The sequence below is a fragment of the Pinus tabuliformis genome, chromosome 9 (genome assembly GCF_031772625.1).
Source record: "Pinus tabuliformis cultivar Carrire ecotype Pingquan chromosome 9, CPIR1, whole genome shotgun sequence".
NCBI classification, from domain to species: Eukaryota; Viridiplantae; Streptophyta; class Pinopsida; order Pinales; family Pinaceae; genus Pinus; species Pinus tabuliformis.
In genome coordinates, this window is record NC_142307.1 from 947,830,343 (window position 1) to 947,902,431 (window position 72,089).

A 72,089-nucleotide genomic window follows, 5' to 3' on the forward strand; every position below is an offset into this window, starting at 1 on the left:
AACGGCATAATCTGGGTCTATAAAGAGCTGAATTCATCATGATTTTAAATAATAGTTTCAGCTTCCTAGATACCTAGACTATGCAGATTACCCATAAACTAGGTTTCTAGAGAGCGGAATCCATTACCATTTTGAATAATAGATTCAGTTCCCTATAAACTCAGATTATGTAATTTAATTTAAAACTGATATTTAAAATCAAATTGTTAATGAAACAATTGCAATTTCACTCACAATTTTGGTAGCCAAGTTTGAGTGCGACTCTCCGGAAGTCAATTTAATTTGCCTATCTTTCCGCAAAATAGCTAATTAAGATCTGAAAGTCAAATTTTCGCCTTTGTTTGCAGTTACATCAACTAACCTTAGTAAAACTAGCATACATATCTGAAATCATTGAATCATACTTTTGATGGATCCACAACACATACTTCACAAACATTATTGTCACATACTTCACAAACATTATTGTCACACATTAGTATCATAGTATCATTATCACCACATATCTATCATTGTTAGCTATAATCATGAACATATCAAGCAAGAATATTCATTATTATTCTTTCAAATCTATTAGACCTCAGCCTCTTCCATGCTCCTTGGTACATACTTATTTTAGATCAGATTACACATTAATAACCCATAACTTGCACAGGTAACACTTTGATCTCCATCTCCTTATATAGATTTTTCCTTAGCCAATAACTTAGGCCAATCCTTTAGTAGTGCCATTGGTGTTCTTTGATAGGATCAAATAACTATTAACGCACTCATTACTATGGGTCAATACCATGGTAACAATCCCTGGTGTCGAAATTACCATGGTGTAGATTTTGTACATGATTTTGCATCATAGTACCCGCGTATGTACGTGACCCTCTCAAATAGGATCCGCGTATACTTTCACAACTTCATATGTATCATTCATTTTTATTTGAATTTGACATTCTCTTTTCCATTACCTCTATCACATTTGTATCATCCTACATCATCATTGTATTACCATAATGTTGACATCTTTATCAAGTAGTTTTCCATCAAGGACAACACATTAGCAATAATGCCAACAATCTCTCCCTTTGGACTTGATGGAAACCACTTTGGTGTTTGGTCACCACCTGTAAATACCTACAAGTACATATGTAAACACACCAAACTAAACACCAATCTTCTCTCCCAAGACTTCTCACCAAGAATTCAAATCCAAACATCAAGATTCTCTCCCCTTTTGATATCAAGGAAAAAGGGTTGACCAATGTGGAATGAAGAATTATCTCCCCCTATGTAGAGAGGATCATTGTAGATCTGATCTACTAAATATGAAAATTATATATTGACCATGCTTCCCCTGATCATATGTTGAAGATATTCAATGAAGTACCTGACTCTATGAAATCAAATATGACCTTTCTTATCACCAAGGACTATGCTTACATCAATCACCCAACACAATGGGGTTACATATTTGACTCACCATTACATCAAATGCCCAAAATGATGGGATTACATACGTAAATTACTTGACCCCAATAGTCCATACTTGACTGAATTTTACGACGATTTAAAACATGGGTCTTTACATGAACTTTATATCAAGAGACGGGTATGAAATTTATGACCAAAACTAGAGACCTCAATAGTGAAGAAACATCACCATGATAGTCATCAGAAACCATCATACACCATATAGGAACCTACAACATGAACATCTTCGTCATCATCATCATGAAGTAAGATAGGGACATGTAGCATCAATCTTCAACAACATCAACATATGACAAATTATGCAATGTTTTCAAGCATAACCAAGCAACTGTAATAGAAGCATAAGATGGTGCAATAGATCTCTGTCAGTAACTCATCCCCTTGACCTCATATCATCAAGGTCAACATGCTCTTTCCATATATAAGAAGTGCCACAAAAGACATATAGATCTTTTTCATCACAACAACATATATTTTCATGTATCAACAACATATGTGAGAATGAACATTATCACATAGAACTAAATAACAACATCATAAAAAAATTTTGCATGTAGTTCAAGCAACATATATGAATAATCCATAACTTCACCATATACAACTTATGCATTATAGAAGACATAATGACAACAACATATAAATGTCAACAAGTAATGAGTGAATCATCAACCATAGCATGCACATCTTCTTTTCAAGTCTATCACGTAGGATTATCTTCACTAAGTCTGACTTAAGCAATATATAGTCATCATCCAACAATTCATCATCACTATTGAAAGAATGACAACAACATATGTGTCTTAAGCAACATCAACTATACATCACCAATGATATGTACTTATCATAAACCAACACGTGCCAACAAGAAATGCTCAAGAAACTATAATGCAAACAATGCATCATTAGAAGCATAGCAGATGCTCCCCTTGAACCTAAGCAACATCTGAGCAACATCTGAGCATTATCAACATAATTTAACCAATCAATGTCATCAATGGAAAGCCAAATAATAACTTATTGAAGCATATCAGAAACCCCCACTGAGTCTATCCCAATGTTTCTTCATCTCATAGAAACATATGCTATTGTTTAGATCAAAACTCACATATATACGTGACTATCCTTCATGAGATCCGCATACATGAAGTAAATTGTTGAACTTTCAGAACAAGAATTCGCCTTGAACATACAATACATGTTCTTGTTCACTGTCAATTCATCAATGTAATGTTAGCAGTATAAGCATCACCAAATGAATATCAAATCAAACTAGATAATTATCACCAAGATGTTCATGCATAGCTCCCCCTGAGATCATATAGCAATGATCATGTGGACTTGATAATCATCACCTGATCTCACATCACTTCTGCATTCACTGTTAGAAGTATGTTTTAAACAAAATAGGCTGCAATGGGAACTATCTTCTTTTATTCTGAATCTGAAAAGGAAGAGGAACTACACCTCTTGCCTAGATTCTTCTCTGCTAACACATATAATTTTTCTGGATTTCTATATTCTCTTGCTATAACCTTTCCAGTTTCTTCATCTATAACTTTTTTTTTGTAAGTTTAGGTAGGTCCTCCTTTTCTATTTATATAAAAACAAACTAAAACCACATATTGTCAATAGGTGGCTTCAACTTGCCCATTGGGAAACCAATTATGGTGCCCACCTATGCATATTATAGGCCATCCGAAAATGGAAGGTTCTCAGTCTTTCTACCCAAGCAATATATACAAAACTATTTAAAAACCAGTCTTTGATCTTAGGTCCCATAAGCATGCATACAAAAGGAAAACTAGACGCTAAAAAACAGAAACCTGAGGTCACTATGCTCAAGCTATTCTTTTGGGTCTTCTGGTTCTGACTCTACGTTCGCTGGATCTTCAGCTAAATATCCAGGCACTAGTGTCATTTAAATAATACATGGAATATGTCTCTATATCCAATCTAATCTTATGTCCCGTTTGTAGAACTAAAACTAGATTGTTTGCAAGTCTTTTTTATAATCTAGCATGTCTCTGATTATCAAGGCTATTCCCATGGACACTTGTTCCATCACTTTTCCTATCAGTCTTTTCATGAGCCAGTACAAATGTAAGGTCTATTTAAATTGAGAAAGTCTCCCTCTGGTATTCCCCGGATCAGGAATGTGATTCTTCCATTCCTCCATTTCTTCCTTCGAGTCCTCTTCCATAATCGTTTCCTCCATCTCCTCTATAATTTTTCATATCCCTTCGTTCGTTCCCTTCTTATAAGCTTTGGCTGCTTCCCTTACAGTCTCATCCAAAGGTCATCTTCCTACCTTTTTTCCAAGGTTCCTATATCCTGAGTTCGAGGCCCATTATTTCCCCGACCTCTTCAACCTCTTCCCTTGGTTGTCCGCGCCATGTCTCTAATATCTGCTACCTGTTAACAATGGTCACATTCCAAAGTCAGGATAAAGCCATTACCCATCCAAATTCCAGTAGTCTCATGAAGTTTCTGTTTTCTGAAACTATCTCCCCTTTGTCTACACTCTGCTGCTCCCAGGAAATTAAGTGAAACAGGGATGGTTTTTACCTTCTCCCTACTCCCCCCACCCTGCCTCTCATTCGGACCCCTAATTTCTATCTCCCCTCCTTTTTCACATCCTCCCCCCTTGGGTTCCCTTAGGTTGATCCGCTCCCTATGTGGCCCTGGTGTGGTGAACGAGGGGAGCTTCACGCTAGGATTCTCCGCTTCCTCCCTACCCTGCTTGCTAACACTACTCCCTCTCCTCGCAGCACTAGCTTCTCTGAAGGTCACCCCTTCCATTCTAAGCTTCCTGCTTGTCTTCCCCTCCCAAGCTTGCTTGTCTCTACTGCACAAGCTTGCCCTATCTACCTGTAATTTCTTCCTGAGGATATTTTCCTGGCTCTCCGACCTTCCGGCCACCCAGATACGGTCCTCCCTGGCCTCTCTTTCCTCAACCCTGTGCAAGATGCTCCACTCCTTATTATCTTCTAAGCCCTCCAACCTTCCCAGCCTCGGAGCAGAGCTACTGAGCCATTCTCTCTCGCTACTTCTACTCTGTCTGCACAGCATGCCCTCTCCGCGAGGTCTCTCCTTCCCATCCTATTCCAAGTTCCTTGCCCCTCCCAACATACTGAATTTTCCTTTGCAAATTACAGAGAAAGACAGTAAACATACCTGAGGTTACTCTTCCTGCTTGCTGGATGCACTTTTGGCTTATCCTCCACTCTCTGTCTCCTTCTCCCTTGCAATTTGTCCCTCCTCCTTTCCTTACTCCCTCTTTCACACCCTATCTTACCTACCCACCGTCCCATCCTCCTTGCGCCTTTGTCCTTACCACCTTTCCTCTTCCCAACATTCCTCATGCCACTTCTCCCTCCTGACATCTCTCTTGGCATGCAATACTCCTCTACGTCCTGCAATATAATCATGTCGACTGTGGTAGCCTCCTGGCTTATGACATCGTCGTTACTCTTGATTACCCACTCTGTCACCCCGATCAGGGGTTTATTATGAACATTATCATTCTTTCTGTTCATGATTGTCATCTTCGGCTAATATTTCTCTTAGCGGGTCCATTCTTGTGTCCCTTGGTTGTATCGGCCAAGTTCTTTTCAAGTGTCCTCCTTGTTGATTACATCCCCAGCTGGCTAGGAAATTGGCCACTTTATTCCATTCTCTTTTTACGTGCTTGATTCTCAGATAATCAAACCTTTTCATTATTTCTCCCAGCTCTTGGATGAGGCTTGTTGTTCTCGAGCTATGGCTTAGCTTGTCCCATGCCTTTCCATTGTAAAGATTCCTCATCATGTTGATTGCCATTAATGAGTCTCCTTCAACTTATAATTGTTTGTACCCAAGCCTTACAGCTATTTTCATACCTTGTCGTACTGCCATGAGTTCTACTTCATTGTTGCTCATCATGTTGCCATATGCCGAGTACAACAATTAGACCCTACCATGGCAAGATTCCACCTAATCTTGCCATACCTGGGTTCCCTTTAGAGGCTCCATCAAAGTTTAGTTTGATGAATCCTTCCGCTAGTTTGCTTAAATTCATAGGCGCTACCCTGGTCGCCTGTGTTCTTCATATATAACTTTGAATTTAGTTCATGTAAACATAATTATATGTCCTTTGTCAACCATTTAACATACACTTAGAATATTCTGATTTATTCCTTGATCTAATAATGCATAAACTTCTTTTGCATACTTATCAATTTTGGTTCTACCTTTTCCCATAACTTTTGTTGGACCGCTATTTCCAAGAATCACCTTACAATATTTGTTTTTCTTAAGAAAGTCAAACTTGTCTTTATCCCCAGTCATGTGATGAGAGCATCTGATGCCTAATTACCATTATTCTTCATATTCAAACGATCAAAGAGCAAGACCACACCTTGCTTGTTCTTCTTCTTTCTGGTTATTATGATAAGTGCTAGTGGATCCATATTTCTCAGGTATAATGGTAGTAATATTCTTATCTAATTGCTGCCATGTTGTCTGTGGAGGTTCATTGACTTGTTCCTGCATTCTTTTTCTATATGCCCAAAATTGTTACAAGAATAACATCTTATATGACTAGAAAATGGAGTTGACGAATCATTATATGTCCATTTCATATTCCTTTTATTGCAATCAATAGCTTTGTGAAAAAATATGTTGCAAGCAAAACAATATCCGTTAAAGAAACTTGAGTAATTAGGAGCTGCTGATCTTCCTATGAAGTGGCTATATGCTTGAGATCGAAACAATTTTCTTCTACAATTGGCTGCAACATGTCCATAATTATGACATATGAAGCATTCACCATTATTGATCAAAGGATAGAATTGATTAATGTTTCTATTATTTGGAGAAAATGATTTATTTTGAAAATTCATCTTCCTTGGATGTTGATTTGGTTCACTTCTTATCTCGTTAACAAGAATTTCATATTTCGTATTGTTATCCTTCAAGATCCTTGTACAAGCCTATGAACTAGATTCTCCTTTTACATTTTCATGAAAACCAAGATCAAATTTTATAGAAGGAGACATTTGATTACTAATAATTTTATCCAAAATCTTAGTATTATCTTGAAACCTCAACTGTTTATCCTGTTCTTCTAATTTACCTTTAAGAATGTTTAGCTCAACCTTCATTGTTTGGTATTATTCTTCCTACCCGATATTGCTTCATCATTCCTTCTTCAACCTTTCTTCCTTCTTCCAATTGCTCCTTCAATTTGATAATTTCTTCCTTCAACCCATTCTCATGTTCTTAAAATTATTGAAGTAGCTCTTCCTTTCGGCTGTTTGAATTTTCAATATCTCCTCTTAGAGAGACATTATCAGCTTCAAGTCCTTCACAATATTTTTTAGATTCTACTGCAACTCTTACTGATTTAACATGATCCCTGTTATCATCTGCCTACAACTTATCCTTAATATTGTTAATTATTTTTAAAGAAAAATCAAGTTTTCTTCTAAGATTGAGAACTTCCTATAACATGCCTTCTTCTGAATCGGTAACTCCATCAGACATAACATACTTATCTTTTGATACATCATTATTTTCTTTAGAAGTAAGATTACCTATTGGTTCTCCTGATGAACAATATTCCTTTTCTTTTCCTTCATGGATTTCCTGTTTATTATCCCATACTTCCTTTGCAGTTTCATAGTGCATGATCTTTCCTAATGTTGAATCAAGTATGTTACCAAATATTTCATTTAATGCTAGATTATTATTTTGTAATTCTTCACCTAAGGAGGAGTTTTAGTGCAACCATTTCATACTAAATTCCAAACATCAAATCCTAGGTTGATTAACTTAGACTTCATCTCTTATTTCTCTTCCTGATAGTTATCATTACTTAGCACAAACATACTTTTATTGTCCATTGTTTTTGACTTGCCTTGTTCTTCTGTTGTAGATTGTTCTTGACCCATAAATACAATTATTGTGACAACATCAAATGCTTCACTGTTATTATTCTCCTAAATTGACTTCTTCCTTTGAGTTTCTTTCTTCTCTTGCTTCTTTCCCTTTGTCCCTGATCCACTTCAAGTGGTTAAGCTTCTTTGGAAGTAACCTGCTCTGATACCAATTGTTGAGAAAAATAATTGGGGGGCGGGGTGAATCAATGTTTTAAACTCACTTTAAAAAAATTATTTCATATTCTGATTTCTATATGTTATTTTTATTCATGCAACCAACACATGTGCATGACTTCAGTAAAGGCAGACAACGTATATCCAGTTAACTAACTCTTCATATATTTCATCATATGTTTATCTTTAAATAATGCATCATTCATTAACTAATTAGTAACCATGAGAAGTAAGAGTAGAATAAACCATCACACATAAGCAGCACATGAGAACACCGAGATTTAGGTCGAAACCCAATGTGGGAGAAAACCACTGTTGTTGTCATCCTTATCTTATTTATTATTATATAAAGAAAATATTATTACAATATTGTATTGGCGTAGCCTCTTACCAGTACACAGGAAAGCACCTGTGGAAGGCTACAACCTTCTCTCATTCTTCAACACCCACTGGAAGGGAGATCCAACCCCTAATCTCGTTTACTGGCTCCTACCAAAAGGGAGCTCCTACCCCCTGCACAAATTCTCTAGCTACTATTGGAAGGAATCATTGACTCCCTCATTGAAGGCTCCAACCCTCAACACCTCTTATGGACCACGTTTCATAATCTTTCATATTGGATCCACTTGAATCAAAACATCAAACCCGTAGGCCACCTTTCATCAAATTTTCAGACTGGACCCACTTTCATCATTAATCCCAATACCAAGTAACAATTCTGAAACCAAACACTGAACCAAGTCAACCAATCATTGAACCAACTGAAACACTATACCATTAGCAAACCAATCACTGCATCTTAAAAATTTATTGCAACCAAATCAAACCAATTATAACCAAATCATACCAATGCACAATATACCAAGTGATACATTATTCATTATAGAAACATAGTGTTGTCACTAAAAACCCTGATCAACCATACATCAGAATGTATACAATATTGTTATGAATCATACTCGCGTATGTATGTGCTTCCCCTGAGGAAGATATGCGTACATATATCAAATCACTGACTACTAAAATTTCTGTCAAGCTAAATCACTCGGTTAGTTACTACATACTGAATCACAATAGATACATCAATACTAACTTACTGAAAACCCAATCATAATGCTTCCCTATCACTGATCAATACACCAATTCTTATTCAACCCAATCAACACCGTCAAACACAGATTATCATGATAGAGACATCATCAAAAGAGAATAGCAAACAGAACAGAACTAATCAAATATCATCAAAAAGTCATATTGCAAAACTCTAGCATATGTACGAAACTTTCAAAAAACATATTAGTATATGCATACACTTTCCATTCAGAACACTCGCGTACATATCTACACAAGCTGAAAAATACTTCATAGAATATATACACGACTACCCAAAAGCAAATATGTGTATGTATGTAACTAACCTAATTAAAACTAGTGTACAAATTTAAAATCATTGAATCATACTTTCACTACAACCACAACACATACTTCACATAATTTATTGTCACACATCCATGTCAGAGTATCATTATCACCACAGATCTATCATTGTTAGCTATAATCACAAACATATCAAGAAAGCATATTCATTACTATTCTTTTTGATCTAATAGATTTGAAACTCTTCCATGCACCTTGGTGCACACCTGTTTCAGATCATATTACACATTAATAACCCATAACTTGCACATGTAACACTTTGATCTCCATCTCCTTATATAGTTTTTTCCTTAGCTGATACCTTAGGACAATCTATTAGTAATGTTGTTGGTATTATTTGATGGGATGAAATAAATGTTGACACACTCATTACTATGGGCCAATACCATGGTAAATATTCTTGGTATTCAAATTACCATGGCGTGGATTTTGTACATGATTTTCTTCACAGTGCCCGCATATGTATGTGACCCTCTCAAATAGGATCTGCATATACTTTCCCAACTTCACTTGCATCATTCATCTGTCTTTGAACTTGGAATTCCCTTGTCCATTACCTATGTCACATTTGTATCATCCTGCATCATCATCCTACTATCATAATGTTGGCATCTTTATCAAGTAGGTTGCCATCAAGGACAACACATTAACGATGATGCCAACATGTTCTCTATCATGTTATACTACCTTTTTGAAAGGGTTCCATCACTATCTCACCAAATATCAAGTTTAATCTTAATAGCTAAGCCAAGCAATTCAAAATAAATATTATTGGTGAGACTTCAAAGTTATAATATTATAATCCTTTCAAAAACATCCATATCTCTCTCTCTCTCTCTCATGCCAGAAACACCACTACATTGTGAATATAGGCATCTATTTGGAGAAGGTCGCTTTTCCATTCACGCTAGGCTTGTCAGAGCTTTAGTTCAAATTTCCAAATAATTCATTGTTTGTCCTCATTATATGAGAGGTGTTTTTAGACTTGTTTCCTTAAAATTTGTTGATGCTCACCAATTATTCTTCTCTTGGTCATTGGAATAGTTTGGATTTTCATTTTGATTGTTATACAACTAATGCAATTAATAAACAATTCAAAAGTGTGAAGAACTATGTTGAAGCATATCTCAAGTAGTTAATCCAACTTTTGTTCTAGAATGGATCATTATATAAATTTTCATCGATCTTAGTACTTTATAGGTGGAAATTTTGTTGGAATTCACTTTTAGGAAAAAATTATTGGTAGGTCCCATCTATGAAGATTTGGAGTCTTGAACCTTTCAAATTTAGTTTGGGGCATAATGGAAAATTTTGGGATAAAACAATTGCAGTCATAGCTTGGAGCCCTTCGAAACTATTCCAAATACTAAAAGCTTTCCAACAGTTTGAGAATCACCAAAATCAAAGCTTGTATATATAACTTATCCCTCTCATTAGTTGACCTACCTTGCTAACGACCATGATATTGAGTGGATGCAACATCATCCCACTTTCCATGGAGCCATCTAGGAGATTCCACCATTATCCATTAGAGGTAATATAACATTGATTAATGTTACTAAATAACTAAATATAAATGGTTATGATTTATCTTTACGATGTTTACAAAAAAATGGATTGATAGGCTTATTACAAGCTTTGTTAGGTAGGTGATGGAGTGAGAGAGATGTAGGGTGATCTATAGAGGTTCAGCTTATTATGTCAATTTTCTACCCATTTGAAGGATGGTCTAATTACGTCATCGATGACGTACAAAAAGTTAGGTTACATTTTTGGTCATATGTATTTGTACTAATAATACTTGTTTGTAGTTGATTTGTAAACTACCATGAAAAATCCACTAGAAGGAATGCCATTGAGGTTTAAAGACGCAAAGACACCAAATAAGATCCCACCATCAATCTCAATCCTATAATTTTAGAGAGTCTTGGAAACTTTACTACACTCAATCCTTATGAAGGGAATAATCTTTAACTAGGTAGACATAATATCACACACATTGAATGTCGCATTAGGGATAGTAAATTTTAATCCAATCAATGTTAGGAATAAATTTTACATGTCCTCATACCTTTTTTTTTAATTTTTTAATAAGTAAAGAAATAAACCTCAACCTCCCTCTTAACCTGAGGGCTAGGGTGAGGTTGATGGTACTAGGCCAACCCATAAGCATACTCACTTAAAAATTCACAAGGCCTAAATCCAATAAGACATTATAGCTCATCATGTCACTAGTGGGGATTTGAACCTGGGTGGGAAAGATAACAACCCTTCTTCCCGATCACTCACGATAACCCTAATTGACCACATATCCTAATGTCTAATATATGTTGTTGGCACAATTAATCCATTCACAAGTATGAATTAGAAATAGAACCGTTCATGCCCTCAAATATATGCACATTGTAAAGAAGTATGGAAATACAGGTATGCTCTAATTTATAAATAAACCTATCACCACTTCCTAATCTTGATGTATGAACCAGTATTTTGTAAAAGGTGCCCTATGATTTTTAAATATATAGTTAAGGTCCCAGGAAGCATCACAAATTGGTACATGAATGAATTTATCACTTATACAAGGATCTATGGCACCACTAAATTGTCATATATTTTGCTAGTTTATAAATGGAAAAATTGGAGCTATTGACTTATAGACTCATTTAGTGAAACATCATATTTTAGTGATTTTGATATGAATACTTCCAATGTTTTTGCAATCAAAATATTGTGAAGAAAGTTCCCAAAGCCAAAGGTTTTGAACAACATAAAGATCAACCTTAATAAAATTATGTACACTGAAGTTATGCCTTCGTTAAATTGATATATCGTCATGAACACCATGGTATCATGTGGATGTCATGACAACTCCATCTACTCATAAGTGGAGCTAATCACACTTGAACTTTTTAAAAAACTTTATAGAAAAACCTTAATCATCATTGAAAATTAAGATAAGAAAAAACCCTAACCTAAAATTAAATTTCTATAAACATGTTAAGTATTGACGCATAAAAATAAAAGTTTCTTTTTATTCCATTAATTTACTATTTCATAATTTAACAATGCAATTTTTATTTTATTTTGTCCTTTTAAATTAAAATTATTGATAAAGTTAATTTATAATATTTATTATATTAAGTACATATGTTAATTTTAAATAATAGAACAAATAAACACGCTTTCCATTAATGGGTTATTACAAATTTATAAACCCGATTAATTTATAATATTCATTTATTTGAAAGTATATATATCAATGTAAATTAAACAAAGAGAGAAACATTTTCCACTAATTGCTTAATTATTAAGCATGTATAAGGTAAAAATGTTCACTTTTCCATTTTCCACTAATTGCTTAATTATTAAGCATGTATAAGGTAAAAATGTTCCCTTTTCCAGACTACCTTTGTAATGACGGGACAACCTCTCTTTCCTTTTCACTCAATGATCAAGTGGGAAGGAAAGGATTATATTTCAACTTGAATGGGAATTTCAATGATCAAGTTCAAGTTTGAAGGAAAAGATTGACCTATTTATTCTTTGTTTTGTTTTTTTGGTATATTTTATATCTCATTTTAATTGTGTGAGGTTTTGTAGGTTTTAAATTTTAGTTAAGTTTAATGATTTTATATAGATGGTGCTAGTTCATAAATATTATAATCTATCTAAAATTACTATAGTGAGAATTCAATAAGACTATTTATTTATACAGATATATGAATCATATGAATAAAACTCAAGTGGATTATTTATTTATAATTTATATCATAATCTTATGGAAGAAATTAGCACCATATATTATTTCAACTCATGGACATAATTATTCAAATATAATGAAATTATTTTACAATTAATTTGTTTTTCTTTCTTAATGTGTAATTGGTGTAATTGGCGTAATCATTCAAACAATTGCATTATTTTTTTTAAAGGAAACCAAAATATCATATTATTTTATTGATATGATTGTAATCTTCAATACAGAAAGAAAAAAAATAGCTATTATTATTTAAAACCTCTACCAACACAATTTTCTATAAAATAAATATAAGTTACAAGAATATTTTTCCATAGCAATTATAGGTCTAACTAGTAATGCACAAATCTGCAAAAGAATAGAGAAATACTAATATTTTTTTATAAAAAAAAATGAATTAATGTTGCCTTATTTGGCATTGAATTTTTTATTAGTGCCTATTGTAGTGTATTCATATTAAATAGGCATAAAAAAGACATGCACTCAATTTAGAGGAATTAGTAAATGAAAGCAAACTAAGTAGACAATAAAATTGGAGGAGGAAACGAGAAGGTATGCAGGTGGAGCCATACACGATTGGTAAATACCATTTGTAAATCCAAGTAGCAAGAGGATGAGAGTTGACTCGAATTGGAATTATTTCTTCGATGTCAACAACAAAAGAATTCAACACAACAAAATTCTTTGATCTAGAATGTCCACTACTAACATGTGAAATTTTTTTAATATACATTTTTTTAATTACTATGGTATATACACAAATTATCTATAAAGAAAAGAAAACTATAAAAATAATGAAAATTAAAACACTTTTTCCCAAGGAAAAAAAACCATAATGTTATTTATAGAATAAAAAACATTATAGTTTGTATATACACATCAGTGTGTGTATTCAAGAAGGATTTGCCCAGATCCATTTATGGAAAGACATATGAAAATATAGTCTAACAGAACTATAACCTCTAGTACAAAATAATCTACATGGGTCAGCAGATAGACCATCCAAAAAGTTTGTTGCCAAGAAGTACAACCTCTCAAAGCTAACATATTAATCAACTATTAAGGCTTGAACACTGAGTCAAAAATAGGTCCAACAAAAAGTAAATTTCCAAAACTATATACAACAGCCATGAAATCAACAACTAAATCGGAGCATCAAGATTGTCCATAAAAGGATGGTGGTAAAACTAGAAGTGTTCAGTTCTCATCCATTCATCGATTGACCATAACCATGTAGCCAACTGAAGGCATTCCTTAGAAAATCAATCTTCCTCATTGTTTTGTTCCCTATAAATGTGAGAGGAATAAAAAACATCATATGAGAGTTTTAACATTAGTAAATCCTCAAGAATGTGAAGAAGATGTAGGTTGTCACAATGTTGTATCTCATTAACCCAACTGATGACTAGTAAAGAGTGGCCAAAAACTTGTAAAAGATTAGAACCATTTCCCTTGCAAAATCCATTAAAGAGTGACATGCAAAAAACTCGGCCAAGTTGTTTGTGCCCCTCCCAATACCCATGGAAACTTTGAAGAAGTGTTTCTTATATACAAATAAAACCAACCCCCCTCAACACATTTGATCATCCCTTTGCAAGGCCTTGTCAAAGGAACCCCAGAGATGTGATTTGGTTTTGGATATAGAAATAGATTGTCGAAAATGTGAAAGAATGGTCAAGGCCTCAATGACCACCTGATTCAGAAAGGCTAGAAAGTGTTGAAAAAATCCTTTATTTCTATCTAGCCACGTGCCCCAACAAATGAAGACAAGGCCTGAAGGGTTTAGTATTTCTATTTTGTACCCAACCTCTCCACCTCTCCTCAAAACATTGACCTTGCCATGAAAATCTTGACCAAATGTAGAGGGAGCACCATCCAACTTATAGAGGGAGCACCACCTAGGACCATTCTTGTAATACCTCTACAAACATCCCAAGTGGGAACCGTTTGAGCAAAGGTCCACCACATAAAGAGACAAGGCTTTGTTGGATACTGCACCTTCCATACACCTTTCCACCTCCGTTCCCCTTTTGTAGCAACAATAGATAGATTCATATGAACATACCCCCTCTTAGAACTAGATATGCCCATTGGGGAATGTATCCAAACCAACTCATCTTCTATTTGGGATAGTCTTATATGAGCAGTTGATAGGGCATCCAGATGCCCTTTCCAGATTTCATGGAAATCATATTTCTAACTCTCTTGTGGATAGTCACCCTTGGAGCCAAATTGAGGTCTGATCTAGATTTCCAATATGAGAAAGTCTAGAGAATCCTATATCTTTGAGTTGATCAATGGGAGCCTAGGGAAAGCGATGGGAGAGCATGCTACTAGAACATGGGTCTTGGCCTGATCAAACCTTTGTAGCATTACTCACCTTCTAGGAAAGACCTAAAAATAAGGTTGAATGAAATGAGAACAACATGCCAAATGATTGAAATATTATAATGAGGCTTATCTCTCAACCTAATCTAATCTTCAAGGGAAAATGGATGAATGTAATTCTGATAAATCACCTAAGCCCACAAACTATGAGTTGAAAAAAGTTGAAATCCATATTTAACTACTAATGCATGAGAGAACAAGAAAATGTTTTTGAGACCCAATCCACCTAGCTCTTTGCGAAGGGCGATCCGCTCCCATCTAACCCAAGGGAGCACAAATTGTTCCTAAGTGACAACCCATAAGAATTTGAAGCATGTTCTTCTTACTTTTTTCTAAAACACCGCGAGGGATCCATGCCTCTGACATCCAGAAAATAGGGATGGCTTCCAACACTGATTTGACCCAGATAAGTCTCCCCTTTCTATAAATCCATCTTAGACACCAACTTTTTAATCTTTTTTTCAATTTTAACAATTATCCAAGACTAGTCTTCCTTCTTGTAGTAGTTGGGTTTCAGATGAAAACCCAAATATTTGATACTTGCATCCATCTTAATGAATTGAAAAGGAAAAACATTACTAAGGTTTTACACTTACAAGGAAGACATGTTTTGAGTCGAAATGGAGGATTTCCTACTTGGTATAGCTACGAGAATGAAAAATAAAACATATTATAAAAGGTTTCTTTATTCTTCAATTGAAAAAATGAGAAACTATTTTCATTTCAAAGTTGATAAGTAATTTTTTATTTTATCATTTTATTTGGTAAGTAATGATATGAAGAAATAATTTCATATCATTTTATGATGAGTTAAAACAAGATTTCAAATTTTAACTCTACTCCCACTTCTTGTTTATTTGTTTCTTAATATTATTGTGTCAAAGTGTAATTTTATTTGTTTTCCCTGTGAAATCGTGTTAACTGTGTCAACAACTTCCTTTAATTTTAAGATAACTTTCCATGTTAATAAAATAAAGTTTTATAATTACTTGATAGAAATTAAAGAAAATAATATTTACTTTTATCTTAAAATCTACATTTCAAAAACTCCTTTGAGATTATAAACCCTTTTAGAATTCCATTTAAAAACTCAAGTTGTTATGACATGGTTTGGATCCAGTTTAATGAAATTTTCAAATATAATGAAAATTTTACTCTAAAACTCAAATTGTTATGACATGGTAAATTTGAGTCCATTTTAGTGAAATTTTCAAATATAATGAATGTTTTACTCTAAAAACAAGTTTGTTATTCATTGTACCCTTCTTATTAGTCCATGCCTTCGAGAGTGCAGAGACTATATTGATCACTCAATCCTTCACCAAATATTAATTATTGTTAACCATAAAATTTATGTATTTATGTGATTTTTTTAACCTAGTACAATGATTTTACTCATTTATATAATGAACCAAAAATTGTTTCTTTTAAATATGATTTCACAATAGGATTTGAGGACTTATTGTCAAGTTGGTTTTCTCTCCCATGCATATATTCCAAGTTTCCTTCTCTCTAGTGCATATAAAGTTTGTGTTGAGATTATGATATATTAGATGACATGTATTTTGAAAGTTTCATATTTTTTACTCAAAGTTTCATCATGGATATCCACAAAATTTGGATACGCAGAGTTTCATATAATACATGAACACGCTAAATCTTTACACTCTTCATTGCCAAATAGTTGGACCTTCTTCAACACCCTCCACAACACCAAACAAATATCTAGTGACATCTTACATAATCTAAAACTGACACACCACCAAATTGTTAACTAGTGACATCTCTCATAATCTAAGACCAACTAACATCTAGTCCCTATCATATTCTAATTTGGATTGAGAGTTGAATTACTTTGATACAGGAGAAAGGAAACATGGCCATTACTAGATGATTCATGTTGATGTTGAACATGGCTATTGTTGGAGGATTCAAGTTGATGTTGAACAGGCTATTGCTACAGGATTCACGTTGATGTTGAACAAACAAATTGTAAGTAATTCAAACAAATCAAACAATTACGTTGATAAATTTACAATAAATAAACAAAATTTCACTCTATAAATAGATTTATTTGCAAATTTTAACTATGTAACTAATGCAAATTGAAGTTCAAAATCAATCTCTATATAGCTCCTAAAATATATCTCTCCAAATTGCATGGAGAAATGCAAATAACTTTCCACTCTACATATATTTACATGATATCTAATCTAGGTGGAATCCATGCTATTTTTATTCACACCCACTTGGAACTCTTTTAGGGATGTTGTTAAGGAACAATATTACCTTGTTGAAAACTACAAAAATGTTACTACATGAGATGGACCACACTATGGTAGAAAAGGGACCAAGCAGTGCCAAAGTTCACAAACATTTTTCATACCTTGCACCAAGCTAGGTATCAAGGACTATGGTGGCATATGGTGCTCAAGTACCATGGTCATCTGCATAGATACATCCAAACAGAAATGGAATTACTAGACATTTTCTTGCTTGGTATGACATACTAGTATGTTGTCAAAATCGAGTAGAAATTTCCCCATCTCATGAAGGAACCCAACAGAAAGGAGAGCATTTATTCCTAAGGGAGGAGTATTGATCTAGGGGGATATCGGTGACCAGGCACCTATTCCACTGGATCACTACACAATTTTCCTATTTTTGTACTTTTCTATTTTTAGCAATTTTTAGATATTGAAGTTCTTAAGCCAGTTTGAAGCCCTAAATGGTTTTCTTAGGGAAATGGACCGAAAGAAGTCATAAAATTTGTTACCAATAATAAATTTTACTGCACGGATAATCCTTTCAAATGGGCTATTATGCGCTCCAAACGAAGATCATATGCCAAACTTACGACCTTATGAAGTTGACATTCCAACTTACCCCATAGGGGCCGAAGCCTTTGGTGCTTCATCTCCTAGAGTTAGGTTCTTTAATATTTACAATTTCTTATTGCTTCTTCATAATAAAAAGGGCTTAGGGTTGCATTGTAACACATTTTAGGAAAGCATGTAGGTATCACTCCCCTTCTTAGAGATAAGTTATCACCATTCAAGCTAGTTTTCTATCATTCTCCATGTATATAGTTTTGGCATTTTCCATTTATTAATTGAAATTAAGTTTCATTGTATCTATGTGATTTGATTTTGAATATGTATTCCATTTTGTTCCCTTCATAAATTTGGACCAGTGGTATGAGAGTGATCTGCTCTTTATCTATTTTTCTGTCCATGTCCCCAATGAGGTTGGGGTATAAGGAGTTGGGACTTGAACTACTTGAACTCTTGCAAGAATGTCCTTGTCAACTCTCGATGACCTCGCATAGTAGAAGAAAATAAATATGAGGGAGAAAGATATCCTATCAAACTATTGCTCAAAGAATCCCTTGAGCGACAAAGGAATGAGATGATGGAAAATTTTTCCCAAATCCTTTAGTGAATACCAATAGGCAACATATCTTCATCCAATGGCCACTTCGAAGGCACTTCCCCCTTCAAGGTACAATTTAATTTTGATATTCCTATATTTGAAGGCAAGATAGATGTAGATTCTCTAGATATTGAATGGTTAAATATGCTAGAAATAAATTATCCAATACATAATTTTTTTGGTAGATAAAATATTACTTTTGTACTCCTTAAGGCTCATACCCCCCATGTCAAGGATTGGTGGGAAACTTACTATGATAAAAGGGCCATGGAGGAATCCACACTATTTTTGTTCACACTCAGTTGAAACTCTTTTAGGGATGCTATTAAGGAACACTATTACCCTATTGGAAGCTACGAAGACTAGTACATGAGATGGACCACTCTATGACATGAAAGGGACCAAATAGTGCCAGAGTTCACAAACATATTTCATAGCTTACACACCAAATTGGGTATCAAGGATTCTGAGGGACATTTTGTGCTCAAGTATTGTGAATGTTTCCACAAATATATCTACATAGAAATGGAGTTATTGGGCATCTCCTCGCTTGACCCAACATATTCATATTTAGTCAAAATCAAGTAGAAGTTTACCCATCTCATGGAGGCACTAAAAGCAATGGATTCAATTTATTTCTAGGGGGGTGGGGGGAATTGATCCAGGTGCATATTAGTGGCCACCCACCTATTCCACTAGCTCACAACACAGTTTTCCTGTTTTGGTAGTTTTATATTTTTGGCACTTTTCAGTTCTTGAACTTCCAAATCCGTTTTAAGGCCCTAAGTGACATTTTTTGAGGAAAAAAATGGAAGGTGTTCATATAATTCATCAAAATTTAGAAATTGTACTCCTCAGATAGACGCTTCCAACATGCTATCGTGCACACCAAATGGAGATCATATGCCAAAGTTACGACTTCAAGAAGTTGATGTTCCAACTTACCCCATTGGGCCCCATAAGCCTTTGGCGCTTCATCTCCTAGGGTTATATTTTTGGAAGTTTAGGGTTCGTCATTACTTATTCATAAGAAAAATGCCTCAAAATCTCATTATAACAAAGTTCAAGAAAGTGCATAGCCATCACATCTCTTCTTAGAGATAAGCTACCACCATTCGTGTTAGTTTTCTTTCATTCTACATGTATAAAATTTCAACATTTTCCATTTATTAGTTGAATTTGAGTTTCACTATAACATTGTGATTTGGCTTTAAATCTATATTTCATTTTGTTCCCTTCATAAATTCATATAGATATAAAATAAAAATTTAATTTAATAAAACAAAACAAAGATGGAACATATTTCTTGCTATTGACATGTATAGGTCCTTACTATGATAAATTTAAATATATTTTAAAGGTAGCAACAATTATAGAATCACTATCTTGTATAGTTTTCTTTCTTCCAAAATGAGCTCGATTTAACAATATGTTCGAAAGGAGAAAGCATTTCCAAAGCCAATGAATAGTATGCATAAAATAAAGCACCAATCAACAACAATTTTTTTATTGTGGTAACAAGATAGCACATAGAAACCTGTGGAAAGAATCTCGTGGTAAGGAGCAACCCAAGTTAACACTCTACCCTTGCTCTATCTTTTTCTTGTAATTCCCAAGCGCTTAAGGTAAAAAATGTTGTTTACCTTTCATGGATACTCTTCCCTAGCCCTATCCTTTTCCTTTCATTGTTAGGCTAAAAACTTCATTCAAAACCAAATCCCATTCATGAAAAAAATAAGTGAAAAAGAATCATAAAATTTTGATGTTGTCCTTAAAAAAATGGAAAAAGATAGACCTAAAATCTACAATTTCATTTCCATGTTATTCAAGATTGCTATAAACCCACCATTAAGTCTAAGGAAACTTTTTCATTTTTCCATCCAAAGAAGCAAGTTTATAATAACCTAGTTGATAGAGGAGACTCCTTTGAACACTTTGTGCTTGTGCAGCCTGAGTGTAATGGTGCAATAAATCTAGGTAGGTGGAATTTGAAAGAGAAACATTAAGCACAAAATCCTCTAGGACCATATTAGGCTTGAGTTTAGAGAGGTCTTTTAGAAAGAAACATTACCCTACCCAATACCCAGTTTTCAAGAAGGTCAAGCTTCTCCCCCTAAAATGTGCCAAACCTAGCTCTTTGTGGCTCTAATAAACCTTCTCTATATGGGTTTGTGTTATTAACCCAAAAATAAAAAAATGAAAATTACAATACCTAATTTTTGAAATACATATTAGGTGCATTTCAAACCCAAGTTAAATTGGTTTGTGGTATAATTATTTTAGATTATGCAAATCTAAATTACATGTCGAAGTGTATATCAAACTGGTAAGTTTATCTTTCAAAATCCTGACAAAAACATCTTGAGTTATTAAAATTCTACCAACAATCAACAACTACTATTAATCCAACAGTATTCTACAAACCATCAATGACTACCATTATTCCAACCACGGCAATAATAACAATAAAGCCTAAAAACAAAATCTACATCAAATATATAATATTTTATTCATGATAAAATTAAAGGAGAAAATTCCTAAGATATAGAATTGGAAAATGATTCTATGAAACATACTTACAATTCATGATAAAATTAAAGAAAAAATTCCTAAGATATAGAATTCGAAAATAATTCTATGAAACATACTTACAATCCATTGATATGAACTTTAAAGGACACCATGATCATTTGACCCATCTTTTTGCATGCTTTAAACACATTTAATGTTTATCTAATACTGCTATCTCATAAACGTTTTGTGTAGTTGAAAATGTAATGGGCATTTTGACAACGTATAATGAATTTTTCTTCTTGATTCCATACATCTACTCTCTCTACATGCTTCCCAGAAGTTATCGATATCAAGGTGTCAAATGGACAATTTTCACGGCTCTCTTCCCGAGCTTGTGGGGTTAGGGTATAACATAGCAATACCTAACCCCTATAGTTGATTCCTTCGTCAAGGCTGTCTAGCACCAATTCTCCAAAAAAATGAACACGTGGTTTATATTTTTAAATTAATAATGGATCCCTTTGAAGATGAGTGGTCTAAAGTTGGGGAGTTGGGTGGAATATTTGTCTTTAAAGGAGGCTATAATTATACTTTAATAGATTGTCGTTACACCTAAACCCGCAAGTTTTAGTAAACAGACACATCGCTAGATTTAAGCACATGCCATGAAACACACGGAGAGTGTTGACCTTCTACACCACCATTAACGGGGAGCCAACAAAGTATACTATATTTATATTGTTATACAAATTTTAGTAAAAAGATTATAATTATATTTTAATACAAGTTTTAGTGATTAGTATATTATATTTATATTGTTATATAAATTTTAGTAAAAAGCTATAATTATACTTTAATATAAATTTTAGTGATTCAGTATACTATATTTATATTGTAATACAAATTTTAATAAAAAAACTCTAATTATATTTTAATACATATTTTAGTGATTCAGTATACTATATTTATACTGTAATACAAATTTTAGTAATACATTATATTTTTAACTGCTTCTCATATTACCTGTTCTCCCTTCAAGATAGACGATAATACTCAAAACATAATTTTGGATGGGAAAAATTTCAACACTTTAGTATAATACGGTGGTGGAAGATATAAATTGTGGCTTCCTCTTTGTTCTCATTTTCCATGAATATACATTTGCAAAAAATGACATTAATTTTCCACGAATATACATTTGCAGAAAATGAAAATAAGAACATGCTTTTCTGGATCCTGGAATCTCTTATTAACCTAATATTATTTACCAAGCTTGAGGTTTTAGTAACAAATTATCCCACTAACTTTTCATTATTTATCATGGATATTTTTGAACTACTTATTGGGTCACTTTTTGCACAAATTTTTTATTTTAATATAGATTAAAAAAATATAATCATTTTATTATGAATTATTCTTATTTTATTTTATTTATATGTGATATATATGTTATTTTTGATTTCAAGTTTATGTGATCCAATATATGCAATATTTAATAAATTTTGGATTTTTGTTATGTAATGGTATAGTACAGTGTGGTGCGTAATCATGTGGGTTTGTTATTAAAATTGAAATTGTGTTTATATTAACTAAAATAGAAATTAAAAAAAAAATAAAAATAAACTATACAAAATATTTAAATAATACTCATTCATAGAAAAAATTTCATTTGAAAAAATTAGATCTCTTAACTCATGTTTCGAATTCACCATATTTTTAGTAAAATTAAATATTTGTTTTCAATAAATTCAATTATATAAAATGAATATACATCCATCTAAAATTTTGAATTTCTAATTCCCCACACTCATGACACTAATGGTAACATTAAATATTTGTTTTCCATAAGTTGAACTGTATAGAATAAAGATATATCCCACCATAGAAGGAAAGCTATGTAAAATGAAGATACATCCCACCATGGAAGAAAAACTAATTTGAATCATTTTTAAATTGGTGCGGATTATGTTTAGGAAGGCATTATTTATTTAATATCTTTGAAAAGACCAAATTCAAATACATCATGAAATAAGAGATTATCTATTTAGTAGAAATATACATATTTTTTTTTGTTTTATGTAGGGCGGAAAAGAAATTAATTGTGTATAATTGATATAGTTTTTGACGAACGAAATAAGAGATTATCTATTTAGTAGAAATATATATATTTTTTTGTGTTTGTGTAGGGTCAAAAAGAAATTAATTTCATATAATTGATATAGTTTTTTAAGGCTGAACTATATTGATTGGTTTGAAACGCATCAACAGATATGTGATTTACATCGAAAAATCTTTTCATAAATCTGAACTATGTTAAGATGAATATGTGATTGGTTTGAAATGCGTTGACAAATATATGATTTATGTCGAAAAATCTTCTGGTAGATCTGAACTATGTTATGATAAAAAGCGTGACCAAATATGTGATTTACCTCGAAAATTCTTCTCATAAATCTGAACTATGTTATGATTTCAAGACTCAGGTCAGTGCAATGCAAAGTGGCATATCACTTAGACAGTTTACATGTGAGTCCACTTAATGTCATGACAGAAACCCTAATACCCATAACAACACAAGAATGTAAGCAATATTGGCTCCCTTCCATCACCGAGAGATCAGAAAAGATTGCACAACAAAGTTGAAAGGGATTGTTCATGAAATGTAAGATGAACTCAATACATCAAAAATAAGATGATGAGATCAGAGAGGATAATGCCTCTTCTGCTTGCTTAACCTACAATGGATATGATATTAATATTATGGTGCGAAACCATTCAGAATTAGGATTTCCAAACTCCATGATCCTCCTCAGCTTCCGCTATTAGATACAGAACTCCTGCAATTAGCAGGAGATGACTTTTGAGGCAAAGTCCCCTTTGTGATTGAGACTGTGATGAACTGAAGTCCGATTCTTGAGGTCTGTACTGAATGGTGATTTTTAACTCTACTGCTCCTCCTCCTGTAGCGGCTTCTCTCATAACCCTCCCGAATGGAAACGCCTGTAGCGGCATGCACACTACACTTTTCAGATCCTTCCTTCCTTCCGATATCAAATGCCAAATGATAGAGGAGTTTGAGTCTGAGATTGAGGGCAAGATGAAGTGGGAACGGAACTGAGAGAGAAATTTATTAGTTGGAATTATGGGCGGGCCGTGTATTATTGAATTTTTTTTATCAAGATGGCAGATTCCGGGAATATTTAAAAATCCTATAATTAATAATTAAAGTTAATTGTTTAATCTCACTAGAATCTTCAACCCAGATAAAAATGGCCATGGATACATAGGGCTCAGGAGAAGCAAAATAATCGCTGAATTTTTTGAAATCTGATATTTAGAATACAATATCAATTTTCTAAACGGCATAATCTGGGTCTATAAGGAGCTGAATTCATCATGATTTTAAATAATAGTTTCAGCTTCCTAGATACCTAGACTATGCAGATTACCCATAAACTAGGTTTCTAAAGAGCGGAATCCATTACCATTTTGAATAATAGATTCAGTTCCCTATAAACTCAGATTATGTAATTTAATTTAAAACTGATATTTAAAATCAAATTGTTAATGAAACACTTGCAATTTCACTAACAATTTTGGTAGCCAAGTTTGAGTGCGACTTGCCGGAAGTCAATTTAATTTGCCTATCTTTCCGCAAAATAGCTAATTAAAATTTCAAAGTTAAATTTTCGCCTTTGTTTGCAGTTACATCAACAATCAAAAGGCAAATAAATTAAGTATATGGTGAATAAATTTTTATCATAGTAATAAATTAATTATTAATTAAGTTTTAAGGATAATTTAATTGATGGAGCCTTCATGGTTAAGTACCTTGTTTATTGGGAGGCCACTAGATCAAATCTCCTCCATACCCTTAGGGTTAAGCCAATAACAACCATAATTCCCTGTTAAAAAAAAAAATTAAACTCAATCACTACCATTTACACACAATATATCTGTAATTAGTAATGACAGAATGTAAACAACTACTGAACACATACATACATGGGGTTATGGAAGGGGATCTTCACGTCAGCAAGCCAGCCGCTCAGTTTTGGCTCCATTCCATCAGTGGAGATATGAAAGATTCTACACAGAGTTGAAAGGGGCTGTCCATGAAATGTAATGTGTAACTGATGAATTCCATACATTGCACCATCAAAAATAAGATCATGGGAACTCATCTGCCTGCCTGCTTGCTTGCTTAAGCTATAATCGACATTAATATCAACATCGTGGTGTGAGACAATACTGAATTGCTTTCACACTCGATGATCCTCCTCAGCTTTTGTTTTCTTGAGATGTAGACCTAGCGCAGATGATTTTGAGGCAAACTTCCCTCTCTGATTCACATTGTGATGAGCTGAAGTCTGCCTCTTGTGATCTGTACCAAATGATGAGAAAAATTGTGGGAGGGGCTGAGGGGCAAAATGAGGTGGGATCAGAATTAAGATCCTGTAATGAAGGGAGAAATATGCCAGAAATGAAGAGGAGACCCTTTTTTCCCAGTGGAAAAAGAAATGGAGAGGGGAGCTATGAAGGTTTTCGAAGATGTTCAGTTCGTGGGGTGAGTTCACAATTTAATCTCTAATGTGGGAGACACAGATCGCTGAGCGGGGGAAATATAGACGATGAAGATGTTCATTTCGTGGGGTGAGTTCACAATTTATTTGATCTCTAATGTGGGAGACACCTCACACAGATCGGTGAGCGGCTAGTGGATCAGGTTAAACGCCTCGAGGGAATCGACCGAAATAATACAGGATCATGAAATCCTGCTCATGCTTATCCCAAATGTGGCGTGGGTTCGGGGGAGGGGCAACATCCGTTGCAGCTGATGCCGATCCCGCCAGCCTAAGAGACCTCCCAATAAATGCATATTCAAGTTCAAAGTATCAGTTTGGCATCTTTCCACGTGTCTCTATCTTTTATGAAAGTCGTTTATTTCATTGAAACTCAAAGCCTCGACCTGGCATTGCATTTCCATATTCGGCGAGCTTTATCGCAGCCGGTCCGCGCGGTTTAAATGGTATGGCATCTTTCCGCATGTCTCCATCTATGATATGGCATCTTTCCGCATGTCTCCATCTTTTAACGAATCGTTTAACTAGGAGGAGGAATTGACCAAACAGCCAAAGTGGTTGGAATCCGGGCAAAAAAAAAATTCAAAAAAACTTGTAGAAACAGTTTTTGAATCGTGGTTTTGATGTTGGAAATGGTTCAGCACCATCAAAAACATTTAGAACACCTAAAATTTTGAAGTTTAACAACTATAATTTGGATTTACAAAAATCTTTGCCAGATTTTCTCTAAATATGACCGGAATTTCCATACCATTGCACGCAACTCTTCCATCTCGTTAGACTATGCGATCTTTTTTTTTTCCCTTGGAAAAAGTCGTAATTTCTATTAACTTAAGAAATTACATTTTGTAGATGCCGAGGCATATGCATATGGAGGCTTTACTTGCCTTATCAGGAGACATATAGGTCTGATTACAAAAATTTGACTACAGAGTGGTAGATCTCCTCGCAGGGAGTCTGTATTCAGTGTTAATCAAAACTGCCCTCTACAGTTAGAGGGAAAAGAGAAGCACAAAAATTATATATTGTCCTCTGTACATTGAGAGTGCTATGACTGTCTGTATATGAAACTGTTTTTACAGTCGACTGATAGAAAAAGAACTAATACATATTTATATAATTAACCCAAACAAAAACATGAGCTTAGAGCTCAATTTTGTCCCTGTTCTATAAACGGTCTGTGGTAATATTGATGGTGGATACCATCAATCTCTTCCTGTATCAGCCAGACATTGTCCTGAAGATGCGTTGCCTCTTTTGAAAGTTGGTCAGCCTCCGTATTTTGTTCCCTGTAGATATGACGACAGACAAAAGAGTCAAAAATGTTTATCAACCTGTGCGCTTCCTCCAGAATATGTCTGAGAGTATATGCATTGCATTGAGATGTATTGTTGAGCCAGTTGCAAACGATTTTTGAATCACCAAATAACTGCAGATGAGTGCAATGATGAGATAATGCAAAATGTATGAGGTGTTTTGCAGAGGAGAGTTCGGCAAAGTTGTTCGTGCCCATCCCCAAGTTAGCCTGTATTTTGTAGCTGTGATTATCATTCAGGTGTAAAATCAGTCCCCCTCCACATCCAGCTTCCTGGGCAGAGCCATCAAAGTAAGCCCATGGTTTAGATTTGTCAATAATTTCCGGGGAAATGATGCGCTGAGGGGCAACAGGGTCCTCTTCTGGAAGGAGATCATAATCAGCGATTATGTGCTGAATGATGGATGGCCAGTGCGGTTCTCTGAGATTGAAAATGGATTGGTTCCTGGCTATCCAAATGGCCCAGTTGACAAGGAGAGGCAAGTTCAGGGCTTTGCCTTTATGAGAAAGGCACCATGAGTTCCAAGCCTCTTGGATATTGTTACCTCGCCAGGGGAGTAAGGAAGGGTAGTGTACAGATAATCCATTCCATAACTCTATAGATGACGGGCAATGCAGGAAGAGATGATCGGTGTTCTCATCAGCCATACGACATAGATGACATCGGAAGGGGCCGTGGAAGGATCTCTTCATCAGGTTGGCACCCGTTGGGATTTTGTCAAAGAGAATATTCCACATTAACAGACGGGTGCGAGGGGCTGCCTTGAGTTTCCAGAAGGATTTCCAAGTAGGATCAATAGATTGTGGTTTATGGGGATCCATAAGGCTGACGTATCCTTCTTTAGGGGAGTAAAGACCAGACTTGGCAAGGCCCCATATGATTTCATCAGGTTCCTCTGTTAAGCGAATGTGGGCCTGTGTGAGGGCATCAATGTAAAGCTGCCAGTCTTGTCTCCAATGTGCAGGAATGTCCAGATCAGTAGCTGTTTTCCAAGCTTGTTGAAAGATAGAGGTATTGAGATGATCTCCGATATGTTTGATGTATATGATGCCTCTGTCATTCAGGTAGCTAATTAAATCGGCAGGTAACCTGTGAGCGTTTCCACATCCTACCCAAGGGTCTGATCCAATGCGTACAACGTTTCCTTCCTTAATTCTCCAGGTAATACCAAGACGCAGTATGGGGAGAGCATTCATCATAGCCTTCCATATATTGGAGATATTACTAGCAGGGGGACGATTCTGTCTGAGCCAGTCCATCAAAGTTGAAGGCCATATATATTTTGCTAGTGCCACCCGGGTCCATAGACTATTAGAGCTGATAAGTTGCCAGCCCAGCTTAGCAGCCAAGGCTTTCGAGAATAATTCAAGCCTTTTTATGCCCCATCCACCCCAGCGTTTAGGAATAGCGATGCGATCCCATTTTACCCAAGCAAAGGTTTTACCAGGTTGGTTCCCTTTCCATAAGAATCTGCAACAAATGTTTTGTAATCTGTTAAGTATTCCTTTTGGGATCCATGCAAGCGTCATCCAGAAGACTGGAGTGGCCTCGATAACCGCTTTGATGAGAGTTAATCTGCCAGCCCTGGATAGATATTTGTGGTACCAGATCTGTAATCTTTTCTCTACTTTTGCAATGAGCCATGTCCAGTCTGCAATCCTATACCCGAGGGGCTTTAAACGGAAGCCCAGATATTTAAGCCCATCATCCAAATTAAGGGCAGAAAAGGGGAAACGCTGGGTGGTATAAATTGCCTCATGCTGAGAGCAACCAATAATGGTGATGGTGGATTTACCTTCATTTATCATCATGCCCGTAGCCTGTTGGAAGAGCTTGAAAATATTGTACATAATTGAAGAACCTCTGATAGTTCCATTTAAAAAGATCAGAACATCATCAACAAACAGAAGATGAGTCAGAAAAAAATTATCGGACATCTTGATACCAGTGTGCTGTTGTCTATCCTTCGCCGCATTGATGGCTCTGCTCAGACCTTCCATAATGAGGAGGAAGAGTAGCGGGGAGAGGGGACAACCCTGTCTGAGACCCCTTTCTGATAGGAAGAATGGGGTAGCTTCCCCGTTAAGGAGTACACTATAGGAAACATCTTTGATACAGCTCATAATCCATTTAATGTAGGCAAAAGGGAAGCCAAGATGAGTGAGGATTAATCTGATGTAGAGCCAATTTGCCCTATCAAATGCCTTAGAGAGGTCTACCTTGAGGATCATACCTTTCTGTTTCTTAGTTTTCAGAGTGTGGAGGAGCTCCTGGGCAGTGGCAATCGCTTCATGTATCTGTCGGTGTTGTAGAAAGGAAAATTGTTCGGGAGCTATATGATCAGACAGTATAGGCTTCAGGCGATTTGCTATAATTTTGGCTATAATTTTATATAGAATGTTACAGAGAGAGATGGGACGAAAATCGTTAAAGGAGGTAGGAGAATCAGATTTCAGAATCAGGGCAATGAAAGTGGACTTGATGGCTGCATGAATACTACCTTTCCTCCTACTGTCCTCCACGATTCTGAGAAGATCATCTCCCAGAATGTCAAAAAATGCTATAAAGAATTCGATGGTCCACCCATCCGGTCCAGGGCTCTTGTCTTTTTTGAACCATTTGATGGTGGCCTCTAGCTCCTCCTTCGATACAGCCATCGTCAGGTTCTCCGAATCCTCTTGTTCCACAAATCTGGGGAAGTGTTCAGCAACCCTCATTATCTCAAGTATGTTTGCGATACCAGGTGCCTTGTAAATGGATTTGAAATGTTCGATTGCAAGTCTAGCTAGACCCTACTGATCAGATATCCTCTGTCCCTGATCATTTTGAAGTTCCCAGATGGTGTTAATGGCTTTTCTGCCATTTGCAAATTTGTGGAAGAATTTGGTGTTATTGTCTCCCTCAGACAGCCATATGGCTCTACTCCTAAGGCGCCAGCTCTCTTCTCTTTCCTTTAGGATTTGTGTGCGCTTGGAAATAAGAGTAGAATATAGATCCTTGTTTCCCGGTGCTGTGAAGGAGCCATCTGATGAATCCTCAAATGTTGCTATGGCTTGTTCGGCCTCCTTCAGTATCTTATCATCATTAATCCACTTCAAGTGTGCCCAGTTCCTGGAGAGGCTTTTGAGATCGGATAATTTCCTTAAGAAACTAGTAGTATGATCCTCCTCTTCCGTGATAGGATTCGATCTCCAATACTCTAATACAAGCTGGTGATAGCTGGGGTCCTTGAGCCAAGACGCGTTGAATTTAAAAGGGATTTTAATCCTCGGGTTCTCCTCAGAGAGTTCGAGGAAGATCGGTCTGTGGTCAGATAATCCCCCGGATCCAACCCATTGTCTAATGCGAGGGAGGAGAGTGAGGAAAGCCTCTTTTATGAGGAATCTGTCTAGTCTTCTAGCTAGGCCCTGATCACCACATCTATTATTGGACCAGGTATAATGTAATCTGACAGGAGGGATGTCTACCCAATGATGATCTTCAAGTAAGGTAGAAATCAAATCGGACAGGTTATCCGCTTGGGCCGAGTGTCCCCAGGATTCACAGTGACCCAGGGAGAAGTTCAAATCTCCTCCCAGTATGATGTTGTCTGCCCGGAAGAGTTCAGAAGCCAACAAGGTTCTCCAAAATGGTTCTCTGTCCACACATGGGCCGTAAACATTGATGATTCGAACCTCGGTGTTAAGAGCACGATCCAATAAGTCCATACCGATGTATCCTCTGCCTCCCCAGGAATTACGGAGAACCAAGGATTTGTTGCAGAAGCCTATAGCAATACCCCCAGATCTCCCAGAAGCATCCAGAGCATGGAAAGTCCAGTTCGGAAGCCAAGAGCGCAGAATGGGGATGAGGGTGTCAGCCGGGCAGAGGGTTTCCTGGAGAAAGATCACATCCAGGGCATTCGAGGTGAGCAGCCTCCGAAGGGCTAGTTTTTTATGGGGACTAGCAACCCCTCGACAGTTAAAGGACAGAACTTTCATGGAGGGGTAGGCTGTGGGCCGCCTCTAGCTCTAAGGGCCCTGTCAATCGTTTGTTGTCGCCCAAGGGCGACTTCCTCCCCCGCTGTATGTCTGGCCTTAGTGAGTCGGGAGGGGCGGCCTCTAGCCGATTTAGAAGAGGTCGGAGTATGAGAAGGTTCAATGCCTATCGCGTCGACATCCTTCCCCTTAGCTCTGGATCGCAGAGGGTAACGAGGGGAAGAGGGAGGGGGGATGGAGGGCTGGGAGAGGGGGGGTAATGAGGGAGGAGGGGGGGAAGGGAGGGAAGGGGAGGGGGAGGATATCAGGGAGGGGGGGCAGAGGGAGGGGGAGTGTGAGGGGAAGGGAAGCGTGCAAAGGAGGGAGGAGGGAGGGGGAAGGCCCTGTGGGCGGGGGGGAAGCTGGAGAGAGCCTAGGAGGAAGGGGGGGGGGGGGAGAGATACCCATGCAAGAGTGCGATGTAAAAATATGAGATATGACAGATGAAGATGATGGAGAAGGGAAGAACGTACCCGCGGTCGAGGCGACTTCTCGAGAGGTGCCAGAGCTGATGGGCGGAGGAGGCGAGGCTGGAAAGGGGTCCGCAGGATGCTTATCAGCAGCCTTAGAGGCAGAAGTGCCCTGTAGGTCTCTTGGAATGCCTGGTGCATCCTTCGCCGGCTGCTGTGGTGGCTCTCCTTCCTTTTCCAGGGGCTGTGATGGTCCATCCTCCGTCGTAACTGGATCTCCAATCTGCTCAGGGCCCCTTTTTTTGTGGAGGAGGGGGCAGTCCCTGAAAAGGTGACCAACCTTGTGACACCTGCGGCAGTGGTAAGGAATGCCTTCATAATCAATAATTTGCTTGCAGGATGTGTCCCGCCATTGGATGGTGATGTACTCCAATAGGCCTCCTCTGGTGTCGAGATTAATTAGAATTCTAGCGTAGGCCATCATACCTGTTTGCAGATATGATTTATCATATTCCATATAAGTGCCGATGGCATTTCCGATCCGTTTGAAGATGTCTTCGGACCAGTAATGCAGAGGGAGGCCTGGCAGTCGAATCCATACAGGTCCAATACCGATCTGTTCAGTCTCAGGGTCAAAGAGGGGTGTCCAACGCTTCAGCAAAACCGGGGCATGCTCGAAATGCCAGTATGAGGATAGGACCCAATTTGTGTGGTCGGCACGAGCGAAACGAAGGGCGAACCATCCCCTCACAAAGGTCTGCACGAATGGGATGTCGACCAGATGGTGACCCCAAACCTCTGATGCCCAGGTCTTTAGTCTCGCGGCCGAGTAATTTCTTCCTCTGATGCGACCAACAAGGACTCTGTCCGCAAAGTCCATGGCTTCTCCCCACTGTATGTCCTCTTCCAGTCGCAAAAAAATATCGTCAGCCTTGGATTTAAAGCACTTATGCTTCTTTTTTGTACCCTGAGGGGGGCGGGAGGGAGGAACCCTGTTCAGAGACGGACCCGGAGAAGAGTGGGAAGGTCGGTGGCTTTGCAAGTGGGGGGGCAGTTCTGTCGATTGGAGGGTTCCGGCTAGCGGCGGGATAGCGGAATAACTGCCGGATGGAGGGGCCTGAGAAGTGAAATTGTACGGAGCAGAAGCGAAGTCGGTACTCGGAGGCAGAAAACTAGGGTTTGAGCCCGAGAAGTGGGGGTCTAAACCAGGGTTAGGGTTTAAACAAGCAGAGACAAACCCTAGTGAGGACGGAGAAGCCGGCGGAGTGGAGAGAGCTGGCCAGGTGGGGGGATCGTCCGGCAGGACCACAGGAGGCCGGGAAGGTTCAGCCAGAGAGAATCCGGAGCTGAATAAGCAGGTCGACGTGGAAAATGGGGTACGCCAGATGGAAACCCCTTCCAACGGGTCATCGGAGTAATCAACGGCATCTAGATCCTCCATGGTGACAGCTGCGCCTTGGAACGGAGAAACCCTTCTTGTCAACCGTAGGAAACGGAAAGCATACACCCTCGAGCCGGTCAACACAGTGACAGCAGGCACGCCACGAGAGGAGCAGTTAGGAGACAGGGTCACTACGCGATCTTTTAATCCCAGTTGGCGTTGTATTTCCACATTCGACCTTTATTGCAGCAGGCTCGCAATACAGTAAGTGTCGTTTAAATGGCATGGCATCTTTCCGCGTCTCAATCTTTTAAATCGGTGAGTGTCGTTTAAATGATATGGTATCTTTTACGTTTTTAGACTTTGGTATTACTGGATTGATGATGAATTTGTATTTTGAATTAATCATATTATTCAGATTTTATTGAATATTTATTTAATGTGGTTTATTTTCATGATAAAAGTGAAAAAATCAATTTATTTATAAATTTGAATAGCAAAGATGCATTCGGATCAAGAGTTAGTCATTGGGAAATTAGTCGTTAAGAATTAATTATATTCGAAAAACAAATTCATCATATAATTGACACTGTAAACATGATATATCAATCTAGTTACTAAATTTTTTGAAATGTGATGTATTTGGTGGTACATTTTTATAATTTGATTTTTGGGTGGATGTTCATGTGTTGCATCTCTTAAAAGTGAAATTATGATAAAATCTAATTTAACCATATCTCGAATTCACTACCAAGGATAACATGCATAGAAGTTAATTTCCATTTAGCATGTATTTTGTCAATATTATGTCTAATATAATCTAAAGTTCATATGATAAAATGTCTATCTGTACTACTTTATCATTCTCAACTTGTTTTTCCATATCTTCTTGACATGTTAGTTAATCTATGCATTTTTCCTATGTTTGAATTTCTCAATTTTGGTGTTTGTTACCCCTCATGTTGTATGAGGCCTAGATCCTTGCCCATGCAAACTATGTACAGTGAATGTTGGCTTGGTGTTAATTTGTTGCTACTTTTGATACCTTTTTTGCATTGTAGATTACATCATAAGTCATAGTGGCACATGTGATACTTTTGGAGCCTTCATGCATGATCGTTTATTGGAGGGACGTCTAACATTTCCATAGGAAGTTATATATGTGGGGGCATGCCACATCACCATGTGAGAGATTTGCATGAGCACCTTGTCTTCTTGACCCATAATTGAACTTACATTACCACATCACATCATACTGGGGAGATGTTTGGATAAGGCATTGGAGGAGAGCGTTGAAAGACTTAAACATGATCGAGACATGCACACTTGCACTCTGGCAAGAAGGCTTGGCATAAAAAGGGTTGGCATGAGGTGCACTCTACATAATAAGATGGAGTGGTGACCCACCTCTTATGGACATGGGTAGGAGTGCTTTGTGAGAATGCCTTAGGCATGTTGCGCCAATAAGACTCACTTTCTGTATGATAGACACTACATGAGTTATGTGAGTGCCTGTGTATGGAATACACCAACTTGATTCACATGGGATGTGCATAGGGTGAACTTGGGATAAGGCGGACTGAACATATTCAACACAAGGAACTTGACAAGCATTATGTCTTGGGAAAGGCATCATGATGAATGGGTGACTTAAGGTGCAAAAGACAAGGCTGAGTTGCGATCATGAGAATTAAAGCACGTAGACAGGAAAGGAGGTGAAACTGTCAAAACTCAAATGGACCAAACAATGTGATAGATAAGTTAGATCCATGTATTCCAAAGGGGTGTGAAACTTCATACAAATAGGGTGTACATCTATATATTTGGCATGAGTTGGGATGAACTAAGGCACACAAGGGATGGACAAACAAGGAGATAAGAGGTTCATCATTGTGTGACTTTGGCACAATGCAACAACTTATGTTCCATTGTAAAGACAATAATTGAGGCAAATTTTTGGAATGAAATGACTTCTTAGATGGGATGACTTCTAAGATGGAATAAATGTTGAGACAAAACAACAAAACAACTTCTAGAATGATTTCTTGGATAGAATCAAGGATCGATTTTGAAATAGGTTCAAGACAAGTCTGGAACAAATAATCGTGTGAGGAAGGTTGTGGGGGGGTTTAGGGTTTACTTGTATGGAGTTGTTGAGCCGTTCATTATTAATTATGCCAAGGACTCTAGCAATAGATTTACCTGTTGACTATTATTAGTTTAATATTGACCAATACAACTTATAATGTTTAAATTGAAAAATAAATAATTATTTTTCAATATTATTAAAAAAACTATTTTTCAAACACTTAATTGAACCATAACTTGAATGTCTTATTGTAGCCTTTGCATCATATAATGTCATGTGGATAACTACATCACCTATTTTATGCCATAATTTATGGATATAGTTTCAATATTCATGCACAATTTTTAGATATTCGTGTAGTGATTTTTTAATCTAAATCCTTGAAATAGTTCATATTTGTGTAAGTAAAATATTTACCATGCGATACTTCCCATCATAATTTAAGCAAGTCTTTACATAAAAAAATAGATAGAAATAACATGTAAATAAATATAAATTCAACATAATTGTTGACATACATACTTGTTTGAATTACACCTACACATCTCTCATATGCATCTTTGGATGTGAAATAAATATTTTTTTAGTTAATTAAAATTAAATATGTTTGAATGTATGAAAGTTCATTTCTTAAATTATTAAATATGTTTTTTCCACAAGAAAAAAACCGTAATTTTTATTAATAAAAATAAAATCAAAATTACATTTTATAGATACACATAGTGTGTATGCTGAAAGAAGCATGATGAGATCATGTCATTACATTAGTGAGCTGAAAATACACTGTTGGAAGCTAATATGGGCATGAATATCAGAGCATTTGACAAGAGAATGAAAAAGGGAAATTTAAAGATGACAATTTGAGCTGGTTTTTCTTTTTTACCCTTCCTTATTTGCACTTGTTGCCACCCATGAGGATTTGAATCAACTAGAACCAATGCTAGTTCATGACCCCTTCCAAATGAGGGGGGTCTTTGTCTATGTCTGAACCCTCTGAGGAATGAGATTTTTTGGTGCCACATGGACCTGCAGAGGGTTGTTGCTCTTCTAATTCCATAGATGTATGTGGTGAAGCATAACCATCATGAACCACAGTCTCCCCCTCTTTTTTATCCTCGGTTTACAGTTTTGGTTATACCTCTTAATTATTCTCCATCTCTTCCTCTGAAAGAGTAGGATCAATAAACTACCATCCTTTTGGTCTATTTGGTTATTCTTTTTCCTTCTTGGGATATTTTTAGCCATAACAAATTGAAGTTAAAAGGAAGGGGTAGATTTTGATTCATGATGGTTCTACTTCTCCACCACATACAGGTCCGGAATTAGAAGAGAAACAATCCTCAGCAGGTCGAGGTGGCACCAAAAGGAATATTCACCTTTCCAGGTCCATTTTTTAAAATTTGCCTAGATTGTTCCCAATATCTTCCAGGACTTGACGTTGCAAGAATGGAAGGGGAAGACTTGGGAGCCTAACACTGGCATAGAAGTCACCACCATATATGTTGCAGCAAAACCAGGGAACCACAGAGTAATTGATAGTCCAGCTTTGAATCAGAACTAGTGCCCTTCATTTACTAGAAAGTCCAATTCTTTTTGTGTATCAAATTGGTCAAAAAATAAATCCCTTTGAGAAAAGGTAAATGTCACAATTAGTTGACCATGAAGAGAACACCCACTAATGTAATATTTCTGATTTTGGCCAAAATTCATTAAACCTACATATAATCGCTTTCGATTCCAATTTTTTGAATAAAGAGGATACCTCAATGACATTGAACTCCATGGATGGAACTTGCTCCATTTGGTCACAATATATGGTCCTGAAATGCTCTGATTTAGTTATGTAAGGTTTAGAACCTTCCCGTGAACTACATCCTTGAAGGTCCCTGATGTTTCAATTGGAAGTCTTGCACCAGGTCCACCTTGCATCCTAATGCAAAGGATGATAGATGAGTTTTTTGTGACATTATAATTTTGAATCAAGTTTGTATCTTGAATGACATTCCCTACAAATTGTAAACAATGAATTGATATCAACAATCCCCAAAGATTCTATTCTATTTTATGTTTTAAAGAGATGGTCGTTTATGAACCGTAGATCTAGAAAGGAGCAGAAGCCCCATTGAGATTTTTAATAAAAGGTTTGTTCTTTGCAAACTCAAAAATAAAGGGAAAAGAGGCCCCGCGAGAGGGTTGTATACTCTTAAAAGTTGGCCATTGTAAACATGAAAACACCAGAATAATAGGGATCGGTCGCTTAGGACAGACCCTTGATGTCACTATACAAGAGAATCAAATCCCCTATGGAATGAGATGATATGATTTGTTCTCCATATTCCTTGCGTCTGTGGATGCTAAGCGCAAATGATAATCCTTAGTTTACCCCTCTCCAACCGTGGCCCATAAGTGAGCCAGACTCTGAACCCTATGATACTGCAAAGAATTTGAGTCGATCAGATCCCAGAGATTGAGAGTTCTCAAAAGGTGTAAACCCCAGCATCAATAACAATCATACCTAACTGCTCCAATGCTAGAACAAAAATTATCAGCACTTTCATAAGAGCCAAGCCACCAGGAGCCAAAACCTGGCCGAGACACGAAGGTTGTGGCGGGAAAGATGAATGTGGCGATTGAAATTTGTGAACACAGACGTGTCATAACCCTATTCTCCATCATCTCCATAAATTCTATGATAGGACAAGGCCTAGGTGCGTTGAGGTCTTAATAAGGTGCACTTGAAAATTCATACGTCTTAATATTATGTCTGATATTAAATTCTATTAACTAGCCATTGCCACTAAAGGCATAAAAATAAGCCGAAGATATGGAAGATTGAGAAGATTATCTGGCTAAGATCTTGGAAGCTTTATCTTTCATCGTTGTGCTTGAAGTAGCAATTTTGTATTGTGGTTATGCATACAACATGAATTAATTATCACCAAAATATATAAATTGTGTGTGTTGTGCTTGAAGTACCAAATTTGTCTTGTGGTTATGCATACAACATCCTAAATAAATTATCACCAAAATATGTGAATTGCGAGCATGGTCTAGTTAGCTTACAGTTGAATGCAGAGTTGAAATCCCTTCCTTAATTGTCGTTTGCCTTTAAACACATACATAAATGTACATTTCTTACATATATTTTCCTATAGACGGTGAGAGTCTTATTACATTGTGAATAATGCCATATGTTATGCATTATAAATATAAATGATTGCCTAAGCCGTGAAGCTCTCTGATATGTCTATGGTGATTCTCTTGTTTATTATTATGATCATAAAGATTGTTTAATTATGTGTTGTGCTTATAGAATGTACTTTAATAGTATGTAAATGAATACATAAATCAAACTACTCCTTTTAAATCAAGATATTGAAGCCTTAAGCCATAACTCCCAAGAGTAAGTTTTCCTTAAGACTGCAAATTGCCGTGCATAAGCAAGGCAGACACTTTTTTTTTTGGGTAACTATATCGAAAGGTTGTTCTCTACATTTCGTCGATGTAACCTTTACCATTTTCACTTTATTTATGAATGGCAATGAATCCATAGTTCTGTGATTGGTGTAAATATAAATTTGCAATAAATGCATCAATCTGTTGTCTTAAGAGGCATGCGTGATGTTAAGTATGCTTGGAATTCTTTGGCTACTTCTATGCTCAATGCTTCTTTAGGAGGCCTTATTGGATATCTTCATTATCTTGATCGTCAACATCCTCATGTTCACGCACTAACTTCTATTTCTCAGCAGAAAGGCAAAGAACAAAATCTCTCGAAGGGATTCTCCCCTCATTGTTTATACATGTCAACCATCTGTGCAATTTTATTTCAGAAATCTTAATCGAATGCGAAGGAACTTTTATTGCCAATGTTCTTCTGGAACCACTATCCTTACCAACAATCCAACAAAGGTGGAGTACATTAATGCCCCAACCCTTACATCACTCATTTATGATACCACCTGCATTGGGGAGAGCTTATCACTCTCAAGTATGTTTACCAAGTGCTCAATGTCTCTTTGGATCATCAGGGTAGGCCACAAAAAAGAAAATTCGAGTTGGACTCTCCATTTCCCTAATTCGCCAACCAATCAGACACCTAGTTCCTTGACCTTCTAGTGTGGGAGGTTATTTCATAATTAAAAGAGAGAAGCAAGTTTCTTGTTCGTGAAACTTGAAGTTCAAGGTGCAATTTTTTACCACTATAGAGATAGGGAATTCATTAATGATTTTTTTTTTTATAAAATTAAATTAAAATCAAACATTTATAAAATATTTTGATTTTAAAATTTATGGTTTCTTAGTATGTGGTATTGATAATTTATGTTATTGGCTCATAGTATTATAACCAATCCTATTTACAAGTTAATATTATCCATGATTAACTCCTAAACTGAGAGTAAATATCCATGGTTAAAATTCTAGTTATATTGTATGTGTTAAGTTTTTATTCGTTTATTATTTTAATTTATATGTTAAAATGGATCTTAATATAGTTAAGGAATCATTATTTTAATTTATATGATAAAATAGATCTTAATTTCTACCTACTATTTATATATTATAAATTTTAATGTGATATTTATATTATGATTTTCTTTTATTTAAAAAATTGTTCATAATTTTATTAATAAAAACAAAATTGCAATATAACAAATTGAATTTTATTATTTTTATTCACTATTAATTGAACCAACATTTAAATGTTTAATGTTCAAAAACATTAACATACCTCCATTACAGGGAATGAGCAATTATGTTATTTAATATAGAAATTGAAATATTTTATTTATGGCTCACAATAAAATATTATTTTGTTATTAAAATATTACATGTAAATGAATTACACAATATGTAATGTTAATAATAATATTTTTTCATATCATCTTTTCACTATAAACTCATATGTTCACTAACTCCCTCATCCTAAAATGTAAATTAGTTTGAACTTCTCACACTAAAATGTAAAATAACATTCTTATATTTTAATTATTTTATCTTCCTAGAAATTAATTATCTTTTTATAAATGGAAGATTTTATTATTTATAAATAATATTAATTTTTTTAATTATTACTATTTATTTTTATAAATGGAAGATTTTATTATTTATAGATAATATTTATTTTTTTAGTTATTACTATTTATTTTTTAATTTATTAGTGTAAATATTATTAATTTTAAATATAAAATTACTAAAAGATATATCTATGTAATATTTCCTTTCTAAATAAAAAAAAAAAAAACCCACATTTTACCTGAGATTATAAGAATTAAAAAAAGCCACATTTTACGTGAGATTATAAATTCAAAGAAAAATAAAATAAGCAGAATCATAAATAAAAAGAAAAAAGGAATATAAAGTTGGTTTGGATTATAATCTAACTAAAACCAATTATAAATTCAAAACAATCTATATGTTTATCTAGTATAAATTAATAACGAGAATACTCTAAATTTTTTATGAAAGTTGAAATTTACACCTTTCTCTTCTTATTAGTCCATTCCACACGCAGGGCGGGGAACATTGATTCTAGTTGCTTAGTGTCTTGACTGCCACAAATAACCAAAGTATTTATCTTATCAACGTATGCCATTGTTTTTGTCATCTTATTTAGCCTCTTCCTAAAGTAGACATGTTAAACCATATATTATAGTAATCTCTTTCCTATGCATTTTTTAGCTTAATGAAAGATTTAAACTAATTTTAGCATTAGTTTGCATGACATTTCATTCTTAGGAATTAAAAGCGTATCTTCCGTTTATGTGACAAGGTTGTCGGTTTATGTGACAAGGGTGCCAAAATTGTAGTGTTTAAACACATGGCTCGTACATGTTTAAAACTTTGCATGGGCTTATCCACTTGTCTACATAGAGATTTATATAATGTTTCATTTCTAGGTTCAAACTAGTAGGCCCTCTTAGTTTAAGAAAACAATAATCGCTATCTAGTTGTAGTCGCTCTAACATTATGGGTGATCTCTGTTGAACCCCAGTTGTGAATCGACGCAGTGGGTGATCTCTGTTGAACCGAACCTGTGAGTGAAATCTTCGCTAGACCAGTGTTGTGTGTGATCTTTGTTGAACCGAACCTGTTGTGGGTGATCTCTGTTGAACCAAACTTGGTATAAACCTCATATAGAAGCATGAGAAGAGCTTGAACCTTTGCTTGTTGAACAATCTATCTGTGGTTGTTCTCATAGTAATTTTACCCATATATTCTAGTTGTTGAACTCGGTGCTTGGGGTGAAAATTGAATATGCAATATTGAAGGTCCAAGTACAACTACTTACTTGCAGCGTTAGAAGAAGAGATAAATATCTTTATTGAGAAAAAGAGATAGAAATTTCAATGTAGAGATGCACTACTCCAATAACTGCTATGTAGGTCCTTGCCTGAACCCACCGCAGCAGCTTCAGCTCGCATTTCGTATCGGAGGAAGCTTAGGAACCCCTAACTTGGGTGGCGAGAACCCACAATCAATGTTCCGCAACTATTCGAACCAACAATGTTCCGCCACTATGAGATCTACAAGTGTCCCCATACATACAGGCAAGCAGTTAGAGCTAGGACTGCTCCATCCTAATCTGTGTGTGGGGTAATCTATTCATTCTTCTTAGATACGCAGATGGCTATCAAAGCATTTAGGCAAATGCTTGGCCACTGATGGACTTAAGAAGATGCCTGCCTACCAGCTAAAAGAGAGAGCTCAATGGCGGCATGTCCTGAGTGTCAAGAAAGTGGGCACCAATTGAAAAAACACAAACAAAAAGGATCGAAATTCTATTTGGGATATCAATCTCGCACAAGAAGATTGACCTCCCATCCAACAGCTAGGCAGGGACTAGCTGCCATGCAACCTCCCTATTTTCTTAGTGTTCAATAAAATATTAAGATTAAAATTGCGATATCATATTAATTAATTGGAACGATAGAACATTTTAATGATTTGGCAAAGTTTCCATAGGTTTCATTACACCATTAGCTATAATATACATACGTCCTTTTAACTATATTAAATATACACGTGTTTTTCTAGAACTGATGACAGTAAAAGATGAAAAAAAGAATCTTCGTGATATCGTGCACACTGATCTAAACAACTTGTGATCTAAAAATGGAATTTACTTGTTTAAGGGTGCAAGGTATCCATTTCCCATAATTTCAACTCTGAGCTATCCACTCCAAGTGACCTCTGAAAATGTGAAAACTTATTATTTCTTATACAGAGATAGACTGTAGGGGCATTCGCCGGACATGTCACCTCTAGAAAGAGGATGAGTTCCAGAGGCTACTTGGCCCTCTACAGGCTCTTCCTAAAGAAATAGCAAAGTAAACACATAGAAGTCTTTGACATACACATACTTGAAGTTTAAGGTCTTGCGGGATAAGACAAGTAACCTTCTGTAGCTGAACAGGTGATTATGTGTGTATGCAAGTTATATTTATTTGTTGTTTAAAACTTTATATCAGTTTTGTTTAGCATCTCATCTTCAGCAAATAAAGACATCAAAATGATAAAGCAGTTCACCCCTTCTGGGCTACATCTGCTGGACCAAGCCTCTCCAACTAGGCTTGTCCTCTTGTATTAAAATTGCTACAAAGGCTAATACAACAATATGGGTGTCTCAAAGGACAGATTTGACTGTAAATACAGAATCAGAAGATAGGAATTAGCCAAACATGCTCTTTCCCAAACACTAAACAGTGAATTTTGTACCTTATACAGTACTTTCCCCAATTGGCCCTGGTGGCCCTTTAAACTTGCATGGAGAATTTCGAGGTGAAGATGACCTCAATTGGTTCTAAAACCTCTGCCATTAGACTCAGATGGTCAAAAATAACAGATATAGGCTTTTGAATCACTACAAATGGATGAACATAGCCCCCAAACAGCTCAAGCACTGAAATGGCCCGTGTGGCCCTGAAAGCTTCCCTAAAGCTAAAAAGTGAGAAGAATGCCTCAACAGGAAAAACGAGCTGTAGAAATGGATTCATAATGCTAAAAACCTTCAGGAATGACCTTCGTTCCACATTCACTGGCTGCACAATTCCCAATGCATCTCCCAAACTAATTTGGCCCCTAGTGGCTCCTGGAACTTCCACAAAGCTAAAACATAGGTGCAAATGACCTCAGATGGCTGTGAAACCTATACCCATGGCTTCAAAAGGTCGAAGATACCCAAAATAAAATAAAAAATTCGTCCAAAATCGCCTTTCCTAGCCAAAGTTATGGCCCATTAAAGATTTCCTCCAGTTTGGCCTAGAAAAACTCCAGCTAACTTTAGTTAAGTCCAGATAGGCCTGCAAAATATGGCAGGCCCGCCAATTTTGGCGCTCCTGCCAGAATCTCCGCCAACTTAACTGCAGTTATAATAAATACATGTGACCAAAACATTCGGGCTGGCTGTTTGCATAGGATTCTGTGCCGGGCGGTTAAGGTTTTAGCCCACGGTTCAAGGCATAAGGTCGTATGGAATGGGGGCTGGCCTTTAGGGGCTGGCACCCTTCGGGCCCCGTCCAAATTATTTTTAGCTTTATAACATGTTTCCGCCAGCCATATGACAAGTGTAACCCCGGTGGCGTGTTGGTAAGGCGTGGGATTGTTATGAACGAGGTCGTAGGTTCAAACCTCTTTGCCTCAACACAAATTTTAATATGCGCCCAACATTGTTGCTGACGTCATCTGGGCCACGTGGCAGCCTCCAGGCTTGCCACGTGGCAGCCGTTGATTCGCTTCCCAAAAGGAATATTCCCTGGAATATTCCAAGGAATATTCTTTTTTATTTTTTTTTTTAAATTCAAAAACTAAGGGTTATTGGGCGATTTTGTTTTTGGCATAACTTTCTCATACGGCGATCGTTTTTTGAACCGTTTGCGGCGCCGAAATCAGGAAGATGAGATCTATCCAGTTGTTTAGGTTCCAATCAGTTCTAGGCACTTTCAGTTTTGACCATTTTACGACACTTGGTACTGAGCTCTTGATCACACCTCCCAAATGAGAAGGCTTTTGGTCCCCAAAAGCTTACTGAATCTCTGAATTGAACTGTACAACACTTGAGGAACAAAAATATCCTCTTCTATTCAGCCAAAAGAGCATACTCATGCCAAAATGTCCTGCCTTGCCAACTGTCGTCATGGCGAATTTTTGCTGCATAAAACAAGTACTGGTCAAATCCCGACCAATTTCTTTCGCCAGACAAATTTGAAATTGCAGGAACCAGCAATGAAACTTGCTAATATATGAGCTGAAATATTCCCCTGAACATGTGGGCTTGCCAGCTGTCACGATGCCCATCCATGGCACCTCCGCTCCAAAAGAAGAGATGCCTCCCAAAGGAGAAGGCTTTTACAGAGATGAAACACTTCATCATTTCTCCTCTTTACAATCTTGGAGATCAAATTAACTTTTTCCCAGTCAATATTACATTACATGCATGGTTAAAAACAAAGTAATCAACCCTTCAAGTTAATCACACATACATGTTTAAAATACAAGGAAATCATCATGATCCCTATGCTCATGCATCTCATTCTCATGCATGCAGTTTATCCTTCAACTTTCTCTTAAGTACAATCATAAGTACAAGATCCTCGATCACATGTACATTTACTTTCAAAGCTGAAATGAATATAACTTTCACTGCGATAGAGTGATTCCCATACTCAGCTTTTCCATCCTGCAACTTGCATTCCCTTAACAAAGAAATGCATTCAATCAAAATGCATGCAACTTTAATTGGATAAGAATTCTAACCATTTCTTACCAATCCATTTCAAAGGCGCTTCCTTTAACTGGACATCGATATCAACATGTGTCTCATCCTGACACATATCAATGATGGAAAATTCCTTCCCATTCTTGCCATACTCTTTCTCTAATTTCTTCAATTTTCTTGGAAGCATTGTTGGATTCAGAGTCCAACACCTTTCAGCAGTATGTCCATGCTTATGGCAATAGGTGCAACACATGTTCATCTTCTTGATAGCATGATTTGCATTGTTCAATGGAACTTTGGCTTCTTGTCTCCTTTCCTTCAAAAGTTTCCTGTATGTTGCCATTCTTTTCCAACATCTAGAAACACTATGGTTAACCAAACCACAAAAAGAACATGCAATTCTTTTCCAATGCTAGTGTGGAAATCTTTAATGCTTTACATGATCAAAGGAAATATGATTGAAATCAGATTTATACCTTTCTCATTCACCTTCATTACCTTCATGAGGAGGTGAATCAAATGAAGAAGAAGCTCCTTTTGGAACACCATGAATCCCTTCAATGGTTTTAGAGCTTTCACCACTTCCTTGTTCAAGTGCATGCTTATGCACACCTTCTTCCTGCAAAGCATGTTTCAAACTATTGCATTCCTCAAGGATACAACCTTTACAACCTTGAGATAGAGAACCTGAAATGAAACTCCTTCCAGGAGCTATTTCAATTGCCTTCATGGCTGCTTTGGAACTTTCTCCATAAGATTGTCCATAGCCAAGACCCAAATTCTTAGGCTTTACCTCAACCCTTATTGGCTCAACTATACCCTGTGCATGTTTGCCCAATCCTTTTCCTTCATATCCCATTTTGGATATCAACTTGGACCCTATGTCTCTGGTATGTTTCTCAAAAGAACCAACATAAACATTCTTATAAGAATTTCAAGACAAACTAGAATTGTTTACCTCTTCTTCAAGCTGATACTTGGCTAAGGCTTCTTTGGCAACAAGGAGTTGTGTCTCCAACTCATGCATCCTTTCCAGCTTCATGTTTGCAATATGAAGTTGGCCTTCCATTTCCTGCAATTGGTTAGAAAGCAACTGCTTCTCTTCCCTCATGGAATTCAACTACTCTTGAAGTCTAGAGCTCTTTCTTTCATCCTCATACATTTCTCTCACCATATTCATCATGATGAAAAATTCTTGCTTCAAGCCTTCATCAAAGAATCTTGTGAAGGAGGATGATTTTGAAAAATCACTTATGGAAGTTGTCATTATAAAAATGAACAAAAGAGCTTCAGCAACTCAAACAACAAGTAGTTTGCAGAATAATAAAGCAGTCAATCTTCAACACTGCTTAAGACACCTTTCAAGCTACAAAATCAAGCTAGTGATGCCAGTAAAGCAAACCTAGTGCTCTGATACCATCTGATCTGAAAATGGAATGTACTTGTTTAAGGGTGCAAGGTATCCATTTCCCATAATTTCAACTGTGAGCTATCCACTCCACGTGACCTCTGAAAATGTGAAAACTTATTATTTTTTATATAGAGATAGACTGTAGGGGCATTCACCGTACATGTCACCTCTAAAAAGAGGATGAGTTCCAGAGGCTACTTGGCCCTCTATAGGCTCTGCCTAAAGAAATAACAAAGTAAACACTTAGAAGTCTTTGACATACACATACTTGAAGTTTAAGGTCTTGCAGAATAAGACAAGTAACTTTCTGCAGCTGAACAGGTGATTATGTGTGTATGCAAGTTATATTTATTTGTTGTTTAAAACTTTATATCAGTTTTGTTTAGCATCTCATCTTCAGCAAATAAAGACATCAAAATGATAAAGCAGTTCACCCCTTCTAGGCTACATCTGCTGGACCAAGCCTCTCCAACTAGGCTTGTCCTCTTGTATTAAAATTGCTACAAAGGCTCATACAAGAATATGGGTGTCTCAAAGGATAGATCTAACTGTAAATACAGAATCAGAAGATAGGAATTAGCCAAGCATGCTCTTTCCCAAACACTAAACAATGAATTTTGTACCTTATACAGTACTTTCCCCAATTGGCCCTCGTGGCCCTTTAAACTTGCATGGAGAATTTTGAGGTGAAGATGACCTCAATTGGTTCTGAAACCTCTGCCATTAGACTGAGAAGGTCAAAAATAGCAGACATAGGCTTTTGAATCACCAAAAATGGATGAACATAGCCCCCAAACAACTCAAGCACTGAAATGGCCCGTGTGGCCCTGAAAGCTTCCCTGAAGCTAAACAGTGAGAAGAATGCCTCAACAGGAAAAACAAGCTGTAGAAATGGATTCAAAATGCTGAAAACCTTCAGGAATGACCTTCGTTCCACATTCACTGGCTGCACAATTCCCAATGCAGCTCCCAAACTGATTTGGCCCCTAGTGGCTCTTGGAACTTCCACAAAGCTAAAAACACCTAAAAATGACCTCAGATGGCTGTGAAACCTATGCCCATGGCTTCAGAAGGTTGAAGATACCCAAAATCAAATTAAAATTCGTCTAAAACCGCCTTTCCTAGCCAAAGTTATAGCCCATTAAAGATTTCCTCCAGTTTGGCCTAGAAAAACTCCAGCTAACTTTAGTTAAGTCCAGATAGGCCCGCCAAATATGGCAGGCCCGCCAATTTTGGCGCTCCTGCCCGAATCTCCGCCAACTTAACTTCAGTTATAATAAATACATGTGACCAAAACATTCGGGCTAGCTGTTTGCATAGGATTCCGCGTCGGGCAGTTAAGGTTTTAGCCCACGGTTCAAGGCATAAGGTCGTATGGAATGGGGGGCTGGCCCCCTTTGGGCCCCGTCCAAATTATTTTAAAGTTTATAACAGGTTTCCGCCAGCCATATGACAAGTGTAACCATGGTGGCGCGTTGGTAAGGCGTGGGATTGTTATGAACGAGGTCGTAGGTTCAAACCTCTCCGCCTCAACACAAATTCTAATATGCGTCCAACATTGTTGCTGACGTCATCTAGGCCATGTGGCGACCTCCAGGCTTGCCACGTGGCAGCCGTTGATTTTCTGCCCAAAAGGAATATTCCCTGGAATATTCCAAGGAATATTCCGTGGAATATTCTTTTTTAATTTTTTTTTTTAAATTCAAAAACTAAGGGTTATTGGGTGATTTTGTTTTTGGCATAACTTTCTCATACGACGACCGTTTTTCGAACCGTTTGTGGTGCCGGAATCAGGAAGACGAGTTCTATCCGGTTGTTTAGGTTCCAATCAGTTCTAGGCACTTTCATTTTTGACCATTTTACGACACTTGGTACTGAGCTCCTGATCAACTTGTTATGGAATTGAAAATATCTCAAGCATGGAAATGAAATGAAATTTTAATGTCCATAAGACTAGATATATTCTATAGGACCACTAGCTTCCCTGCTTTTTGCATTAACTTCTTATGGAATTGAAAACATCTCACGCATGGAAATGAAATGAAAATGAAAGGAAATTTTAATGCCCACAAGACTAAATATAGTCTATGGGACCACTAGCTTCCCTGCTTTTTGCCTTTTGCAATTCAATACTCTTATTATTCAAATTAATTATGAGCTGACCCAACCTTCTAACAATCCACTCACTGAAAAGACAATGCCAAGGAATTGATGTTAACTTACTGTTCCATGCAATGTCCAAAATTTCTTTCGACTCATATTTAAGAAAAATGGGAATGGAATAGAGTTGTTAACAATTTGTACATTTTAATTTGTATTTGAAAACTATAAATTTGCCAGATCTTCATACATAATAATACTAACACCAATAAAGATGATTTTTTTAAAAATATTGTACCAAGAAATACATAATAAGGAATGAATAGAAATTTGTTTTGATGGTGTCTCTGTAAATCCTTGACAACTACGGTAATATTTTCTTGGCTACCTCAAACAATGGCTAGCTTTGTTAACAACGCAGCGGTGATAGCCACGGGAGTGATCTCAGCCCTCCACCTGAAGAAAATGCCTGGCCTGACCAATTTAAAAAGGGAACACCTTCAGTGTAATAAATATGTTAATTAGTCACCAATGTTATTACGTTTATAATATATATAATATAAAGCATGAGAAGTCTGTAATTTATTAAACACATAGTAATGAATTTTTTTTTAAATATATTATTAATTTGATTTTTAGCTTAGTGAGATGTTTATGAGCTTTCAATAATCTCATGTTTATATCCTCTTGTAACTATCATTTTATGATTTGTAGGATATTAGCATTATATAATTTTCAAAAATTTTGAAGTTTTTTTTCTTTCTTTCCAAGGTTATAAATTCTAATCCAAAACTTTCATTTTTGAATATTCAAAGCTTTAGGAGAATCACCCTCATCATGAAGCCATTAAGTCCTTTGTAGTTTTTTTATCTAATGATAAAACTCCAAAATAGAGCCCAACATCTCAAGTTTGCTGACAACCCAATGCCAAAGGCAATCCTAATGCATCAAATTAGCTTTTGGGGAAATCTTTGGTTTCTTCAACTAGAAGCCTCTTCCCTTTTTATTCACAACTAGAGGACCTTAAGTTTGTGTCCCAAGACATTCTCAAGCTTTACAATTTTGAACATAGGAAATATCACAATATTCAAATTTAGCCCAAAGACAAATAGTTAAGGATCAAGCCCATGCTTTTGACTTGATATAGCCTTATGGTGTTAATTTGGCAACTCAGGGATAAATTCCCTTCATTGGAAAACCGTCCTCATCAAGAAAGACCCTACCTAGCCCTTGGAATAATTTAATTTGGTCAAGGAAAAATATTATTTTTTATGAGAAACCCACATGTGCACAAAAGTACAAGTTGGCATGAGCAAGTTAATTTGACCCCCATAAGACACATATAAATAAACCACATGTCACATCACATTGAAGACTCATCATCACACTCATTTCTTCTCTTCTATGGTTCATATAGTGATGAAATTGCAGGTTCTTCTCACACATGCGAAGGAAAGAAAGAGTCTTTCTTAATTGGCTGAATTCATGTTTGGTTTTGGGTCTTTGACCAACATTGACCTAACACCTTTTGACTTGGTTTATCTGGATTTGGATATGTTTTGAGAGGTCGGGGTCAAAGGAATTTTGACCAAACTTTTCTGGGTTGTTTGACCAATGTTAACCATAGACTTGCAACTAGGGTTTCAACGAGTCAAAGCTTGACTTAGAACAAATTTGGAGGCACTATTTTGGGACTATTTTGACTTGAATTTGATCAACAAAGAAGGCCACATATTTTTACTATTGACTAAGCATATTTGGAGGAAGTTTGACAATTAACTTTTGGACTAGTTAGAGCTACTACTATTATTATTGACTTTGACTAGAATTGAAAACTTTGAGTTGTTGACCATATTTGACTTTTGGGATAATCTCTTAGTATTGGTTAGTTGATATGTGGATAAATCAAAGATCTGACTTTGACTCTTTTTGGATGAATTGGAACATTGTATCTCTTTGATGACCATTTGATGAAAATCTAATAGAAGAGGAATTTTGAAAGGGTTTTCTCCATTGTGGGGTTTTTCCCTAGTCTTTGACCAAATCTTATGTCTCTTGTTATTGCTCTTGGTTGTCTTCTATTCTGCATTGGATAAACTGTTTTATCTACAATTTCTTATTTTCATTAGAAGAGTGAATTTAATTGAAAAGTGATTGGTAATTGAAGAAGAATTGGAATACATGATTGTGCTAAGAATAAAACACTGGAAAATTAACATGGTATTAGAGTTGAGGTGAAGACAAGCCCAAGGATACAAGAGAAAACAAATCATCTTTAAAGAAATATATTTAACCACTTGGTCAAGATGTCTACCTCATACTTCAAGGATGTAGAGAAATTGGGTGACTCATCTAATTTTTTTGCTTGGAAGGTCAATTTGGAAGTGACATTGGATGAAAATGATGTTCTGGAATATGTGGAAGGAAAATTACCTAAGCCACTAGAAAATGCTCCTGTTTCTGCCAAGGCCAAGTATAAGAAGCGTGAGAACAAATCCAAGAAAATACTTATTGATTCTTTGAAAGAGCATTTTCTTACTTGCATTGCAAAGTTGAAGAAGTCCAACGATATATATGATAATATAGTTGGGATGTATGAGGTAAATAATTTGAATCATTTTATCCATGAAAAGTTAAATCAAGGACATCAAGATGAACAAAGGAACTCAGGGATTAATTGTTGACTACTGGAGAATATATGTCTGATAAAGAGTTAGTATTTGTTTCTCTTCAAGGTATTCCTCTATTATGGGAGACATTCATTACAACTATTAGCAACATTGATAAGTTTCTGACATTTGATGAGTTGGTCGTCAAACGTACACAGGAAGAAACCAAGATTATTTCTTATTTCACAGGATAAGAAAATGAAAGGAAGAGGAAGACTATCTAATTCTAGAAATCCTTCTCTAAATTCCAAGGATTCTAATAGAATATTAAGGAAAATTGAATGTTACAACTGCCACAAGTATTGTCACTATGCCTGAGACTATCCAAAAAAGAGAGATTCTCCGAGGTACAACTACAACAATAATCGTGGCTTCAACAACATGTTTAATGATAGAAGAAGAGGAGATGATATAAGAAGAAGAGATGATAGAAAAAGAAGAGATGCTTCTAATGATCATGAAGAAGGCCATCATCCTAAAAAGAGATCAATAAACTCAAGGTATGGAAGTAGTGCAATTTCTACTCAATCTAAATATATTCTCATTTCTTCTCTTTCTAGTTCCTCCCCTTAAAATTCGTGTGATAGCTAATTAGTAGATAGTGGGGCCTCTAGACATATTTCTAGGTATCGTGAAGTCCTCTCAAATTTGGTTGAGAGGAAGATTAATTTGAAGGTCATTCTTGGGGATAATTCTACTTATCATGTGAATATTTTTTCTTCTATCGCATTTCATTTAGATTATGGGGAAATTGTACTTCTTCATGATGTTATGCATGTACCAAAATTAAAGAAGAAACTTGTATCTATGTCTTCCTTGGAAGAAAAAGGGATGAGAGTTGCTTTCATAAGAGGAAAGTTCATCACTTGGCCTATGGAATCACACATGAAGGATGCATTCACCTTGGGATCTGAAATTGAAGGAATCTATAGAGTCAATGGAAGATTTCTACGAGCAACGGTACATGATATCAATCATCATAGTGAGCTATGGCATCGAAGGTTTTATCATATGCACTATGAAGCCCTACCTAAAGTAAGGAGTATGGTTTCTAGACTGCTTAAAGTTCAATCTAAGCATGATGGGGTATGTTTGGGATGTACCATCAGAAAGAAGTTGAGGGGACCATTCCCTTCTAGCAAAAGTAGGACTAATGATATTCTAAAACTCATACATTTTTATCTATGTGGAACCATGCCAGTAAAATCTATGGGTGGCTAACTATATTACATAATCTTTTTGGATGACTTTTCCCAAAAGACAAGGATATCCTACTTAAAGAACAAGGATGAAGCATTTTATATGTTCCAGGATTTCAAGGATCCGATAAAAACCAAATATGGAAAAGAATCAAGGTCTTCATGTCCGATAATGGTGGAGAATAAAATTCTAATGAGTTCATTGAATTTTGCAAGAAGGGTGGAATCAAGAAGGAGAACATTGTACCTTATAATCTCGAGAAAAATGGTGTGGCTGAAAGAAATAATAGGACCATCATGGAAGTTGCCTAAGAAATGTTGCATGATCAAAAGTTGTCGAAGTTCCTTTTGGGAGAAGCCACTAATACAAAAGTCTATGTTCAAAACATGACTCCTCATCAACCCATGGATGACAAGATTCTCGAATAAGTATTCAAAGATATCAAGCCCAATGTTGGCTATCTAAGAATATCTGGTTGCCCTGTTTACTTTCATGTGTCGAAGGAGAAGAGGAACAAGATGGAACCCACTGGAAAAAAAGATACATTTGTTGGATATTATAGTTTATAATTCTAAAGATTTTAGAATATATGTGTCTAGTCAAAGGAATGTCGAGTCTATAGGGATGTGAATTTTGATAAAGATGATGCCCTTGGAAAAGTAACGGATATTCTTCCTCCTTCTCCTGTTGAAAATAAGAATGATGACATGGATCTACTAGAAATTACTTCTGTGCTTGAACCTAAGAAATATATTGTTGATGATCCCATGGAACCCATGGACCCCTCATTTTGTCCTCCATGTGATCCTCTTTCCAGGAAGAGACCACTTTGGCTTCATGATACTTTACAGGATGTTGAAAGACATGACACTGCTAGAGGAACCTTTAGAGAAAGCAAGAATCCATGCTGATACCAGGGATATGTTGTGGCTATGAGCTCATCATACAGGCTGAACCACACACCTTTCAAGAAGAAATAAAAGAGTAGGTTTGTAAATATTCTATGGTCGAAGAATATGAATCTATTATGAAGAATTATGTGTGGGAAGTGGTTTCAATACCCAAAGGGAATTTTGTCATTACTTTGACATGGTTATACAAAATCAAACATGGAGCTAATGGAAGTATTGAGAAATATACAGTGAGGTTCATGGCCAGAGGTTTCTCCTAGAAAATGGAAAAGAATTATGATGACAATTTTGCACGTGTTTCCTGTTATATCACTACTAGATCTATTATTTCCCTTAGTGCTAGCCAGGGATGGACACTTCACCATAAGGATGTGAAGACTTCATTTCATCATGGCATACTACAGGAAGAGGCATTTGTTGAGCAACCACATGGTTTTGGCATGCATGAAAAGAAAACTCACATTTGAAGGCTGAAGAAGGAACATTCTGGATTGAAGAAAGCCTACAAAACCTAGTATGCCTGTATTGATTACTACTTGGTGAATCTAGGATTCACGAGAAGCAATGTTGAACCAAACCTCTACTTTAAAGTAGTCCAAGGTATGCCCCTTATTTTGATTTTATATGTTGATGATTTATTCTTGATATGTAGTGATCCTATAATGCTCGAGTACAAGAGGGAAATGACCTCTGAATTTGAGATGAAAGACCTCAGATTGATGCATTATTTCCTAGAATTAGAGGTGTGGTAGAGACCTGGTCAGATTTTCCTTTCACAAGGAAAATATGTGGTGAAATTGTTGGAAATATTTGGAATCGTAGAATGCAATTCCATGGCCACACCAATGGAGATGAACTTCAAGGAGTTATGTGGAGATATTGTAGGACCTGACTTGCAGAATCCATTTGAGTATCAAAAGTTGATTGGGGCATTGATTTTTTGTGTAAACACACATCTGAATATATGTCTTTTAGTTAACACTTTGAGTCAATTCATGATTGAGCCTCTTCATGCACACTTGGATGTTCTGAAACATGTGTTGAGATGTTTGCATGGGACGATTAATCTTGGTTTGAGATATACTGTCAAAAATGTGAGACTTCATGGGTACGCTGATGTTGATTGGGTAAAAAAATGTTATTGATAGGAAGAGCACATTAGGGTGTTGATTTAGTTTGGGTCCTTCCATGATATATTGGATGAGTAGGAAACATAAGTTTGTTTCTCTAAGCACAATTGAGGCATAACACATTAAAGCTAGCATGGCTAGTTGTGAGGCATTTTGGTTGAGGAAGCTCTTTGGAGATTTGTTTGAGCAAGTTTTGGATACGAAAACGATATATTGCGGCAACAAGAGTCAGATCTGATTAGCAAATAATCTCGTGTTTCATGACAAGTCTAAGCATATTGAGATCAAATTTTACTATATTTGAGACATGGTGTAGAGAGGAGTTGCACGACTCCATCAGATTTCAACTAACAAGCAAATAGAAAACATACTCACCAAGGCTTTGCTGAAAGGGAAGTTCTTGGTCTTCAAAGAGTAGCTTGAACTGATGGATGTGACCCTTCAGGGTAAGGGTCCCAATTGATTGAGGATGTAGTGCCCCGCTCTAGTTTACTAACCCTTGTATGAAATTAGCATTGATATAGCCGTAAGGATCACACATTACTCTTTTAGCACCTCAGGTTGATGATACACAAATTTGAATCTATTATTAGTGAATATGATGGATGTGTTTATTTCCTAGTCAGCAATATGATGGTGATATCTTTGATGGATATGTGTGTTTCCTATTGATTTTATGATGATGATAGCTTTGATGGATATGTATGTTTCCTATTGATGTTTTGATGATGATAGCTTTGATGGATATGTTTGTTCTCTATTGATGTTATGAAGGTGATAGCCTTTATGGATATATATGTTTTCCTCTGATGTTATGATGATGATATTTGTGATGGATGTGTTCCTTATGTCGGATACTTACATTGGTTCTGGTTCACGATGAACAAAAATGTGGATGTTTATGTCACATTGATGATGTTATTATGTCAATGACTAACGTTATGAAACATTGTTAATGATGATTATCGAGTATGGCAGGAAACTTGTAGATGCACTTGCATGTGATGAGTCGACGACATCTAGTTTGATGGAAATGAATATTTTTCTTTGAAATTTAAAGTTCACTTTGAATCTTGCTATAAATTCTAATGACATGTTAGTGGTTGAAGGCATATGTTATTTTTTTGTCCAAATGATTGATACGTGAATGATGGGGTTGTACAAATGGATGGAATTGCATGGGAGGGGTGGGACAATGTCCCCGATTTCACCCACTAGCACTCCTGCCGTGACTTTTGTTGGGACGGTTGGGACACCTTTGTCTTGAAGATCAAGACCTCATGGGGGAAGGTCCCAAATTCGATCAATCACAAGGATTTACTGGGGGGCGTGTTGAGAAATTTAGGTCAATGCTTGATTATAATTTTTATTAATGATTTCTCATACTTTGAAAATTTCTTTTGATTATATTGATTCTTAATTATCATTATTATGATATATTCATTAAAAAGATAAATTCCAGAAAGAAGATCAAAAATATAACACCATAGATAGGCATGCAATCGGGGAAAAACCCCTATGAAGGGGAAAACCTAATCAAACTCTTCTTCTAGTAGAATCAAATCAAGTTGAGACAATGTAGACCCTTGATTGAAAAAATGAGTTCCTCCTTCCACCAAGTCAGTTGTTAGCACAAATTTCTTCACATGAAGTCTTTTTGTATTTTCAGGTCCTTCACTGCAAGTTTTGAAATTGACCTTGTACCTTTGGCCCCTGTAATATGCTTAGAATCCTTTGCACGTGTAACATTTTTTTTTTGGTTTTTGAATCTTTAATTGACATTTCTCCTTTCCTGAACTTTGCATCCTTTGGAATTGCAGAGAGAATCCTTTCCTTCATCATCAAATGACTTGTTATCTCTATTTAATAAGTTTAGTGCATATATATATATATATATATATATATATATATATATGGTGGCTCTTTTGAGGGCGACTTGTAGGAGAGGTAGACCAACATATAGGAGAGGGAGCTGACTTGGTGGAGGAGTCCCTTTGAAAAAAAATAAAAAATCTTCTTCTTTGACTTTAGGTGTGTAGCATGAGGCTTTTGCATTATGACTTTGACTTTGATACAATACGAAAATACTAGAGCACTCAATGGGTGCTTTGAAATATTGAACATTGACCTAAGCATGAAAGCCATGCTTGAATAAGTCAATTTATTTTACAATAAAAAATATATATTTATTTTGATGAATACATTACATCATGACTCAAATACAATTATGAAGATTGACACTAATTAAATTCTTCAATAGGGGACACAACAATGTGGATTCCTTGATCCCCAAAACCATTAGTCTCAATATATCGGGCAAGAGGAAAGATTATAACAGTCTCCGTCATCGAACCTAGATTTTCCCCTTGTAGCCAATGGATGCTAAAACAGAAAGCGACATGGAACCCTTGGAACTTCAGGGGAAGTACTTGAAGGGCACGACTGACATGGCACCCTTGGCATCAAGAATAAATTGTTAGGAGTGGAACCCTTGGGACTTCAAAAGGAAGTTCTTGAAGGGCACAACCGACTTGGAACCCTTGGCATAACAAATAAAAAACTAAATATAATCAAGATATTAAAATCCTACTAATTCACATTAGGTGGTAAATGAGGTTATAACCAAGGCAATTAAATCAAGAATAAAACATGGAGTGAAGGTAGAATAAGAAGAAATAAGGATATTGTACCTTCAGAACTCTACCCTTCCCAAGTTGGAAAATATTAGGTTGATAATGTACATAAGTATTTTAATAGGTAAAAGGGGGGAAGAGGTACATAGAGTTAATAATAAATATTAATCCTAAAATAGTTAAACTTCTTTAAGAAAAGGGGGAGATGAATTATAATAAATATTAATAAATTAAATTAGAGAAATTTAGAGAACTTCCATGTAGCAACAACCAACATAAGAATATCCATCTAAGAGGAAAATGTAGTTAAAATAGGAATTGTTTAGGGAACAAATATCAAAATGATCAGTTGACTTCAGTAATGAACACAAATTAAGGAGTAAAAAAGGGGGATCAATATACAACTAGGAGAAGAAATAGGGAGTCTTGTTGGGGTGAGGAAAATTATTATTTTTGAATTAAAAGTTAAGTAAATAATTTCAGAGAGACTTGGTGAGAGGGTAACACATGGGTGGGTGAATAACCAAACCTTTGGATTAATAAAAATAATTAATTATGTATGAAGTGCCAAGTGTCATCTATGAAGCCTCTTGTAAAAGAAGGGGCAAGCCATGAGAGAAGGGAGTTTTTGCTTATCCTATTATTGGATGGGTGCGATTATGTCTTGGTGAGTGGCTATGAGCTATAGTGATTTTTTGAGGTAGATATATTTAAAGAGGGGACTCTTGAGCCAAGGAGTGCTCACCTCTATCAACTAGCACAATTCCTCCTTTGTACAACCCCATTGCAGCTCATGGGTCCTTGCGGAATAAGAGTACCCAAGGAGTAGGATGGGAGGTCAACCGATGGATCACTAACATTCAATTAGAGAACATAAACATTCACACTTGTATGCAGACAACAACAAGGGAGTGTAGGTCGCGACAAGGCTAATATTGAATCTCCTCTCTGAGTCAATGATACATGTTGTATTTATGATGTTCTATTATATGATTTTGTTGTGCTTATGGTTAACATAATGTAAAAATAATGATATGTGGAATGTATTGAAATTCATGTACATTTGATGTAAATGCCTTAATATCTCTGAGTGTCCAATGTTTATTTGCTTATGGTTGTATCCAATATTTATCTGCATTGTTTAATATATATATATATAATAGGGATGATCTCTATAGAGGACACTGAGCTATGCTCTTTTCCCCTATTTGAGCTCATGGGGAAAGGAATTGAGTTGGATAGTTCATAGGGTTGAGGGAACTTTGGACAATAGGATAGTCTATGATCGTTAACTTCCATGGTAAGTTGTATCCTACTTATTTTCTGACAATAGGATAGACTGTGATCCTTTCCTTCCATGGTAAGCCTATTTTCACTCATTAGAAATGACATAATATACCCCAGTTTACATCGTACCCACAAGTTGGGCTTGTTGGGATTTCCACCCGTTTGGCCAATGGGTGAGGAAAATTAAGATAAACAGCGATCCTTACCATTTATGGTAAGTGGTATCCTAATATAGTGATGGGATGCAGGTGTTGTACCACTAACTCTTGAGGGTCAAGTTGGGAAGATCAACGAACAATAGGGTAGACTGTGATCCTTACATCTTACAGTAAGTAGTATCTTGCCTATTGTCCTTGGATATGGGGTGGCAGTCAGAGCTCCCCTATGGTGATTCTTCTTATTTAAATTGGAGAATGTTCAACATATGAACATATATGAGATATGACTTGGTTCAATAATGATGATGACAATATTTTTGAGATGGGATTCATGATGCAGTTGGAAATTTCTCCCTAACTAAGAGGGAGTGTTAATTTAGCGGCTCAAGGACAAATTACCTTCATTGGGAAACCATCCTCATCAAGAAAGACCCATCCTATCCCTTTGAATAATTTAATTTGGTCAAGGAGAAATATTATTTTTGATGAAAAACCCACATGTGCACAAAAGTACAAGTCAACCTGGGTAAGCTAATTCAACCCCCTTGAGACACATATAAATAGAGCACATGTTACAACAATTTGGAGCATCATCATCATATTAATTTATTCTCTTCTACAATTTGTATAGCTATGAAATTGCAGGTTAGTTTCACACATGCAAAGGAGAGAGAGTCTTTTCTGAATAGTCGAATTCATCTTTTGGTTTGGGACTTTGACCAGCCTTTGACCAACATTGACTTGGCACATTTTGACTCAATTTGATTGGATTTGGATATGTTTTGAGAGCCCAAGGTCAAAGGAAATTTGACCCAACTTTTCTTGGTTGTTTGACTAGTGTTGACCATAGACCTGCAACTAGGGTTTCTACAGGTCAAAGTTTGACTTTGTCCAGATTTGAAGGGACTATTTTGGGATTTTTTTTGAGTTGAATTTGACCAAAAACAAAGGCTACATATTTTGACTATTGACCAAGAATATTTGGAGGAAGTTTAACCATTGACTTTTGAACTTGTTAGGGCTACTACTATTGAATTTGACTAGAATTGCATACTTTGTCTTGTTGACCAACTTTGACCTTTGGTATCATCTCTAGGATAATGGTAAGTTAATTATTGATATCTCTCTGCTAAACATTTGATGACAATATAACAAAAGAAGAATTTTGAAAGTGTTTTCTCCCTTGTGGGGTTTTTCCTTGGTCTTTGACCAAATTTTGTGTCTCTTGTTATTTCTCTTGGTTGTCTTCTATTGTGCGTTGAATTGACCACTCTTACATTTGTTTTCAAATACCCCTAAACTTGAAATCCATTTGAATCTTGAAGAACTTATGAACCCCACTTCACTTTGCATTCCCCCATTTTGAAATAAGCCCAATATCATAAATCCCATTGAAAATTGATTTTGTAGTATACCCTAGATCTTGATTGAATACTTTAGGGAATTAAAATTGAGCTCTAACTAAGCCTCTTTTGAATCCACATGATACTTCAAATATCCCTGAATATTGCCTTGTGTCAAAGTTTCATCGACATTTCAAAGGTTATAATAGGTTCCCCCCTTAAAAGGAATGGGGGTCATCTTATCTTAATTCTCTAAGGGAAAATTTGAAAGATCTTGAATTCTTTCAATCACCTATAAATTAAAAATTACCAAATGATACAAATGATATATCATTTTCTTTGGTGTCTTTCTGATTTTGGACCTTGATTATCTATTAATATTATTGATATTTAAACATATACCAAAGCTTAATTCCTTCATGATCCAAACCCTTTGTTTTGTCAAGAAAAATACTAAGAGGGGGTGGGGGGTGAATCAATATTTTAAACTCACTTTAAACTTTTTATTTCTTATTCTAATTTCTATACACTATTGTTATTCATGTAACTAACGTATGTATGCGACTGCAATAAAGGAAAACAACATATATCCAGTTAACTAACTTTTCATATATTTCATCATTTGTTTATCTTTCACCAGTGCACCATTCATTAATTAATTAGTAACCATGAGTAGTAAGAACAACATAAACCATCACACATAAGCAACACATGATAACACAAAGATTTTTAGGTGGAAACCCAATGTGGGAGAAAACCACTATTGTTGTCATCCTTGTCTTCTTTCTTATTATATAAAGAAAATATTCTTACAATATTATACTGGCACAGACTCTTACTAGTATGCAGGCACCCACTTGCAGAGGGCTACAACCTTCTCTCATTCTCCAACACCCATTGTAAGGGAGCTCCAACCCCCTGATCTCATTTACCAGCTCCTACCGGAAGGGAGCTCCTACCCCCTACACAAATTCTCCATCTACTACTAGAAAGAAGCTTCGATTCCATCAGTGAAGGCTTCAATCCTAATCATGCCTAGTAGACCATGTTACATAATCTTTCATAATGGATCCAACTGACTCAAAACATCAAGCCTCTAGGCCAGCTTTCATCAATTTTTCAGGTTGGACCCACTTTCATCAATAAGCCCAATACAAAGCAACAATTCTGAAACCAAACATTGAAACAACTCATCCAGTCATTAAACCAACTAAAACATTATACCATCAAAAAACCAATCACTACATCTCAAACATGTATTGCAACCAAATCAAACCAATCATAACCAGATCATACCAATGCACTATATACCAATTCATACCTTGCTCATTACAAAAACATAGTGTTTTCACTGGAAACCTTGATCAACCGTACATCAGAATGCATATGCTATTATTATGAATCATACCTGCGTATGTACGCACTTCACTTGAGGAAGATATACGTACGAATCTCAAAGCAATGAATACTTATATTTATGTCAAGCTAAATCATTGGGTTAGTTACTAAATACTAAATCATAAAAGATACATCAATACAAACTTATTTAAAACTCAATAATAATGTTTCACTATCATTGATCAATACACCAAGCCTTATTCAACCTAATCAACACTTTCAAATAGAAACTATCATGATAGAGACATCATGGATAGGAATAAAAAAACAACAGAATTGATCAAATATCATCAACAAGTCATGCTACAAAAACCTAGCATATTTACACGGCTTTCACAAAGTGTATTAGTGTATCTACATGTTTTTAATTCATAATGCTTGTATATAGATCTTGAAAAAACTGAAAAATACATTGCAAAATATATACGCGACTACTCAGAAGCAAATCCATGTATGTACGCAACTAACCTTAGTAAAACTAACATACATATCTGAAATCAATGGGGTTAGGTATTTGAGTCAATCACCCAACACAATGGGGTTAGATATTTGACTCACCATTACATCAAATGCCCAAAATTATGGGATTACATATGTAAATTACTTGACCCCAATAGTCCATACTTGACTGAATTCTACAACGATTTAAAACATGGGTCTTTACATGAACTTTATATGAAGAGACGGATATGAAATTTATGACCAAAACTAGAGACCTTAATATTGAAGCAAAATCACCATGATAGTCATTAGAAACCATCATGCACCATATAGGAACCTACAACATGAACATCTTCGTCATCATCATCATGAAGTAAGATAGGGACATGTAGCATCAATCTTCAACAACATCAACATATGACAAATTATGCAATGTTTTCAAGCATCACCAAGCAACTGTAATAGAAGCATAAGATAGTGCAATAGATCTCTGTCAGTAACTCATCCACTTGACTTCATATCATCAAGGTCAACATGCTCATTCCGTATATAAGAAAAGCCAAAAAAGACATATAGATCTTTTTCACAACAACAACATATATTTTCATGTATCAACAACATATGTGAGAATGAAGAATATCAGATAGAACTAAATAACAACATCATAAAAAAATTTCACATGTAATTCAAGAAACATATATTAATAATCCATAACTTCACCATATGCAACTTATGCATTATAGAAGACATAATGACAACAACATATAAATGTCAACAAGTAGTGAGTGAATCATCAACCATAGCATGCACATCTTCTTTTCAAGTGTATCACGTAGGATCATCTTCACTAAGTCCGACATAGGCAATATATAGTCATCATCCAACAATTCATCATCACTAATGAAAGAATGACAACAACATATGTGTCTTAAGCAACATCAACTATACATCACCAATGATATGTACTTATCATAAACCAACACATGCCAACAAGAAAATCTGAAGAAACTATAATGTCAACAATGCATCATTAGAAGCATATCAGATGCTCCCCCTGAACCTGAGCGACATCTGAGCATTATCAACATAATGTAACCAATCAATGTCATCAACAGAAAGCCAAATAATAACTTATTGAAGCATATCAGAAACCCCCACTGAGTCTGTCCCAATGTTTCTTCATCTCATAGAAACATTTGTGATTGTTTAGACCAAAACTCACGTATATACGTGATTATCCTTCATGAGATCTGCATACATAAAGTAAATTGTCGAACTTTCATAAAAAAATTTCCTCTTGAACATACAATACATGTTCTTGTTCACTATTAGTTCATCAATGTAATGTTAGCAGTATAAGCATCACCAAATGAATATCAAATCAAACTAGATAATTATCACCAAGATGCTCATGCATAGCTCACCTTGAGATCATATAGCAATGATCATGTGGACTTGATAATCATCACCTGATCTCACATCACTTTTGCATTCATTGTTAGAAGTATGTTTTAAACAAAATAAACTGCAATGGGATGTATCTTCTTTTATTCTGAATCTAAAGAGGAAGAGGAACTATACCTCTTGCCTAGATTCTTCTCTACTAACACATATAATTTTTCTAGATTTCTATATTCTCTTGCTATAACCTTTCCAGTTTCTTGATCTATAACTTTTATTTGTAAGCTTAGGTAGGTCCTCCTTTTCTATTTATATATAAAAAAAACTAAAACCACATACTTTCAATAGATGGCCTCAAATTTCCCATTGGAAAACCAAGTCTGCTGGCTACCTATGCATATTATAAGCCATCCAAAAATGGAAGGTTCTCAGTCTTTCTACCCAAGAAATATATACAAAACTGTTTAAAAACCAGTCTTTGATCTTCGGTCCCATAAGCATGCATATAAAAGAAAAACTATCCGCTAAAAAATAGAAACTTGAGGTCATTGCACTCAAGCTATTCTTTGGGGTCTTCCGGTTCTGACTCTACGTTCACTGGATCTTCAGCTGAATCTCCAGGCACTAGTGTCATTTCAATAATACATGGAATGTGTTTCTGTATCCAGTCTAATCTTATGTCCTGCTTACAGAGTTAAAACTGGATTGTTTGCAGGTCTTTTTTTGTTATAGATCTAACCCATAAATATTATAGATCTGATATGAAAATATAAGACAATGCAAATAAACCTAGAAATAATATGAAATGATTCTTTATTGATCAAACCCTTAAGGTAGGGAAACACCATACATTCACTCCTTAAGGAAGGAGAGCACTCCACAAGCCATATGCATGTTCATACAATATTCCTTGTCATCTCTCCATGTGGAGTCTCTAGCCTCTATATAGGCCTCATACATACAATACCATGGATCATTACCATGGTTCCCTCATACTTTCGAACTAATACCATGGGCCCATTACATTATTATTAACTACTTGTGGTCCCTTACATGATATGGGTTAACAACCTTATTTATTACTATGGCCCATCCCATTATTACATTATTACCTTGAGTACCTCCCTTTGAACCCCATATTATCCCCCCTAGGTATGTAACATTCCACCCCCCTTAGCATGTTTCGTCCCCAAAACATGGGAAGAACATAAATAATAAGATCTACTCAAAAGAGTAGTCCACTGGTACCATGCATGTGCATCTAGCCATCTAAGAGAAAGATGAACCCTCGATCTCATTGGTGCCACACTCGCTTGAGATGGAAGCTGACCATGGTAGCTCTTCTGTGTTGATGTGTAGTAGGTGGATCTTTGCTCCTCTCTATCTGTCCAGCAGGGGTTGTTGTCCTTGTGGCTAATTGGTTGCCATCTTGTTGGTTGTTGTCTTGCGGGGTGATGTGGGTGATGATATGTTGAATTTTTAACCCACAGCGTCTTTTTCTTTAATTCACCCCTTACTGGAGCCTGACTGTTATGTTGTGGTGCCTGCTGTGGTGTCTTATCTTCCAATATTACTTCCACCACTGAGCCCTCATCTGATGTATCAGCACCTGTAACCTTTTCTGCTTCAGCCTCTATTTGTGTTTGATTGTCGACCATCAACTGCTCATCATCTAATATGTCAATCCCTGGAACATCTTCTGCGTCAACTTTCGTGGACTCTACCTGTTTATTGATGGAAATATCCTGTAATGTAATTTTCTTCTTTTTATACCAGAGCTTTAGGAATTTCTTATGCACATTAATATTTATAGTACCCATTGATTCCATCCAAGAATATCCTAAAACAACATCCATATTATCCATCTTTGACGTATAAAAATCACCATACAACACATACTTATCCATAGAAATCTTCAAATCCGTATACACTTGAACATCCTCATCATCCACCTGTGTGTTTTCAATTTGTTTTGCAAGAACTTGCAATTTTTTTTCCAAATTAACATGGATGAAATTATGCTTGCAACTAGGATTTATAGAAACAATGATCTTCTCTTTCTGAATCAATTCATGAACCTGCAATAAGGAGATACCAGCAGAAAATAACCCTTTAGGTTCCTTGGTTTCCTTATTTTCTGTAAAAATAAAATCTTTGCTAGGCTGTGTGTCTGTCTGTGTGAGTTTATCCACAAGATTAGTTTTACGGTCAAAGCGGTCCATAATAGCTTTTGTGAATATGAACCAAGTCAAGGGCCTTCGATAGCAATGTTGAGTGCCTTTGCCACCATTGTCATCTTTAATTGTCCAAGTACATTTTTCTCATTCTCAGCTGAGTCTCATCATCCATGATGTAATTCAAACTAAAACGTTTCTCCATTTTTGCTAGCCATTTGGCTGGATGAGAGCCATCAAATTTATACAAGTCCCTCAAACTCTGATCTTGGCCCACTATCACAAAAAAAAATTGGCGAAAATTTGAAATGGCCACAATTCTGTCAATATTGCTCAAAATCCCTATTATGACCTATTTTTGGAAATGAAACAACCATTCTGCATCTGCCCATGTGATATAAATCTTGATCCAGGCACTCTAATTTCAGATCTACGCTGCAACACTCCCGCCGTCACCAAAATTTCTACAAAAAAGAGTTGATTTTAAATCAGTGATATCTCTCTCATCCGAGCTCCGATTTGACTGATTTTTTTTTTGAAATTGGGTATTTTTTCACAAATAATCCAAATCTATAATTAGATTTTATAGATCTTGCACCAGAACGTCCATATCTGCGCTGGAAACTCGCTAGCCCGAAAAATTGTCTACAACACCACTGATTTTTAGATCAACGATATCTCCTTCATCCGGACTCCGATTTGACGGATTTTTTTTTTGAAATCGGGTATTTTTTCACATAGAATCCAGATCTACAATTATATTTTGCAGCTCTTAAACCAAAACATACATATCTGATCTGCAAACTTGCCGCCCCCGAAATCTTGCAAAAATTAAAAAAAATTCTCCACTTTGGCCCAAGAAAGTGCTCTGATACCACTTATTATAGATCTAACCAATAAATATTATAGATTTGATATGAAAATATAAGACAATGCAAATAAACCCAGAAATAATATGAAATGATTCTTTATTGATCAAACCCTTAAGGTAGGGCAACACCATACATTCACTCCTTAAGGAAGGAGAGTACTCCACAAGCCATATGGTTGTTCATACAATATTCCTTGACATATCTCCATGTGGAGTCTCTAGCCTCTATATAGGCCTCATACATACAATACCATGGATCATTACCATGGTTCCCTCATACCATCGAACTAATACCATGGGCCCATTACATTATTACTAACTACTTGTGTCCCTTACATGATATGGCTTAACCACCTTATTTATTACTATGGCCCATCCCATTATTACATTATTACCTTGGGTACCTGCCTTTGTACCGCATATTATCCCCCCTAGGTATATAACATTTTTATAATCTGGCATGTCTCTGATTATCAGGGCCATTCCCATGGACTCTTGTTTCATCGCTTTTCCTATCAGTCTTTTCATGAGCCAGTACAAATGTAAGGTTTATTTAAATTGAGAGAGTCTCCCTCTAGTATTCCTCGGATCAGGAATGTGATTCTTCAATTCCTCCATTTCTTCCTTCGAGTCCTCTTCCATAATCGTTTCCTCCATCTCCTCTATATCTTTTTGTATCCCTTTGTCCGTTCCCTTCTTATAAGCTTTGGCTGCTTCCCTTACAGTTTCATCTAGAGGTCGTCTTCCTATCCTTTTTTCCGAGGTTCCTATATCCTGAGTTCGAGGCCCATTATTTCCCCATCCTCTTCAACCTCTTCCCCTTGCTGTCTGTTCCATGTATCTGATATCTACTACCTGTTCACAATGGTCACATTCCAAAGTCAGGATAAGGCCATTACCCATCCAAATTCTAGTAGTCTCATGAAGTTTCTGTTTTCCGAAACTATCTCCCCTTTGTTTATACTCTGCTTCTCCCAAGAAATTAAGTGAAATAGGGATTGTTTTTACCTTCTCCTTGCTCCCCTCGCCCTGCCTCTTGTTCAGACCCCTAATCTCTATCTTCCCTCCTTTTTCACATCCTCCCCCCTTGGGTTCCCTCAGGCTAACCCTCTCCCTATGCGGCCTCGGTGTGGTCAACGAGGGGAGCTTCACACTAGGATTCTTTGCTCCCTCCTTGCCCTGCTTGCTAACACTACTCCCTCTCCTCGCAGCACTAACTTCTCTGAAGGTTGCCCCTTCCATTCTAAGCTTCATGCCCATCTTCCCCTCCCAAGCTCGCTCATCTCTGCTACACAAGATCGCCCTATCTACCCATAATTTTTGTTTGAGGATATTTTCTTGGCTCTGTGACCTTCCGACCAGCTAGATACGGTCCTCTCTGGCCTCTCTTTCCTCAACCCTGAGCAAGATGCTCCATTCCTTATTATCTTCTAAGCCCTCCAGCCTTCCCAGCCTCGGAGCAAAGCTACCGAGCCATTCTCTCTCGCTACTTCTACTCTATCTGCACAGCATGCCCTCTCCTCAAGGTCTCTCCTTCCCATCCTAGCCCAAGTTCCTTGCCCCTCCCAACATACTGAATTTTCCTTTGCAAATTACAGAGAAAAGACAATAAACATACCTAAGGTTACTCTTCCTGCTTGCTAGATGCACTTCTGGCTTATCCTCCTCTCTCTGTCTCCTTCTCCCTTGCAATCTATCCCTCCTCCTTTCCTTACTCCCTCTTTCATACCCTGTCTTACCTACCCGCCATCCCATCCTCCTTGCACAGTCGTCCTTACCACCTTTCCTCTTCCCAAAATTCCTTACACCACTTCTCCCTCCTAACTTCACTCTTGGCATGCAGTACTCCTCTACGTCCTACGATATAATCATGCGGACTGTGGTAGCCTCCTGGCTTCTAACATCATCTTTACTCTTGATTACCCACTCCGTCACCCCGATTGGGGGTTTATTATGAACATTATCATTCTGTCTATTCATGATTGTCATCTTGGGCTAATATTTCTCTTAGCGGGTCCATTCTTGTGTCCCATGGTTGTATAGGTCAAGTTCTTTCCAAGTGTCCTCCTTGTTGATTACATCCCCATTTGGCCAGGAAATCGGCTGCTTTATTCCATTCTCTTTTTACGTGCTTGATTATCAGATAATTAAACCTTTTCATTATTTCTCCTGGCCCTTGGATGAGGCTTTTTGTTCTCCAGCTATGGCTAAGCTTCTCCCATGCCTTTCCATTGTAAAGCTTCCTCATCATGTTGATTGCCATTAATGAGTTTACTTCAACTTCCAATTGATTGTACCCAAGCCTTACAACTATTCTCATACGTTGTCGTATTGCCATGAATTCTGCTTCATTGTTGCTCATCATGTCACCATATGCTGATTACAACAATCGGACCTTGCCATGGCAATATCTAAATATTCCACCTAATCCTGCCATACATGGGTTCCCTTTAGAGGTTCCATCAAAGTTCAGTTTGATGAATCCTTCCGCTAGTATGTTGAAATTCATAGGCACTACCCTATTTGCATGTTTTCTTCATCTATAACTTTGAATTTAGTTGATGTAAACATAATTATATGTCCTTTGTCTGCCATTTAACATACACTTATAGTATTTTGATTTATCCCTTGAACTAATAATGCATCAAATTCTTTTGCATACTTATCAATTTTGGTTCTACCTTTTCCCATAACTTTTGTTGGACCATTATTTCCAAGAATCACCTTACAATATCTGTTTTTCTTGAGAAACTGAAACTTGTCTTTATCCCTAGTCATGTGATGAGAGCATCTGATGCCTATTTAGCATTCTTCTTCATATTAAACTGATCAAAGAGCAGGAACACACCTTGCGTGTTCTTCTTCTTTCTGGTTATTATGATAAGTGCTAGTGGATCCATATTTCTCAGGTATAATGGTAATAATATTCTTACCTGATTGTTGCCATGTTGTCTGTGGAGGATCATTGATTTGCTCCTGCATTCTTTTTCTATATGCCCAAAATTGTTACAAGAATAACATCTTATATGACCAGAAAATGGAGCTGACGAATCATTATATGTCCATTTCATATTCCTTTTATTGCAATCAATAGCTTTGTGACAAAATATGTTACAAGCAAAACAAAATCTCTTAAAGAAAAGAGTAATTAGGAGTTGATGATCTTCCTATGAAGTGGCTATATGCTTGAGATTGAAACAATTTTCTTCTGCATTTGGCTACAACATGTCCATAATTATGACATATGAAGCATTCACTATTATTCATCAAAGGAGAGAATCGATTAATGTTTCTATTATTTGGAGAAAATGATTTATTTTGAAAATTCATCTTCCTTGGATGTTGATTTGGTTCATCTTATCTCGTTAACAAGAATTTCATATTTCGTATTGTTATCCATCAAGATCCTTGTACAAGCCTGTGAGCTAGATTCTCCTTTTACATTTTCATGAAAACCAAGATCAAATTTAATAGAAGGAGACATTTGATTACTAATAATTTTAACCAAAATCTTAGTATTATCTTGAAACCTCAAGTGTTTATCCTATTCTTCTAATTTACCTTTAAGAATGTTTACCTCAACCTTCATTCTTTGGTATTATTCTTCCTTTACCCGATATTGATTGCTCATTCCTTCTTCAACCTTTCTTCCTTCTTCCAATTGCTCCTTCAATTTGATAATTTCTTCCTTCAACCCATTCTCATGTTCTTCAAACTCTTGAAGTAGCTCTTCCTTTCGATTGTTTGAATTTTCAATATCTCCTCTTAGAGAGACATTATCAGCTTCAAGTCCCTCACAATATTTTTTAGATTCTACTGCAACTCTTACTGATTTAACATGATCCCTATTGTCATATGCCTACAACTTATCCTTAATATTGTTAATTATTTTTAAAGCAAAATCAAGTTTTCTTCTAAGATTGAGAACATCCTATAACATGCCATCTTCTGAATCAGTAACTCCGTCAGACATAACATACTTATCTTTTGATACATCATTATTTTCTTTAGAAGTAAGATTACCTGTTGGTTCTCCTGATGAACAATCTTCCTTTTTTTTTCCTTCATCTATTTCCTGTTTATTATCCCATACTTCCTTTGCAGTTTCATAGTGCATAATCTTTCCTAATGTTGAATCAAGTATGTTAACAAATATTTCATTTAATGCTAGATCATTATTTTGTAATTCTTCACCTAAGGAGGAGTTTTAGTGCAACCATTACATACTAAATTACAAACATCATATCCTAGGTCCATTAACTTAGACTTCATCTCTTCTTTCTCTTCTTAATAGTTATCATTACTTAGCACAAACATACCTTTATTGTCCATCGTTTCTGACTTTCCTTGTTATTCTGTTACAGATTTTTCTTGACCCATAAATACAATTATTGTGACAACATCAAATGCTTCACTATCATCATTCTCCTAAATTGACTTCTTCCTTTGAGTTTCTTTCTTCTTTTGCTTCTTTCCCATTATCCTTGATCCACTTCAAGCGGTTAAGCTTCTTTGGAAGTAACCTGCTCTAATACCAATTGTTGAGAAAAATAATTGGGGGGCGGGTGAATCAATGTTCTAAACTCACTTTAATTTTTTTTTTTCATATTCTGATTTCTATATGTTATTTTTATTCATGCAACCAGCACATGTGTATGACTTCAGTAAAGGAAAACAACATATATCCAGTTAACTGACTCTTCATATATTTCATCATATGTTTATCTTTAAATAATGCATCATTCATTAATTAATTAGTAACCATGATAAGCAAGTGCAGAATAAACCATCACAGATAAGCAGCACATGAGAACACCGAGATTTTGGTCGAAACCCAATGTGGGAGAAAACCATTGTTGTTGTCATCCTTATCTTAATTATTGTTATATAAAGAAAATATTATTACAATATTGTATTGGCGTAGACTCTTACTGGTACACAGGAAAGCACTTGTAGAAGGCTACAACCTTCTCTCGTTCTTCAACGCCCATTGGAAGGGAGATCCAACCCCTAATTTTTTTTACTGGCTCCTACCGAAAAAGGAGCTCCTACCCCCTGCAGAAATTCTCCAGCTACTATTAGAAGGAATCTTCGACTCCCTCATTGAATTCTCCAACCCTCAACACCTCTTATGGACCACGTTTCATAATCTTTCATACTACATCCACCTAAATCAAAAAATCAATCCTATAGGCCACATTTCATCAAATTTTCAGACTGGACCCACTTTCATCATTAAGCCCAATACCAAGTAACAGTTCTGAAACCAAACATTGAACCAAATCATCCAATCATTGAACCAACTGAAACACTATACCATTAGCAAACTAATCACTGCATCTTAAACATTTATTACAACCAAATCAAACCAATTATAACCAAATCACACCAATGCACAATATACCAAGTCATACTTTATTCATTATAGAAACATAGTGTTGTCACTAAAAACCCTGATCAACCATACATCAGAATGTATACAATATTGTTATGAATCATAACCGCATATGTAGGCGCTTCCCCTGAGGAAGATATGCGTACATATATCAAATCACTGACTACAGAAATTTCTGTCAAGCTAAATCACTGGGTTAGTTACTAAATACTAAATCACAATAGATACATCAATACTAACTTACCGAAAACCCAATCATAATGCTTCACTATCACTGATCAATACACCAAGTCTTATTCAACCCAATCAACACTGTCAAACACAGATTATCATGATATAGACATCATCAAAAGAGAATAGCAAACAGAATAGAATTGATAAAATATCATCAAAAAGTCATACTGCAAAACCTTAGCATATGTACGCAACTTTCAAAAAACATATTAGTATATGTATACGCTTTCCATTCACAACACTCACGTACATATCTACACAAACTGAAAAATACTTCACAGAATATATATGCTACTACCAAAAAGCAAATATGTGTATTATGTGACTAACCTAAGTAGAACTAGTGTACAAATTTAAAATCATTGAATCATACTTTCATTACAACCACAACACATACTTCACATAATTTATTGTCACACATCCATATCAGAGTATCATTATCACCACAGATCTATCATTCTTAGCTATAATCACAAACATATCAAGAAAGCATATTCATTACTATTCTTTTAGATCTAATAGATTTGAGCCTCTTCCATGCTCCTTGGTGCACACCTGTTTCAGATCAGATTACACATTAATAACCCATAACTTGCACATGTAACACTTTGATCTCCATCTCCTTATATAGTTTTTTCCTTAGCTGATACCTTAGGACAGTCCATTAGTAATGTTGTTGGTATTATTTAATGGGATCAAATAAATGTTGATGCAC

The 72,089-nt window shown here is 36.1% G+C and overlaps 1 protein-coding gene and 1 long non-coding RNA gene across 2 annotated transcripts; both read right to left on the reverse strand.

The window, feature by feature from the left end:
• Positions 1 to 23,914: 23,914 nt before the first annotated feature.
• LOC149151876 (uncharacterized) lies at positions 23,915 to 25,838 on the reverse strand. Its single transcript, XR_016263220.1, has 2 exons — positions 25,111 to 25,838; positions 23,915 to 25,010 (listed from the first exon to the last, which is right to left on the reverse strand). It is a non-coding gene; the product is annotated as an uncharacterized LOC149151876 (long non-coding RNA).
• Positions 25,839 to 26,838: 1,000 nt separating this feature from the next.
• LOC149151877 (uncharacterized) lies at positions 26,839 to 32,871 on the reverse strand. Its single transcript, XM_089443304.1, has 3 exons — positions 31,494 to 32,871; positions 29,801 to 30,995; positions 26,839 to 29,530 (listed from the first exon to the last, which is right to left on the reverse strand). The coding sequence occupies exons 1-3, from the start codon at positions 32,869 to 32,871 to the stop codon at positions 26,839 to 26,841; spliced, it is 5,265 nt and encodes a 1,754-aa protein (XP_089299430.1).
• Between the last annotated feature and the right edge of the window lie 39,218 nt (positions 32,872 to 72,089).

Bases quoted from the DNA above. Each gene is read 5' to 3' on its own strand.
- LOC149151877 (XM_089443304.1), bottom strand. From the start codon at position 32,871: ATGGAGGATCTAGATGCCGTTGATTACTCCGATGACCCGTTGGAAGGG. The intron at 30,996-31,493 runs GTACGTTCTTCC...GGCGGCCCACAG, and splicing joins AGAAGTCGCCTCGACCGCGG to CCTACCCCTCCATGAAAGTT. The intron at 29,531-29,800 runs GTAGGGTCTAGC...TGATCTTCTCAG, and splicing joins GGACAGAGGATATCTGATCA to AATCGTGGAGGACAGTAGGA.